General features: G+C 37.3%; 4 protein-coding genes across 6 annotated transcripts; 1 reads left to right on the top strand and 3 right to left on the bottom strand.

The window, feature by feature from the left end:
- Window positions 1-19,203: 19,203 nt before the first annotated feature.
- On the bottom strand, window positions 19,204-41,346 carry ptenb (phosphatase and tensin homolog B). 2 transcript variants are annotated; one of them, XM_052112227.1, is made up of 10 exons: window positions 40,632-41,346; window positions 34,631-34,715; window positions 33,505-33,549; window positions 33,219-33,262; window positions 32,863-33,101; window positions 32,441-32,582; window positions 27,203-27,271; window positions 26,661-26,827; window positions 25,824-26,045; window positions 19,204-22,923 (listed from the first exon to the last, which is right to left on the bottom strand). In XM_052112227.1, exons 1-10 carry the CDS (start codon window positions 40,708-40,710, stop codon window positions 22,747-22,749), a joined length of 1,269 nt encoding a protein of 422 aa, XP_051968187.1. In that variant the 5' UTR covers window positions 40,711-41,346; the 3' UTR covers window positions 19,204-22,746. The 2 variants fall into 2 exon arrangements, with proteins under 2 accessions (XP_051968187.1, XP_051968188.1); XM_052112228.1 differs by lacking the exon at window positions 27,203-27,271.
- atad1b (ATPase family AAA domain containing 1b) lies at window positions 33,143-54,878 on the top strand. 2 transcript variants are annotated; one of them, XM_052112229.1, is made up of 10 exons: window positions 33,143-33,291; window positions 48,053-48,240; window positions 48,523-48,621; window positions 49,863-49,983; window positions 50,075-50,275; window positions 50,897-51,003; window positions 51,127-51,216; window positions 51,306-51,356; window positions 51,452-51,579; window positions 52,092-54,878. In XM_052112229.1, the coding sequence occupies exons 2-10, from the start codon at window positions 48,067-48,069 to the stop codon at window positions 52,210-52,212; spliced, it is 1,092 nt and encodes a 363-aa protein (XP_051968189.1). In that variant the 5' UTR covers window positions 33,143-33,291; window positions 48,053-48,066; the 3' UTR covers window positions 52,213-54,878. The 2 variants fall into 2 exon arrangements, with proteins under 2 accessions (XP_051968189.1, XP_051968190.1); XM_052112230.1 differs by lacking the exon at window positions 33,143-33,291 and adding an exon at window positions 44,084-44,212 and having other exon boundaries at window positions 52,092-54,877.
- Window positions 54,879-56,219: 1,341 nt separating this feature from the next.
- On the bottom strand, window positions 56,220-64,530 carry papss2b (3'-phosphoadenosine 5'-phosphosulfate synthase 2b). The gene is made up of 12 exons (XM_052112904.1): window positions 64,374-64,530; window positions 61,493-61,607; window positions 60,785-61,020; window positions 60,534-60,672; window positions 60,055-60,173; window positions 59,788-59,901; window positions 59,265-59,376; window positions 58,469-58,674; window positions 58,228-58,363; window positions 57,663-57,931; window positions 56,491-56,720; window positions 56,220-56,365 (listed from the first exon to the last, which is right to left on the bottom strand). The coding sequence occupies exons 1-12, from the start codon at window positions 64,398-64,400 to the stop codon at window positions 56,224-56,226; spliced, it is 1,845 nt and encodes a 614-aa protein (XP_051968864.1). The 5' UTR covers window positions 64,401-64,530; the 3' UTR covers window positions 56,220-56,223.
- Window positions 64,531-65,988: 1,458 nt separating this feature from the next.
- Window positions 65,989-71,516, bottom strand: minpp1b (multiple inositol-polyphosphate phosphatase 1b). Its single transcript, XM_052113066.1, has 5 exons — window positions 70,838-71,516; window positions 67,879-68,073; window positions 67,682-67,779; window positions 67,209-67,339; window positions 65,989-66,867 (listed from the first exon to the last, which is right to left on the bottom strand). Exons 1-5 carry the CDS (start codon window positions 71,418-71,420, stop codon window positions 66,489-66,491), a joined length of 1,386 nt encoding a protein of 461 aa, XP_051969026.1. The 5' UTR covers window positions 71,421-71,516; the 3' UTR covers window positions 65,989-66,488.
- Window positions 71,517-72,089: the final 573 nt, after the last annotated feature.

Raw genomic sequence — 72,089 nt, 5'->3', positions numbered from 1 at the left:
TATAATATCATTTAATCCAATATAATACAAAGTGTTTTTGTACTCTGATTATGTAATCCAGATTTGATGTAATCAGTTACTACCCAGCACTGCTGACAGTAATGTAATATTTACTAATGTATACTGAATTGTGACATCTTTTTTTCTACATCTGGTTGCATACTGAATTGTGATTGGTCTTGTATTCCTTGCGTATTTAACCATTTATAGTCACCTTTACAAAGTTCAGTGACTATGTTGATTCTTGTTTGTGCCCTGACAGAAATACAGCTTAATTTACACAAAACCAAAGTCTAAAACTAAGGTTACCTATGACTTTTGCTAGCACTGGCATTTCCGTCAGGAAACAAAAAGGCTTTTGTTCGATATTGTTTTTTTGGTTTGCCATTGCAATTGCAAAGACATTTGCTGTAACTGGTAACCATATTTCAAAAATCATGCTGTAAAGAAAGACAAATTATCTTCATAGAAGTAAAGTAATTTGGACATGTAAGATAGTAGAGAAAATGAAACCGCATGAGAGGAAAAGATAGAGGGAATAAAAAAGGGAGCGAGAGACTGTATCGTGGTTTACCCACTGCAGTCGCAGGGCTGTGGCCTGCACACACTGGGGCTTTTATGACTGTGGGAAAGGCCAGCAGGTCACCCAGATTTCGTCAGACATTATTTTTTTTTTTAGAAAAAACGATTTCAGCATATTTTTCCCTCCACATGCCCTGTTTACTTTCATTCACTTCCCACTGTGTGGGTCCAGTGCAGTCTGGGGAATATGTGCTCCATTTGTACACTGTTTCCCTGCCTTTGTCTTGAGTGGGACAGAGTCCCATTAGCGTGGTAGTGCAGGAACTAGCCTTTCTGCTACTCTGTTTCAAAACCTAGTTAGCTGCCTTGCCATACTACCCATAAGGTGCGTACACACTGCCAGCTACTTTGTCGCTGCAGGTCGCCAGTGGCTGGCGGTGAAGTCGCTAGTGGGCGTTCCCACTACAGGTTGCCTAGTAACGTTTATAAATGACATTCACGGATTGCTGTTGAATCTCTTTTCTTGCCGCTAAAAACAAACATTTTGGAGGGAAAAGACTAAATATAAATGGAATCAGTACATAAAATGCTTTATATCAAAGATGAATGAGAAACAAGCCGTGCTGTTTGCCATAGCGGCTGTTTATCTGCGGCGAAAATGCAAATGCCTGTCTGGGTCTGTCTGGGTCCATAAAATCCCTGCGATCTCAGATACACCTTTCCACGCAGTATTTTTCTTAAAAATGTCCTTGTACGTGGGAAGAGACATATCATAGAGCACTGGAAAATTTCTAACAGCAAGAATTAGCCTTTCATCCATCTTTCCGTTACTGCAGGAGCTGAGAGAGAGAGAGAGAGAGAAGGATCACGTGAGCTCTCCCGTCTTCTCTCCTATTGGCTGTCGCTTCCGTAAGTCGCTCTTCATTTGAATAAAGTTGAACTTGTCTCAACTTTGTCGCGTCGCTGGACACGCCCACATCTAGTCGCCAACGGTCGCGACAGCTCGTGACGCCGGAAGTCGCTGTGCTCTCATTGAAAATGAATGGTATGGAGTCGCTGTCGCGCGCGATGTCGCTGGCAGTGTGTACGCACCTATACTGTTGCATCTGAACTGAAATTGAACCTCATAAGCGACCGACTGACAACAGAGTTTGACGTTAGCATGTTGCTAAGCTAATGGCATGGTACTCTAATAAGCAGAAAATAACTAAATAGTACACACAAATATTGTTAGTCTCAATCAATGCAATGAAAGTGAATGGTGACTAACATCCTAACATCTCCTTTTTCAAGGAAGAAAGTCATATGGGTTTGGAAATACATGAGGGTGAGTGAAAGATTTTGTGTGAACTGTTACTTTAAGTGTCATAAGATGGGAAAAGAACAACATGGCTTAAACTTGACTGGAAATCTCATTAGCAAACAACTCAGGAATAACAGTTGTTCGCCGGACTGTAAAACTCGGGAGAGAATCAAAGAGACTCTTCTCACTCCACACGCCAGATCCTCTGATCATAGTGTCAAAGCAGAGCTGCATTTTTGATTCCACATCCCCTTGGACATTAATATTAAAACAATCTCTGTCTCAGAGAAGAGGCATTAATGACTGGCAAAGTAATTCTCATTATGACAAACTTCAATCTCATCTTCCTTGGCTCATGTGAAGAGGAGTTGAGGAGGACCCTGCAACCTGGGCCCTTGTTACAAGTACTTAGAGGAACCATCTATACCTTTGATCAGTCCCAACTTCCAGCAATGTTGAATCTTGTTTGCTCTTGTCCTGCACTAAAGGCCTGGGTGGAAGTCTTCAGGGGTTTCATACAAACAGCAGTTCAAGAAGAGGTGGGGTGGGGGTGGATTGGTCTTGCTTTATGCAGAAACTGGAGAGAGAACAAGGCTATTTTGATCACTTACACAGATGTTTGTCATCTCTTAAGAGTGGAGCCTTTTCCACCTTTGCCCCCCTAACGCTTGTAGTCTTTCACACCTGAGAGCAAGTGTGTGTATATGTGTGTGAGAAAGAAATTAGGAGAGAAAAAAAGGAATTGGCCAACAAGCTGTGACGGATGGCAACATAGGGGAGCAAGGCTAGTTGTAGGACAGCCACAGGGAGTCTGGAAAGTGGGTTAACCCGTATTTGGCCCCACTGTCTGCTGGGATAAAGTGCACAGACCTTCAGGTACACACAAAAAGCTTATAAACTCATAAATATGCATGCACTGGTCGGCGCTAACTCTAAATTCTGATTGGATGAGCTGCGTTTGAAGATGTTGTTAAATGCTTGTTAACGCAAACAGGTATAGAAATGCATCTAGCTGCTACATTGCTTGGCAATTGTAAGCAGCTAACTGTTAGGCTAATGAGCAATATTGGTAGAAAAATTCAGATTATTAATGTCAATTTCCTTTTGAAAAATCCAACATACTGTAACTGGTCACCAGCGTATATTCTGTTTTTGATGCTGGTGTTCCTATAAACTGATCAAACTGTGAATTTGGTGATCGCATGTGGAAAATGTTGCTGCTGAAATCGATCTGTGCTTATCAAAATTAAATCTACTGCTACCAGTTGCCAATGCTGGTAGTGTTGTTGAACATATGGGCACATGTGAGCTCCAGTTTCTGGGTGAGTAGCACCAAAAGCGAGTTGTAAATTATGTAATACACTCAACAGATGTGTATATTTTTTTAATCATACACCCTAACCCAAACCCCAACCCTAAACCTAATCATCAGTGGAGTAAAATTTTTACTTTAGAATGAAAATTCAACCTACAAATTGCACTCACCATTGTTTATGTGATCACAATTACTTCCTGTCTGGCATGGGACCAGAATCCAAGTCTCAGAAATTGCTCACACAACATGCTGTCAGTAGCGCCCCAGGGAAGTGATCATATTTGAACTAATATAAAAATGTCTAAAGGAAGATGCTATTTGTCTGTAATTTGGCAGAATGGGATTGATTTTAAGGTACATGAACTTTGAAAGCAACATGTTGATTTTCTTTATTAAACAGACTTCCTTGGTCAACCAATCTGCTAGACCAGCAACAACCAGCTAAAAATCAGGCTTTACGGACATCTTTAGAAATTACAAAAAGTGACTTTAATTCTTAGTTAGTTCTGATTTTGCATATTGGATGAATTAAATTAATTGAATCTTCAAAAATTAAATAAAATAAATTAAAAACAGATGCAGACATGCTTTCACTGACAATAACTACTTATATATATATATATATGGCATTAAAAACAAATCGCCTTTGTAAAAACAGATTGTCGTCTCCTCTTTATCTCCTCGTTTCTCTCCCCCTCCAGCCACCTCTCTCTCACACATGCACTCTATAGCCAGAGGGTCTGGTCAGCGGCCCAACAGATGGCAGTTAATAGGCTGCTTGTAAAGATACTTATTATTTTGTTTCAGGGCTAAAAGGTTCCATCTCACTGCTGTTGATGTGGGTTTTCTAAACTAAATCCATTGTATTGTTTTAGAGTACTTTAATCTGAGGTTGTGCTCCCTGAATAAAACCTCTTTAACCCTTTCAAACACTCATGTTTGTGCATTACCCCCCACCCCCCCCAATCCTCATTAACCTTTGTCATCACTACACACCCCCATTGCACACTTGGCCTTCAGAGTCCCTCTCATATTTCTCACAAGGATAAAAAGCAGCTTTAGAGATATTTCAAAAAGTGAATGTTCTTAAATATTTCGGTATAGTGAAAAAAAATTATAAAAATGTGTTTACTCACCCCATTTTGTTCAAAACCTGCATTACTGTCTTTCTTCCATGGTAGAAGCCTCTTTCACCATTCACTTTCATTGTGTAAAAATAATCCAATGAAAGTGAATGGTAACTGAAGGTAACAAATTTACTAACAATTTCCTTTGTGTTCCACAGAAGAAAGTCAGTCATTTGGAACAACATGTAGAGAGTAAAGAAGGAAATACCTTTTAATTGCTGTTTGTAATCTTTTTTTAATTGAATGTGCAATTTATATGCTGCATTTACTAGTCCTTATTCTAGATGCCACATACTGTATATTGGGAAGGAACTTCCATTCTAGAGAATTTGAACTAGCATGTAATCACTATCCAAATTTTTACTGCAGTTTTTGTATGAAAGAAACACCAGGAAACCACCAAGAAATCCAGTTTGTCTTGTTTTTCATTTGGTTAATGCAGTTTTCAATCACACATGAGACGTACGCTGTTTCTTTCTATTTCTGGTGCACTTGAGACACACATGGAACAGGGAGGTTGTATGTATCGTCAGGGGAGTGCTGGAGTTCATCCAGGACTGGAGATCTTTCAGTTCATTCTGGTTTTAAGGGCACAGAGTCAAACAAAGATCCAGCTCTGTTCATCTACAATGCTCAGTGGTCATACCTCTCATCTAGACAAAAGACGTGAAACTACACAGAAATAAGTTACACTGGAACTGTCAAGTTCAAGTGTCAAAGTTTAGCAGTTTTTTGTCCCATATGCACTTACGTGTAGTGCTGTTTGTATTCAAAGGCTGCTGAAGGTATTATTTTATTTAAATTGTGCAAATGCTGTAAATCACTGGATCTCAACAGATTTTTCATTAAACATCAAGTAGCGACTTAACACAGTAACAAAATTGTTGACTGAGCAAAAGTAAACAAAAATGCTCTTTAAATCAAGCTATGAATGGCATAAGCCCAAGAATGTGCAGCATTATTAACATGACATGAGCTGAATAGGTAATTGTATAATTGTGTAAATGCACGAACAACAGCAGAAGTGTGATTTACCAGCCTAACACATGGGACAAACACTGGGCTAAATATTTTCTTAGTATTAGCCATATTACCTTGTAACAATATACCATTGAGTTTCATTGGACCAATGACTTTTGACATCAACAACACTATATAGATCTTGTTTTCTCTTTTTTTTAAAAGGTGCCTTCAGTAATTCTGTAAATATGTCACCTTGGACTCAGTTACCGATGCCATGGTAGAAATGATTGTTGTGTGCAATAAAAGGGCTGTCACTGAGATTAAGCGAGTTGTATTCAGCTGGTCATGTGATCCTAACATGGAAGCCCCCATGATGGGAACCTCTCCATGTAAAATAAAACATACTTGTCTGCTCTGAGACCCGTTTACACCTGTTATTAAGATGTTCCTCCGGTGATCTGATCACATGTGGTCAGACGAGACACATCACTGTTTACACCTGGTAGTTTAAATGCATCTCCTGTGACCACTTGCGCTCAGATTTCAAGGGGAGGTTCTGCGTTTCATGTATCAGTCACATACATCAGTCACTATGTCAGTGTTAATGCATTACAAAAAATGGCACACTATTTCTCCCAGATGCAGCTGAAATTTAATCTAAGCAGAATTGTCTGTTATTTTAGCGGATTACCTGTATTAACCTGAGCTGCAGATGTTTGTGATTAGTGTCCGTGCATGTTGATATCAGACACACTGAAGAAGATCCATTAAGATCTCATGCTTGCGTATGTATCCGCTTTTTTTTTACTTTTCCGATCGGATGGTATTTCCTTTTAAACCACTTGTAACCGGCAAAGTTTAAAATCTTGTTTTAGTGCAGCGGTTGATTGACAGGTGAGGGGTGGAGCTTCGATGTTGCCGGGACAAATACTGGACGGATTAGCGTTTACACCTCAAATGCATGGTCACATGCATTTTTGATCACATTTGTTTGTAGTTTTTGTGATCTGATTACAAAATTGTTTAGACCTGTATATAGCACTGACCACATGTGATCCGATCACCAAAACGCATCTTAATACCAGGTGTAAACGGAGTCTGATCGCCCCATTATAAGTTGATACGCCTATTTATTTTTCCTATCCTAACTGTACAGGATAATACGGTTGTTTACATTTTATTATTTGCAGTTAGTATTGTTATGTCCCTAATGTCTGCGACCTTATTAGAACAGACCTGAAATCCATTTTTGGGCCGTAACACACCAGCGAGAACCAATGCTATGACAAACATAGAACTTAGTCATGATGTACTTTTCAGAAAGTCTAAACGCTCATTTGGCCCTCTAAAGAGTGTTGCAAAGAAACAATATTTACAATAACATCACTATTTTGGTGTGGTCAAGATACATTGCTGTCTGTAATAGTTAAACCCTTCTTTTTCTGATGGTGGCCTATGAAGAAGTCCACCATAAATGCACACACATCTTCTATATTACTTTTAAATAGTATTTATCCACCTGCAGAGGCTGTAAAAGTCTGCTGCGTTGCCGCTACGCATTGCCTTCATGTGTGACTCATCCAGTGACCTCTGCTAACACAAAGGCAGAGAGAACAAGAGAGGCAGTGATGGCCAACATGTCACTGGGTTAAGCAGAGAGGCACACAAGCATACAGGCCTCCTCCAGCATTGTGGGTGGGGGGAAAAATAATCCTTTTCCTTCAGTGATAGCCAGCCAAAGCAAACAGAGCAAATGAATAGAATAAGAGGAACACGCTGAACACGTATTCTTAAGTTGAGCCAGAGGATGTAGAGTTATCTTATTAACATCTTATATCATGTCTCCGGTTTGCTTAATCACAAAATGACTCCTTTTTGAATGTTTGGAATAGTCTTACCACCCAGCAGTGGAGCTCAGAGAAAGTATTTGATCAATGCTGATATGTAAACATATACTTCTGTTTTTTATTTATGGAATCTTTTAATGTAAAGTTCTATTTTTTCTGTCTCCTTCAGAAGTTTGTGCTTTAGACATGATCACCTTCATACATTTTAGAGGCATTTTATACCAGCTGGATGCAGGATGACACAAATGGATAGATTTAGGTATTATTACTTTTTGTACAGTATTTTGGCATATGTTTCTTCTTTCTGTAACAAATTCAGTTAATTAGCAAACTTGTGTGTCCCACCCACTCTGTGGGCTGAATACAGGTTTCCCTGATAACTTACATTACCAATGTTGTTTTTTTCCCCCTCTGCCCTTGTTTAATTTCCACTTCCTGCTTTATTCTTGGCTTAATCCAAACGAAAGACAGCTGTGCGGCAAAGCAAGGGGGGTATATGAGAGAGGGAGCAAGAGAGAAAGTGACCTCTTCAACTGTTTTAACAGATTGTGGGAACTAGAGAGTGCAATGGTGTGGAGATCTTTGGTGCACCGGCGATGCAAGGCAGCGAGGCATGGCCATGTCTCCAGCCTTCTGTGTGTGATTTTTGGCCGGTTGAAAGCTCTCAGGCCCAGGCAACAGGCTCCAGACCACATTGAGCATTGTTTGGCTTATATGTGCAGCCTCTTTGTAATTATACTTAATAACCAGACTGCTACAAAGTTCACGCTGATTGAAGATTGCTTGTATATTTGCCACAGCGACTACAAAATGAAAGAGGCAGGGCTATTGTTAACTAAATATGTTATTATCAGTTATGTAAATCTGTTAACATTAATGTTCATTTACCAAAATACAATTGTTCATTGTTAGAGCATAATGCATTAACTACTGTTAACATACACAACTTTTAATATAAAAACTGAAAATATTAGTATTAATTAACATTAACTAAGATTTATATATGCTGTAAAAGTATTTCTCATTGTTAGTTCATTTGAATTATTGTGTTAAATAAAGTTAACAGATACAAATGTATTGCAGTGTTACAACAAAAATGAATTTATATTTTCATTAACTGAAATAGAAATAAAACAATAATAAAAAACTGAAACTAATCCAAGAATAATTTTGATGACTCCAAAATGAAAATTGACCACAAATTAATTTTAGTACTAGTTCATGGAACACAGTATATTCTAATATGTTGTACATTGATCACACTATACAATATATTTGTATTCATTAACATTCCTTATCTACATTAGTTAGCATGGAGAACTAACAATGAACAATACTTCTTCAGGACTTATTAATCTTGGTTTATGTTCATTTCAACATATAATTAAAAATAATGTAATTAATAGTTGCTTATAACATTAATTAATGCATTATGAACTAAAATGAACTATTCATTTTTCACAAATTAACATTATAATTTTACAGAATTTCTTAATATGGTTATTGTTATTGTTAGTTCATGACACCTAACACATTTAATTATGTTAATGTTAATGAATAGAACCTTATTATAATGTGTTACCATAAATTCAGTTTTGTTAACCACTGGATAAAGAACACTGCATGGGAAAATATAGTGGCATTAGAGATATTTAAATGGTATCAGTTAACATATTAACTTTGCCCTAAAGTATTCAAACTAAAATAAAACTGGAAAACCCTGACTAAAACCAAACTATATTGAAAGTAAAAGCAGAATATAAAATTGAAATGTAAACTAAATTCAACAGACTATTTTAACCATGAATAAAAGTAGTATTAAATTTGTTATCCCTTTGAGGGAAATGTTTGTCTAATCAATGCGGCAGAGGTTATTCAGTAAACCCTTACTGCTATTTGTTTACCGCTCTTTAGAATCAAACGCAGTGACTAAACCTTTTAATGCAAAAGGACCTGAAAAAGTGAAAGTAGCTGTAATAAATATAGATTTAGCACACAAGCAGTGTGAAAAGAAAGGACTTTATAAAGACAGATCTAAACAAGAGTGCCTTTGGCTCAAAGGAGAGAAAACAACTGACTCATTGAGAGTTCAGTGACCTAAATGTTTAAATATGAATCCCTCTCTTTCTTCCCTATCTTCCCTTTCTTTGCTCTTTTTTTTTATCCACATACAGATTTGATCAAATGCTCTGCCAAGGTCATTCTTTGATAAACAAAATCATTACATAGAGAGAGTAAAAAAAGATTTCTATGTCTCAAAAGTTCATACATCCTCAGTTCATGTTATCCACAGAGAGAGTGTAGTGTACTCTTGTGGAGAACTTTAAAGGCTTTGGTGGGACTCCCCTGGGGAAGCTGCGGCTCTGTGTCTGGTCTCCCCGGCCATGTTCTGGCTTCATAAGGGGAGGAAGGGTAAAACGCCTCACCTCCACAGGGTTATTGGGTTCAGGGCATATGGTGAAGCCCTAAATATGCTGATCCAGACAGGACATCTATCTCTCCCAGCAAGGCACTGAAGACTACAGGGACCATCTCCCAGATGGGCCTCAGAAGAATCCACTCCCATTACAGATGTTACAATACTGTTGCTGTGGACTTTTTGGTCAATAGATCTAACAAACGTCTATCCCTCGATGGTGATGTGCCATTTTGTATGTTAAAATACTTTCTGCCATCCTGGCATAATATATATTTTGATTGTAAGTTAATTCCCCTGAAGTGTGTAAAAAATGTAACTGTGTGGTGCAATCAAACATTGCTCTGTTTGTTTGGGCATCCAGATCGCCCGACAAAGCAACATTGACTGGATCAATTAGGTCAGTCTGTTTGATCAATAGAAGACATGGAGAATGTTTATATTTATAAATATATATATATATATATATATATATATATATATATATATATATATATATGGCAATTAGCCTACACTTTCGTTTGGTTCCACTAGTGAGGCAGAAATGACACACTTTATGTTTAAGGTACTGTATCTCCTATTTACCTCAGGCTGAGACCTTGGTGGAGTTCTGGTTTTGATAGCTCTAGTTTTTTGTTTGGGATTCTTAGGATTCTTAGGGATTCTGGGATTCTTAGTTTTGCAAAGTGAATGAAACTTAGCAAATTAGATATCCCAGAAAGATGGCAAAGAGGTCAAATATCTCAAACATCACTTACAATGACATCACTGCACATTCACACCATTAGGAGCGCAGATGCAGAAATTGTATTAATTGCTATAATTTTTCCACCTGGTAAATTCTGCTTCAAGAGAAATCCAAGTGCTGCTCATTTAAATATGATGCCGATACAGTATAACAGTCTCAATCAACTGAAACCACACACACAAACGTAGCCTATAGCAAACAATTATTTAATTTTGTCCATCACATAAATTTGCATAAAAGTAATATATATGACTCCAGTGATTTACTCAATGTCTTCTGAAGTGGTTTGATTGGTGTGGGTGAGAAACTTAATTCAATACATATTTAAATCCTTTTTACTATAAATTCTTGTCCCTGCTCAGTCAGTCTCCACTAGAGTTTCACTCTCCCATTCTCCTTCTTTTCTTTTTGGTGATTCACATCCTTCTTGCATATCACCCCCTACTGGGCAGGTGGAAGAATTTATGATAAAAATTACTTAAAGCTACACTATGTAACTTTTTTTGTTAATAAATAATAAAATGTTATTAATGAGAGAGTGCAACAAAAATCCATCTTCCAAACCATGTCTTTACCCAAATTCAATTTTATAAACATACAATAATGATTTGTATTTTAGAGCCTTCGGGACAGATTTTGTGGGAAATTGCATGCATGCGTCATTCACCCGTGCATGTTCACATCATATCTGTACACACAGAAAATAAGCTCTGGCTACTGTAGCGTTTGTGAGTGAAGCTCAAAGTTTGTTGGCACAACAAATGAGAAAAATTGACTATGGATCATTCAAAATGGCAAACCTCAAGGGAATCACCAGTTGTAAAAACAAAGAAACCCTGAATAGAGCAGAGTCTACAAGCAAAAAGCGAAAGCGACGGAGTCCGTAAAAAAAAAACATCGGCTTGGCTTTTCAGAGGTGGCGACAACTCTGAGATCTGAAAGGTTTCAAAAGCCAGAGATGTCTTTTTTTTCTTACTCAACAGGTAAGATATTTTATTGATATTGTTTATGTATAGTTGTGTAATCACACACGTCTGTGTGTTTGTAGTGAAATACAATAATTATACTGTAATCGGTGCAGAACTTTTCACTTGCGAGCACACGTTTGTTTTTCTTTATAATATTAATCCTTTAGTCCTAGGCTTGCCAAGGACATGTGAGTGTTGAAATTATGTTGATCACTGGTTGGTAACAATAACAATCTATAAATTAGTTACTACCGTGGTCTATTTGGCCAGAATGTCCTGCAGTTATAAAAACATTACAATGGTTGACCTGATCAGGCTAGCAATCGTTATGTTGAACGTTGCCTACTTTTTGTAACGACATTTATATTAAAACATCAATGTTTCCAATAAGTCAAAACAACAGCATAATATATGGCACTTACCTGCTCAGATGTCATGTTTTCGGATATTTTTCATTATTTATTTGTCCATTCGCTCTGATGAGATGTCCTGTATACATGTGTACACAGGTGCCTCGAACCGCATTCATCAACACAGAGGAACAGAGCCGAAGCACAACTTGCATCATTACCAAAACAATGTTCTTCCGCAAGACACATGGAGTTTTTTGGAGCTTAAAATTGTTGGCACCCATTCACTTGCATTGTATGGACCGACAGAGCTGAAATATTCTTCTAAAAATCTTAATTTGTGCTCTTATGAAGAAATAAAGTTATTAACATCTGGGTTGCCGGGAGGGTGAGTAAATCATGAGAGAATTTTTATTTTTGGCTGAACTATCACTTTAAATCGAAAAGGCTTGATTCATTACAGATGGATGCAATCATATTTTAGTGCAGGCATCACCAAGTAAACAAACAGGGGTGACACAGGAGCAGCCAAGATACAATGTCAACTTACTGAAGTGGTTCATGACACTAAAAAGCCTTTATAGCTACTGAAGTCGGTCAGTGGATAAGATATCCTCTCTAAAATATATTTATAGTGCAGCGATGAGTATGGGTAGGGAGTGTTCGTTTTCGTTTAAACCAAAAAATGCCACAATGCAAGAAAATCTTAGTGGTCCTAAGAAGGTCTTCATTTGCTGTATGAAAAATCTATCTTATTTCATTGTTTGATTTAATGTGAACCAGTCATATTCTTGATGGGTATCATCATGAGATTCACCCAGTAACTCCCCTTTGAGTTTCTCCTATTCTCTCAGAAGTCTGAAAATCAATTCATATTTCATTGCATCCTCCTGAAGGAAAAAATATCTTATTTAATGATAATGCTAAATAATTCCTCTCTGGTTTGCCCATGGTAACGCATGTCTCAGTTAATCAATCGCACAGTACAGGCAGCTGTCATGCTCTTGTAGACCTGCATGAGCAGAAGATGATGCACCTCACTGGATATGGTACAAGTGTACATGTCAGCTGTGATCAATAATGTAATCTGAGGTCTTTATGCATTATGAGGAACATCAGCAACATTGCAAATTTTGGAAATGTCACATGTGGTATGCCTGCTCTCATTTTCAACACATGCAATTCAGTGGGCTGAAATAATCCAGACTGACTGGCCTGAAACACCACTTTAATGAATCAGACTGCTAGAGATAGGAAGCTCCTTATCCACTGCAGCCAGATGGGTTACATTTACACGCATGCTGGGAGTCTTTCCTGTCTCACCGCTGTGGAGCACTGTTTAGACTTTGGGCTCAGTCTGGTTGAGTTACCACTTACTGCTGTCGAACATCCTGCTAAAAAAATATTTAAACCTGCCTAAACAGGTTAGCTTGTATTAGCTGGTTTAACCTGATCTAGCTGCTCTCCTAGCCAGGCCAAGCTGGACTTGATTTGGTCTAGCTTGTTTTGCCAACTGGCCAAGCTGGTATTCAGCTAGTCTATCTGGTCTCCTTGCCTGGCCCTTCAGCTGGTCTTACTGGTTTCACAGCTTGGCCAAGCTGGTTTTTAGATATTCTAGCTGGTCTCCCAGCCTGGCCAAGCTGGTCTTAAAATGGTCTAGCTGGTCTCAAAGCCTGGCCAAGCTCGTCTTCATCTGGTGTAACTGGTCTCCCTGCCTGGACAAGCTGGTCCTTAGTTAGTCTCCCAGATTAGACAAGCTGGTTTTCAACTTTTCTACCTGGCCAAGCTGATCACGCGAGTATGCATGTGCGTATGTGTGAGTGTTTGTTTGTTTACCTATACAACTATTCAGACAATCCATAGATAAAACTAGACAGAAATTTCTTCTCCCATTACTCATGACCCTTTGTAATGACAGAGGTGCCAGACAGACTGAGAGGTCTCCATTTTTCTGTCTCTCTGAGTCTGAGATCAGCCATGTTGGCAGTGGAACTGCTGAGGACTGTGCAATGTCTTGGCTGCAGACAGTGAAGAACAAGGCCCACCTGTCTGTTTGTCAGCAGACCCTCGACTCCAGCCATACTTGCAGCTCGCCAAGACACACTCCATTACATTTGGGCCAACAGCCTCTACCTTCCCTCTCTTTCTCATCTCTATATAAAGAGCTGCGGATAAGAGGCCACATAATATTACTGACCTCTTTTTACATTCCTTTACTCATAAATGCCGCTATAATATCGCTCTGTTGTTATTGTTATTGATAACTAAATGAAAACATTTAAGTTATCTGAATATGAAAAATAAAACAAATATAATTGGAAAAACTGAAAATTAACTACTATACATTTGCATGACTCCAAATCTAACTTAAAATAAATAATACATTACAATATATTCATTTTATTTTAGTTTTTGATACACAGTATATTATTAAATTAATAAATAGTGATATTACTAGATGATCATGGGAAATGTATTGTTGGTATACATTTTGACAGGATAACGTATTAACCTAAAATACAAAAAAAAATTTATATAATAAGATGAATAAACTGAAAATAAAATACACATTAAAAATAACTTTAAACTAATTAAGTCAGATAAAGACAACTACTGAAAACATAATTAAACTGAAAGTAAAACATTATAATTAAATAAAAAATAGAAATAGAAACTAAATTAAACATTCTAATCTATAATAACCCTAGTCTATCACGCTTTTTGTAAGGCATCAAGGCATCTCACAAGTCATGGGTAAATGTATGTTTTACTGGAGTTTTCAAAATGGGAAGCGGTTTATATTGAGAGTCATAGTTTTATCATATACCTGAGAATCAACCACATCTTCTACACATGCTAAATATACACACTCAGTCTGACGCTGGTCTTCATGCTGGAAGAAGCTGAAGTAAATAGAATTTATGCAAGACTGTCCGGCAGCTTACGTCTCACAATGAGCCGCTTGTGAAAGGCTGGAAACAGTAAATTCTTACTCATCCTGTGATCACATTCTTACTTGAAATGCTCTTGCAAGTCTAGTGTGTGAAAGACACTTAAAGGGATAGTTCACCCAAAAATGAAATTTATCTCATAATTTACTCACCCTCATGCTATCCCAGATGTGAATGACTTTCTTTCTTCTGTTGAACACAATCGAAGATTTTTATAAGTATTTCTCAGCTCTTTAGGTCCTCATATTGCAAGTGAATGGGTGCCAAAATTGTGAAGTTCCAAAAAGCACATAAGGGCAAAATAAAAGCACTCCAGATGACAGCAATTAAATCCATATATTCTGAAGTGATTTGATATGTGTGGGTGAGAAACAGATCAATATTTAAATCCTTTTTTACTATAAATTATCCTCCCTACTCAGTCAATTTCTGCTTCACTTTCACTTTATCATTCTCCTTTCCTGTGTTTGGTGATTTACATCATTCTTGCATATCACCCCCTAATGGGCAGGGGGAAGAATTTATGATAAAAAAAATTACTTATATATTGATCTGATTCTCACCCACACCTCTCATATTGTGCCTGAACTCATGGATTTAACCACTGGAGTCTGTGAATTACTTTTATGCAGCCTTTATGTTGATTTTGGAGCTTAAAATTTTGGCACCCATTTACTTGCATTGTATGGACCTACAGAGCTAAACTATTCTTCTAAAAATCTTCATTTGTGTTCTACAGAAGAAAAAAAGTGATACACATCTGGGATGGCATGAGGGTGACTAAATTATGAGAGAATTAAGATTTTTGGGTGAACTATCCCTTTAACTTTCCTCAGCTTCCAAAGCAGGATGTGCCTTTTCCCTCTCTGTAGCTACTAAGAGTGGAGGCAAGAGTATATTCAGAGTGTGGGAGGTGGTTATGTCATCCTCCTCTTGGGAAGTTACTGCTGCTGTGTTGTTAGGTAACTCGGGAACAGCCTAGCTTCAGCTAACTTGACTGATAATGCAAGCAGAACTTAAAATCCATAAGTTAAATCCATGCTGAAAAGACCTGCATGAACTTCCATGTTGGACTAGATTGATTAACAGTATTTGTGCTGGTCTGGTGCTGGTCTAGCTGGTGGACCAGTCAAACATTTTTTAGTGGGACTGGTTGACTTAGGGAAGTTCTTTGTCTGGATGTGTAAAGAAGCAAAAGATGCAAATATGTGTTTGAAAAAAAGAGAAATAAAAGTGAAAGCACCAAAGACTGATTTATCACGAGGTAAGCCTGGTAGAGGATGTCCATCACGACATGGTCACAATGGAGAATGTGGAAAGGGGGGAGATGTTGAAACTGTCTTCTGCTTTTGAGTCCTGTCCTGTTCTGAGCGCTGTCACTGTCGTCTCCCTCGCCCTCAAACAGGGCTGTATTACATTAAATGTGTGGATTCTGTATATTTTGTATCTGCATCTCAACTGTATTAAAAGCTTCAGCCTTTCAAGGATATCGCTAAAATTAAGTACCAACAATGCAAGAAAATATGAGATTTGAAATCATCAGGTTATTCTCTGCTTTTGACATCAAAATGTAAATAGGCATGTGCACATTGGATAAGTTGGTAAGCACAAGGGTAAAAGTGTTTACATGCAACGTTGATATCAGTGTAATGGGTAAAAAGTCCACCTGTGTCAATATGTTGCTGTCAACAAATGTGACCTTAAAGGAATATTCTGGACTCAATACAAGTTAAACTCAAGCCAAAGCATTTGTGGCATAATGTTGATTACCACAAAAATGATTTCAACTTGTTCCTTCCTTTTCTTTAAAAAGGCAAAAAATCTAGATTAATGTGAGGCACTTTCAATGGAAGTGAATGGGCCAGTTTTTGGAGGGTTTGAAGGCAGACATGTGAAGCTTAAAAATGTGTAAAAGCACTTACATTCATTTTTCTGTTAAAACCAAATACTACAAACGGTTCAAGGAATGAAAACTGGAATCAAAGAATTTTTTTTGCAGAACATAACAGAAAATGAGAACAAAGGTAACCAGTTAATAACTGGATCATTTTGTTGATAACATTTTTTTTATGAAACCAAAACCAAAGGGTTTATCACAGAAAATATTTGGAATTAATGCACTTCCTGTTAAAAATGTTTAAAAAAAATTAGGCTTTTCTGTTTTTAGTAGAATATGCATCGCTTTAATTCTGATGGACTAGGTTAAAATTAAAGTAATTCAAAAGCTATGTGAAGATTGTAGCTCAACTGGTATATCACCCACACGCACAGAGTACTGTCATTTTAAAAAGACTGTTATTATCTTTTTTTTTTTTTTGCCTTACCATTTGGAAATGAGGCTGTGGAATGGCAGAACCAGAACAAAAAATACTGTTTCTGCTCAGAACTAAAATTAAAAACATTTAGTTTTTAGTCCTTGGTTAAAACTTGTAAATTATTTGAGCTATAAATTTGTTTAAATCGTTGTTTTAGGATCAATTTAGGGTTTACACCGTTATGCAGTCATGGCAACAAAGTTGTCAAGTGTGATATCATCTTACACAGAAAAGGTTAGTAAGTGATTTTATCACACTAAAGTCATGTAAACACACATATTGCTTACATCTTGTGGCTATAATTTGAAACAGTGTATGTTAACATGTTTTTACCGATTGGCCCCTGTTCACTTCCATAGTAAGTGCCTCACTGTAACCCAGATTATTGCTTTTTTTAAAGAAAAGGAGGGACAAATCGAAATACATTTTTGTGGTAATCAGTATTATGCCACAAATGTGGTCAATTGATCTTAAAATTGTGCTGAATCCAGAATATTCCTTAATAGGAAAGCCGGTCAAGGCGTTTACATCACTACACATGTTGTCAGCTTATTAAGTATAATCAGTGTAACAATGTGCATGTAAATGCACTCACTGTTACTGGTTGTCCACTGACGCCGGACCTGACTGTATTACAGTATCTTAACATGTCCTTAAACTGGGTTCTTAATTGCATTGGTATAATCTAATACATTTCAGTTTACCAATTTATTTGAGTTGTCTGGGTCCCAGAATGAGTGAAGCTCATTAACCAATTTTAAATTGGATTCTCTATTTTTGTAAATGATATTACTTAATTCATTTAACTTCAGACTAATCTTAATCTTGGCCCAAAGATCAGATAAATACGAATGAAAATTACAGACCTTGAATAATAACAAGATCCTAAACTTAAATGATCATCACTCTGAAGGGTTTGTCATACCACATTTTCTAATAACAGACGCAACGATAACAGAGATCAGTGATGAAGATGAGTCTGTGGGTTAAATCAGTTCTCCTCGGAAATTAGTGGGATACATGCATGCAGATTATGTAAGCAGTGTCTCTATGGCTCCTCTAGGTCCGACAGCAATGCCATTATTTATAGATAACAGGGTAGAAGGGGTAAATCAGAGGTCATTAACATGAACAGATCTCCAGTCAGTTTCCAGACACAAAGTAGGTTTTAGGGGTTTTAATTGGACTTTTTTATAGTTTTTCTCAGTCGCTTTGGTACATTTCTCAGATCAGTTGAAATTTTCAAAAGTACTTGGTCAACCTCCACATCATCTAGTCACTTGTGCACATCATAAAATTAATTTCTCATTCTTTTGAACAAATTGCCTATGCTTTGGTACATTAATGCAATTGATTATGTTCAATTGACTGCTGTTTCCTACGTCAGTTGCTTTTGTCATGTTGATCAAAATATATTATACTCGTTCTCTGTTGAATAGTGCACTTACTGGTTTGCAAATGTTAAGGATGATTTGAGTAATGTACCAAAGTGACTGAGAAAAACTGTAAACCTTATGGAGTAACATTTAAAATATCAGTTTATTTTCTGGGCACAAATATGTATCCCATAGGGCAGTTTATTTACAGGTTATAAATATTTATTTGTTCTGTTGAGAAAATCAAAAGAGTCCCCCAAGAGTAGTTTTAGAGAAGTTGAAAAAGAAAAACAGAACTATATATTCATTTTCCTGAATTTTTACTCAGCTGACTTAAAAAGTACCTTCAGCATGACCTGAAGTCATGGGTTCAGCCAGTAGGTAGTAGGTGTAATAGGTTAATGTTAACAAAAACTTTACAAGGCCTACTCAAGTAAAACAGTGACAAGACTGAAGCATTTGGTGAGAACTAAAAAAAAAAAAAAAAGACTAGTAAAACTTATGTACTTTTGATACCTCACAGTAGACCTGCATTTGAGTGATTTTGCATATGAGACAATTATTTGTTAATTTGATTTCAGCAATATTTAATTATACATAATTGAATCTTACTGGTGTATTTTTGTTTTCTCTAATATTAGAACTTTAAGGGCTCCTTAAAGGGACAGTTCACCCAAAAACTGAAAATTCAACATTTCATAGGTCAACATAAAAAAAAGGTCAGCATTACTCACCCTCATGTTGTTCCAACCCTGTTATGACTTGCTTTCTTTCACAGAACACGAGGAGTTTTGAAGAATGCTGACGCTGCTCTTTCCCAGGCAATAAAAGTGAATGGCGACTGGCAAATATTTTGCCTTAAATCTCCTTTTGTGTTCAAGAGAAGATAGTCATACAGGTTTAGAATGACATGAGGCAGAGTTAAAAAGGCAATTTTCCCTTTTGGGTGAACTATACCTTTGAACTACATCAGTAGAACTCCATAAAAAAAGCTGACTTTAAACCAATGCAACATGCATCTTTATGTATTCACTCAAATGCATTAATATCAAAAGTACTGTCAATAAAAACAGCAAACTGACAAGAATGAGACTTTATTGGATTTATGTGGAGTTTATAACACTAAGATAAAGGGCAGTTTACACATACAATTACAAACAAACATGTGATTTGTATGAGCAACATGATTACCTGTACAATATTTCATACATGGTGGGTTTGTGTATTCTCAGTGCATAGGCATTACACACAGAGCAACTGTTGCACAGCACAATAGTATTTGAACAGGCTGAAACAGAGTAAGGCTGTTTTCTTAAAGACTGAAAATATACCCACTTTACATGAATGTGTATCTTAAAAAAAAAAAAAAAAAACACTCTGGGGCGATGGTGAGAAGAATGCTTTCAAATGAAGCATGGCTAAATTCCAAAGGGCCCCCTGCTGCAGGTCTAGCTGGACGATTTAGTGCACAGTACCACCCCATCCATCCATCCATCCATCCATCCGCATAAGTAACAAAGTTCAGATTTTAAAGCAAGCACTTTTTTTCAACTGTAAACAAGAGGCACTTTGTGGCAACCACAGGCATCAAAACAACATATTGCACAAATCAGCTAAGAAAGAGTGACGTGAAACATATACACTGGCACCTTTGAAGACTTTTTGTTTTGCATTAAAGCTGAAAATATTTTTTTTGTTGCTGCCTGTGAGCTCCACACGCCCATGCCATGTAAAGGATGTCTGAGGTTTTGCATGTTAGGGTACTGTGGCTAAATGTGTCTTGTGTTATAGAGATGGCCAAATATGACTTGCTTTCTTCCGCAGAACACAAATGGAGATGTTAGCTTCAGCCACAATTCAATTTTGTTGTATGGGAAAAACGCAACAAAAGTGAATGATGACTTAAGGGCCAACATTCTGCCTAACATCTCCTTTAGTGTTCCATGGAAAAGACAACGTAATATGGGTCTGGAATAAGATGAGGTGAGTAGATAATGACAGATTTTTTGGGTGAACTGTCCCATTAATGCAAGCTTGTTACGTGATGCCTTTGAGTGGAGACATACATTAAACCGCTAAACATTCAAAAGAAATCAGCACAAGTGTAGGACTATAGGACGAAGGAATACCTGCAGAGGGGCTTTGCCAGAAGGTTAATGAATACTTTCATAAATAGTTGCTTAAAAAACAAAAAGACACTTTCAGTCAATAATGACACATTTGATTCTATGGGGGTGCACAGCGACAAAAGTAATGCATACCAAGTATTTTCCTTCCGTCTCTACTCTCCTATATTTGATTGCAAAGCATTTCCAGAGAAACAAAAAATAACTGTGGTCCACTGACTGAAACCCTGCAAAGACCTGTAACAGTGCAAATGTCTAGTACAATATGTTGCTCTATTATAGTAGCTTTAAATAAGTCAGTGCTTGGGCAGAATGGTAGGTATCAAAGCAGTAGAAGAGTAAGCATTGTCAACTTCAAGTAAGGCAAAGAATACCTCCCGTGGGCCCCGCCGCCTCCTCTCAAAACAAATAAAATAAAATATTTAAAGCTTAATTTTGGCAGGTTTTCAGTGATGTAATAAAATGTAAACAAAAAGAGAATCCTTGATAGGTTTGTTGTAGTTTTTTTTTCTTTCTTTCCTGGATTGGTTAGTGTACAATCACACGAAGGAAGGCCGAGTATCCTCCCCATGCCTGGGAAACGTATTCTTTCTCTAAGGAAGGCGAGATGTACGGCATGTGCAGTGGGCTGGTGTGAAGAATGAAGCTTGAACATTAACAGTACAAGAAAGGCAGCTTACTCACTACCATTAGTGAAGATTCTTGCCCAAGAGACTGAGAAAGTTTTTTTTTTCTTTTTGTCTGGCTTCATCAGCCAGGTGTTAAAAAAGATTTGGCATGCTTAAAAGAAAATTATACATTTAAATATTCTCATATATAGGGCTTTAATATTTCTGAAGCAAGCACAAGACTTTCTGTAAAATCTGTAGCTGCACTATTGCTCATTCCATAGGGAATGAGGCCTGTTTGAGAACAAAATAAAAAACAGCCAGCTAGTCAAGGACACCAATTTGTTGGATTTGTTTGTTGAAGCACAACAAAGTGCAACTAACAGTTACAACTATTTGCACCATGAGATTTGCAGATTCTTTGCTCTGAAATGACTGTACATTGCGAGTTTGGCAGTTTGTAAGCACCATTGCTGGATAAATGAATGATCCAGATTTCAATAGATCATGCACATTAAGGCTACAAAGATGTTATGGAGCCAAAGATCTGATATCTGATGCAGCCAAGGTTGGAAGAAAAAGTAATATAAAACAAACTATCAAACGCCAAATCGAAACTCGCATCCAAGGTTGATACATTCAGAGAAGGGCTTCTCCATGTTCACATGCAATGTAAGAGTTTGAATGACATATAGTAGAGCTGGCTCATTCAATTCTAGCTGTTTTTGAGCTGTGCAAGTTTTTAAATCGCTGTAGTGAACGGTGGCCACGCAGCGTCCTAACGCAAGTTTGATCGATGTTTCAACGTACTGAAGAACATTCAACACATGAACTGTTAAGAACTTAACCTCAAGAATCGGAAGACAAAACAAGCAAACAGATCCTGTGAATTTAAATAAGAGCAAGTTTTAAAGGGGGAACATGTGAACTATAAAATGAAGTGCCACTGAGGGACTGTTTATAGATTAAAATCTAATCTGCAGAAGCCATGACAATGTGACGGCAATGACGTCCCTCCAAAATACAGTCAAATCTTAAATGACTTTAGAAACCACTTTTAGAAAAACAATATATACCATTTATTGACAACATGGAAACTAATTCCAATAACATGCACACCTTCTTCCATGAACTATAGTGTTAACATTATTTCAACACTGGGTTCCCTGTCATTTGTGTATGTTTGCATTAAAAAAAAAAAAGACAGAAAAGTAAAAGATAATACATGGTGGTGCCATTTGTTGTGTTTTCTGCCCAGATGTCACATAGCTTAGAAGAGTCATTACCACTGCAAATGAAGTAGTGGTAGTAGTAATAATGATGAAAGCAGAATGAAAAATGGTGAGACTCCGTTTCCACTGCACAACAGAGCCCAGCTGACATGAAGCATTTCACAGTAGGTTGGACAGGAGGTTTGGGGCAAAACAGAAGGACAGACATGGGGGGCATGAATGCTGATTAAAGCACTGGCCTTGGTTTTAACAGGTAATGGAGCAGCAAATTTAGATATCCACCAAATTTCTCCCATAAACGATCTCCCATTCCGAGGTTTTCTTTTGTGTTACGGCATGAAAGTGTATTTACATAAAAGCTACTGAGGCTTTCTTCCATGGATCAGCAGTGTTGATAACTTATGGAGATGGGCAAATGAAGAAAAAGAAAAAAATTGGTCAGAATTTTTGTCCCTAAAACCAATGATGAGCATCCTTCTTCTGTTTGGAAAAAAAAAAAGGTACTTGGGTTCATATTCAAGTTTTCTCCTTTATACAACTCTATTACGTATGGTTTCTTTTTCTTCCCATAAAAATATTTCAAACATTAGTGATCTGTTCGTCGTCAAACTGTTCGTTTTCAGGATCTGAGTCTGTTGTGTCTGAGTATCTGTAATGGTCTGGTTCGTTATCGCTAACATCCGGGGTTACAGATGTAGAAGTGCTGGCCTCAGAGTTGGATGGTTCCTCCAATGTTTTCGTAAAGTACAACTTCACCTGGAAAAAAAGGAACCTGTTTTTAGTCTATCAGATTATCAAACATTTCCTTATTTTATGTATGTATCCATGCGTGTATGCCATGTACTGCATGTATGGTACTTATTAAGAATAATTCACCCAAAAATGAAAATTCTGTCATAAATGTACAGATAGTCTTGTCATTCAAACCTTGTATGACTTTCTTTCTTTTGCAGAACACATAGGCTGTGCTTACACTGCAAGGCTTATTGCACAGATCTGAGCTTTCAACCATATCCAAATTTTTGGTCATGCCAGTTTACATTACAGTTTTAAAAATGTCACATACCAAGACGACCTAGGCTGTTACTCAGCAATATTTATAATTGTTACAAATATGAACAGCAGGAAACTGCTAATTGTTCTTGGAAATACAGATAAACGTCACAAATTCATTCTTTAAAGACGACGCCCTCCATGATTCACACGGAAGAATTCCCATGCATGCATTCATGAACCTTACTGAGTGCTGCGAGTGATGATTTCACAACAGAGCCCCGTCTCTGTCACGTAACCACATTTATATGCACAACACTTCAGACAATTATTTTAGTTACTCACAAAAATATTATTAAGACTACTAATCTTTATTTCAAAAAGAAGGTTAAATGCGCCATATAACGCATTTCAAAATATTGCTGTACATGTGCTTACGGATAAACTAAAACATGTTTGTTACTTTATTCTTGTTGCACACTAATCTGACTTGGATAGTATTTTTCTCATGTGACTGAAACTTTGAAATGTAGCACTTTTGGTACTACGGTCTCATTGAAGGGATAGTTCACCCAAATATTCTCTCATTTACTCGCCTTCATGCCATCCCAGATGTGTATGACTTTCTTCTGTTGAACACAATCGAAGATTTTTTTAAATATTTCTCAGCTCTTTGGATCTGTACAATGTAAGTGAATGGGTGCCAAAATAAAAAAATAAAAAAAAGTACTCCAGATGGGGGCCTGGGTAGCTCAGCGAGTAAAGACGCTGACTTCACACCTGGAGTTCGCGAGTAGGAATCCCAGGGCGTGCTGAGTGACTCCAGCCTAGCAACCAAATTTAACTGGTTGCTAGGGAGGGTAGAGTACCATGGGGTAATCTCCTCATGGTCGCTATAATGTGGTTCGCTCTCGGTGGGGTGTGTGGTGAGTTGTGCATGGATGATAACGTGCTCAACAAGCCACGTGATAAGATGCGAGGGTTGATGTCTAAGACGTGGAGGCAACTGAGATTCGTCCTCCGCCACCCGGATTGAGGTGAGTCACTACACCACAACGAGGACATAGAGAGCATTGGGAATTGGGGATTCAAAATTGGGGAGAAATTAAAAAATAAAAAGTACTCCAGATGACTAATGAGTTAAAACCATATCTTCTGAAGCAATTTGATAGGTGTGGGTGAGAAACAGATCAATATTCAAGTAGGTTTTTACTATAAATCCTCCTCCCTGCTCAGTCATTCTCCACTTCAGTTTCACTGTCTCATTCTCCTGTTTTTGGTGAGTCACATCCTTCTTGCATATTGCCCCCTGCTGGGCAGGGAGGAGAATTTATGTAAAAAAACATTTTTTTTTTTTTATGTGAATATTGATCTGTTTCTCACCCACTCTGATCATATCTGAACCAATGGATTTGACCACTGGAGTCCTATGGATTACCTTTATGAATATTGGAGTTTACAAATTTGAATTATATGGACCTATAGAGCTTAAATATTCTTCCAAATATTTTAATTTGTGTTCTGCATAAGAAAGTCATACACATCTGGGATGGCATGAGGGTGAGTAAATGAAGAAAGAATTTTCATTTTTGGGTGATCTAACAGTTTAAGATGAATCACTTATGTTGTATTTTAGATAATTATGTTTTGCTTTGGGTAAAAGCATCTACCAAATGAATAAATGTAAAGATTTAGCACAATGCTGTACTGGAAATACTGGAGAGGCTTGATTGTAATTTATTCCACTGCATTTCACTATCTCTGCACATGTAATTTCAAATATTATTACTGATGTCCTCCACATTATTGACGTCCTCCACATTACGTTAACATTTATGCACACAAAATCAGCCTTGAGTGTATAGTAAAACTTTCTGATAAACTTAAGTTTCTTTCACCAGTCGCTATATTGATTTCTTTTCATGTTTGGAATGTTTGTCTCTTTGCTGCAAAATGCATGCTTGACATTTCACAATTGCTTGACATTTCATACCTCCAGAATAACTTTGTTTATACATGCAGAGATATAAACCACAAATCTGTTTTAACGAATATCTAAGTCAGAAACATGAGGAGCATCTGATACTTCTGATATCGTCAGATGTCCTGATATCGGATATGTATCTGATTTAGAACCACATTTGGAAGTAGCTCAAATTAGATGCAAAAGAAAATCCAATCTTATAAGTTTACATGCATGCAACAACATCCAGTCTGTATTAGATTTCAGTGGAAAAAAAAAATAATTGGTTGAAAGTGTAAATGCAGCCAAATGAAAAATTACTTAAATTTAAGGTTTTTTTTCTCACCAAGGCCTATTGTTTTCAGAAAACTTAAAAGTAGACTCCATGCGGCTTGTACTTTTATGACAATTTTGGGTGCTTTAAGCTTTAAAGTGAATCTCTATGAACTGCTATTTTACTGGGATATTCATTAAAACATATTTTTGTGTTCTTTAAAAAAAAAAAATAAGTGTAATACAGGTTTGGAATGACCTCAGGGTGAGTAAATGACAGAATTTTCATTTTTGGGCAAGCGATCCCTTTCAAGTGTATTTTATTAAAATTTCTAAATTTAAACATCTGATGAGGTTATCAGTACAGTTTTGCTCAAATCCTTTAAATCACATTTGGAAGGCTGTGCAGGACCAGAGCTCAACATACCTTGAAATTTGGAGAGAAGTATCTGTTTGCTTTGTCTTTATTTGCTTTATCCAAGTCGTTCTTGGTTAAAGTGAGGATTTGATAATCCTTGTCATTCTCTCCCCGTTCCTTGGTTTGGATGCCATCCAGTTCCTTCACTAAACCTCCATTTTCCACCTTCTCTGAGCTGTCCTCTGGTCCAGGGATGAAGAAGGTGTTCACCCAAAAGTGAAACATCTTGTCCTGATTCATTGGGAAAAAAAGAAAGAGCTTAATTTTCAATGCCATGTTAATGTTACATTTTGACATTGAAATGTTGCATATGCAGTTACAAATTCCAATTTAAACCTAGAAATAAACCGAAAGCTTTAGGATTTGTATGCTATTATGTGAAATGGAGAAATGTCTAAGATTCTGCACTATTTCTAAGTCACTAATTGGATAAGCAAATTTGTTTGACACGGACCACGTTAAATCTTTTGGCTAAATTTACTTGCTTCCATTGAAGCACACAAGATGCTCTTTAGAACATTCTCGAATCAGGCTGGGATAACATCAGGTTTTGCACTTTGTGAGTCTATGCCAGCTCAAGTGCATAGTCATTAAAGCAAAAGGAGGACATAACAAATGCTAAGAAATGCATGTTGATTTTTCAATTCTACTTTTCACTTAAATTGTTATGCTGATAATTGTATACAATTTGTAATGAAAAAAGTTGACTAGAAATTTGAAAATGTAAAATGGAAGCATTTTCACAATTGTCTCAGACTTTCGGAGCTCAGTGAGAGGGAAAAATTTAAATCCAATTACACAAACAATTGTAGGAGTGATCTGAGCTATTTGGGAACTACCACATACCTTCTTCAACATCTTGTTTTGCTTGTGGAAGAATTCCACCTTGATGTCTCCACACACAGGCAGCGGCTGTGGAAACTCAAAGTACATGTATTTCTCCTCTCGCCTCGTGTGTGCTGGGTTGGAGGTGTGGATTTTTACTTTCAGCTGGTACACCACAAACTGAGGATCTGAGGAGTGAAACAACGTGTAATTGTAATTCCGTGTGTGTTTTCATTTTAAAGAAAAAAAGTGAGCTTATGCATTTTTGTTAACATGAAATGAAAAGATAAGCATAGAGGAAAACAACATGATAGAAACAGCACCACAGCCAGAAATATTTTTACAGAAAAGACAAAATAACAGTGGCATGCTAAGGGCCCTTTTCTGAGAACAGCTGGCAAAGACCACGCTTACTATCTATCTACCTCAGATATAGGGGCATTATAAAAGGCCACCCATGTGGGGAGTTTCCTTGTAACATTGCATAAAACATTCTACAAAGCAACACTGCCTAGGCTAACAGAACTGAAAATGACAAACATTTTATAAAAAGCTGTTGTTACCCCAATGCCAATTGGCTTTTCTGAACCCATGTGGAATCTGCTCACTCTTGCTTTTTACAGTAGTATCCCCTTGGAGAAAAAGAAGGAGATTAAAGACTGTCCAGTGGCATGACCAGAGCAAGAGAGAGGACACCATGAGGAGAGGGGTGGGAGGATAAAATGCAGTACACATGCATGCAGAGCATTATGCAATTCAAAAGAGACTCAGCTGGACTGAAATATTAATGCCCATAAAAGACTCTATAGAGAAAACTGTAACTCATAGTGCAACGCAATTTGGAGAGCCCTTTAGCCGTGAGGTATGCGCTAAAAATGTTTATTTTTTTTAATATATTTTTTTTACACAGAATAGACAAGACATACAAATACAAAAAGAAAGTAATGGAGGGTAAAGTTCAGGTTTCTCACAGCAGTGTGTCTAAAGAGGTAGTTCACCCAAAAAAAGACAATTCTTTCATCATTTTCCTGCCCTCATGTTGTTTCCAAACTTACATGATTTTCTTCTTTGGAACTAGAAATGACAAGTACAAGAAATGCGTTTGCTTGGGAATCAGACTATACTGATCCACCTTAGAATCAAAAGAATGGGCTCATAAGAGTAATTTATTTAAGAACTACACTGGCCACACTGTAGATCCAAAAGAACGAGCTCTTAAAGAGTCATTCAGTCGCAAATCAGACTACACTGATCGCGTATGTTTTATCCTGTAGAAAATAACGGATTAAAAAGGTGTCATCTGTTTGGGAACAATACAACACAGTGAAAAAACGCACATTCAAGAGCCATTAACAATTTCGATATTAAAAAAAATAAAAATAATAAAATTCAGAATAACAATCTTAGTCACTATTTCACATTCATTGTTTGGAAAAAAAGAAGCAAAGAAAGTGAATTGTGACGGAGGCTGTCATTACCTAATGTTCTGCATAGCATCTCCTTTTGTGTTCCACGAATGAGGGAAAATCATAAAGGTTAGGAACAACATGAGGGTGAGTAAATGACAACAGAATATTCATTTTTGGGTAAATTAGCCCTTAAAGTATTTTGAAAGATTCAGTCTTGGAGCGGAGTGGAAATACGGGAAGAAGCACCCTACAGACCGAGTATAGCGGGCTTGGTCATTGTCACCAAGAATGTGTTCAGAATAGGGCCCGGAGGAGGTACAGTCACAGACAATGAGACATATATGCAGTACTACAGAGCCACCAGACAAAATCCCACTCCAGGTAATGAGTCGTCCCTATTGAAGAGCAGCCTGGAAAATCTTCACACACATCCTGGCATTACTGCCACTTTTCTAGAACATTCTTAGAAGACGACTTGGCCAGACCTGAACAGCCAGAGACTAAAGCACATAATAGAGTCCTGGAAGCACATTCTGCTCTTAAAGTCTATCAGGATAAAGGCTAAACATTCTGGTTAATGTCTATGTGCACAGAAAGGGGCAAAACACAAGAATTTGTAGGACAGAATTGAAAGCAAGTGCAGCAAAAAGGGAAAGACAGTAAGTGAAAGGCGGACAGCAGCCATGAATGCTTTGTGCTGTTTTGGTGGAGAAGAGTAGGAGTGAGAGGTTTGATCTCCAGTTACCTTCAGCTGACTGTCAGAGGCCCGCCCATTTACACCTGGTTTTGGGATCCATCTCAAGCGATCCCATCACAAGTGGACAGATCCCAAATACAGGTGTAAACGAGGTCCAAAACGTTTGTGATCCAGCACTTGTAATGTACACGCTAATGAATCCTGGGCAACATCAACGGGCCGGCTACTAACAATCATCCATTAAGCTAAAACAGCCATTTTACGCCTTGCTGATTTTAAAAGAAAATATCAGTCCAAATCATTTAAAAAAAATATAAAAAATATGGTATAGCTGATGCATATATTCGTGTTTCTTCAACTTCTGACAATTTCTGAATTTTTTCATAACAGATTTCAACTTTTCTTTTTGTTCTATGAAGGTCACAGGTTTATATTTTTTTTACCATTCCATCAGCTTTTTTTTTTGGTATATTCAAATGCCTTTTTGCCCTGTCCCAGACTTTCAATATAAAACTATAAAAATATTTCAAAAATAAAATGTATTACTCGTTTAAAACCACAATGATCTAAACAATGAGTGAAATATCTCATTTCAATATTTATTGTGTGAAAATTAGTAACAAAAAGACTGTCCCAGTTGTGGCATAATTTCCAACGCACCAAACTATTTTGCCCCTGCTAAGTTTTTTTAAAGGTTAGTGTGCTTGTTAACCAAGTAGACATAAGTGTCAGCAAAGAGTATGCTTAAGATGAAATACAAAACATGTGATGTTTGAAGAAAACAAAGATAAATTTCACTTGTAATGAAAAAAAGTAGGTAGTATTATGAGCAGGGCTGGGTATTGATATAGATTCCCCTTTTCGATTCCGATTTCAATTCACATGGGAATATTTCAGTTAAAATAAATTCTCTCTCAGATAATGCGGTTAATTATACGGGGGATCTTCTAACTAGGTACATTACAAAAATATACATTTTAATAATTATAATTTATTAGTTTTTCATAATTTGTCACATTTATTTATTTTTAAAAGAAAACAAGTCCATGTATTCCATCAATAAATATGATATGATATATTATATTTTGTTGCATGATTTGTACTTTTTACATAGATTTTTTCATGCTAAAAACCAGTACTGTCACTTTAAGAAACCCAGCTGTTCTGTAAACGGCATATGAGCGCATGTTAATGAGAGAGAACTCGAAAGGCATTATCCCATCTGTACTATGCATGATTAGAATTAAATGTTTATTAGATTCCTCTGGTAGGAGGAAATCTATTGTAATTGACGGTATTCTTATTATTATTCTTGAGCCCCAATATCTCAAAAAGTCACAAGTCAAAAATGTTCTAAATTGGCAAATTGATACTCCATGCCAACGGGTACCCCCACGCCAAGAATGGCCCACATTCGCCCATAGGTGGCGCTACAGACCACGCCCAAATGTCCCATTTTCAAAGTGATGTAATTTCCACCCCATTTGTCAAATTCTTCTGAAACTTGGTGTACATGCCTCATTTCTCATGGGGGGAAAAAAAAGCCCCATAACTTCCACCATGATGGATTTTCCTGTACAGTGCTAAATTTGGGAAAACCTACAAAACTCTTCTCCTAAACCGTAGCTCAAATTGACTTGAAATTTGGTACCATGTGTATAATTTATGTCTTTCAATATGTTAATTAGCAAAAATGAATAAAACACAAAATGGCTGAAAGGGGTGTATTTATGTAAATGTCCACACTGCCTCAATATATGCGTCAAGAAATCAAATGTAATTTTGACTGATGGTTTTTCAAACCTAACATTCTTCAAGATAACATCACTCTGAAGTACTATGCAAAGAATGGCATACATTTGCCTTTAGGGGCGCTACAGGGCATGCCCAAAAGTCCCATTTTCGGGTCAAAAATTTTCTAATTTTGTACATAGATACTACAGTCCAACAGTAACCCCTAAATCAATAATGGCCAACATTTGCTATTAGGGGGCGCTACAGGGCACACCGAAAAGAGCCATTTTCTGGTCAAAAATGTTCTAATTGTAAGCATTGATACTACAGGCCAACAGAAAACCCAACATCAAGAATAGCCCAAATTCGCCCTTAGGGGAAGCTACAAGCCATGCCTAAATGTCCTATTTTCAAAGTGATTTCATTTCCACCCCATTTATTAAATTCTTCTGGAACTTAAAATGTACATACCTAATTTCTCATTGGGAACAAAAAAGCCACAAGGATCCATAAGGTCCGGCATGATGGATTTTCCTGAACACTGAAAATCTATCGTTTAAGATTCAGACAGAAAGACATGTTTTTGGATTCCTCCATTGGGAGGGTTTAAACCCAACCATCTACTGGATCAATTTGAAATGATTTGCCATTTTGAGGAGGAATCACATTGCTGCTTGCAGCTATATTTTTTTTGTTGTTTTTGATAAACAACTGACAGTAAAGAACAGAAAGGGTATTAAAAGAGACAATATGACAAATGGATTGTGTGGATCTCATCTTTGGACACTCAGAACAGGTTAATCCAAACTTTTACTCTCAACATGCAATGAAAGGATTTCGCTGCTGAACTTCTCCAATATACCACTCAATCAATGGTGAGCCACATAGCATAACATTTAATTGCAAATGAAAGGGATTTCCTCTCATAGTAGTCAAGGGTTGCGCATAAAGTAAACTATCAATTTTGGGATTTTACAATTGATATTCAAATCGGTTACATGAAGATCGCGGTGCATCGGAAAACCAGTCCTTTTTGAGCAAAATATTCTAATTGGGCTTAATTTCCAATCATAATTAGGGATATGTGAGACTAGATGACGAAACGGTTCTGATGCTGCAAGTCGACACTGGAATTGCTAATTAATATTTTTCCCCGTTAAACTGTTCAACATTTTAACAACAAAAGCTCTTAAATTGCGGTTATATTAATATTACACATTTTAGAAATATTATTTAAAAAATTTGTATTTCTGGAGCAGTTACAAAGTTTCATTTCACCTCAGGCATTTTCCCTCTCTCACTCACATTGGGTGCAGGACAATGTCCTCTGGCTAGAAAAGTAAACCCAGCAAAGTAGCTATGAAATCACTTTGGTGATGGTGCGGGAAGCAGATATCTATGTTGCAGGATGTTTTCACATTTGAGTCTTTAAATCTGTGCATGCTTGTAAGTTATTTTCCCCGCTGAGCAGGCTTATTTAAGCACAGGATAGTTGCCTCAGGTGAGTCAAGTCCAGTCTTTCACCGGGCCGTGTTGACGTGTTAATTTTGCTCATCAAAAATATGACTCATCAAAATAATTTTTATTTTGATTAAGATGGCTATTTTCAAAGAGGTGCTGACTGCTTAATGGGCTAAACTATCTTTTATTCTGTATGCACTTCATGTTTAGAATACATTAGGTTTACTGTAAATAAAGGAGCTTGACAATGACAATCAGTATTTCACTTGAACGTCATTTGTGAGTACATTAAAAAGAAACTGTGTGAGCAGTTATCAACATGTAGTAATGCACTGACATAGTGAGAAAAGTAGGAGCTTCCGTATAAAGTATGTGAGAGAACTTTAGTTAGAACTTTAAAAAAAACTACAAAAAACAGTGGTCATAGGAGACCACGGTTGCTAATAAAAAGTGTAAACAGGGCCAGAGAGAGAGAGAGAGAGAGAGAGAGAGACACTTACTGCAGGTCCCTCCACTGAACATAGGCACAGTCTCAAATACCATCTTGTGAAAGAGCAAGGCCACAGGTTTGTACTCCAACTTATTCTTCAGAAGGTAGCTATAGTAGTACACATATCGCCTCTGACTGGGAATAGTCACACCCTGTGAAACGACAAACCCAGATGTTTAAGATTTTGATTTCATGTTGTCCTTAATGGCATCACAAATCTAGTAATGTCTTCACCATAGAACGACAAAACAGGTTTTTACCAGCTGTTAGACTAAAAGAATCAAAAAGGTAGGAATAAAAGAAATCACATGCATCTAATCTTGTTAAAAGTTTCTGACTTTAGGATTAAAAAAGATCTATGCAGAAACTTAATTTACAATAACACTTTTAGATTTGCACATCCAAGCAGACAAAAGACAATATGCCCATTACCTTCTTGTCTCTGGTTCTAACTTCACCATAGAAGTCCAGAGCCTCTTGTGCTTTTTTGAATTTGCCTCGATGTAGCAAGTATGCACAAATCATGACACCCGTACGTCCCTTTCCAGCCTTACAGTGAATGGCAGCCACATGATTGTCATTGTCACTGAGCCACTTATCCAAATCTTCACAGAAAGGTTTGATAAGCTCTAGCTGAGGAGGATTATGATCTTCAAATGGATACTGTGCAACTGCAAGAGACAACCGCAGTTTATTGAGAGACCCTCATCGTCATTACCAGACAAAAACTGACATCACATTTCAGAGCGATCTGTAAAGAGCTGATTTCTGCAATCCAAGCATCTTACCTCTGCAATTAAATTTGGCAGCATCATAATGTCTTTCTGCACATCTAATCGAAACAAAACAAGATGGAAAAATGTAAGTACGGAATTTCAAATGTAATGCTTAATATCTTTGCACAAATGCCAAAACCATTTGTGCATTGTGTTTCCATTGTCTTGAATGGAAAATGATTGCAGCTTTTCGGTTTTAAACAGCAAATTAGAGCAAATGTTCTTACAGCAAAGACATTAAACAGCCATTCACAAAATAGTACAGATCTCACAAAAGTTTGTTATAAAATAAACTTACAGATTATATATCTTGTAATGATTTTTATGCTTTGAATCCAGGAACCTGCGGAAAGAACACAAATTTTTTTTCAGGGAAACACAGTGTTGTTGTCAGTTAAATTGTATGGTGATTCTCAGGACACATGTCATGAAAATGCCCAGGTCCTATTTTACTCTAAATTAATAGAATAAGAATTATATTTTGAATATAGAACATAAAGCTTATTTTGGGGCTGTGGAGAGCTTTTACACTGTGACATTTTTTCATGACAGTTACACACATGGGAATAGTCAAAAATAAAACGTACAGGCACATTACAGTAGTGAGAACTGGGGGGTAAAATGCAACAAATCTTGATGGTTCTAAATGTAGGCTTAATTTTCTTGTATGCCAAATATTATTTCATGTTTTTGTATTGATCCCCAATCAATACAAATAAATATGTAACGACCAGGGCATTTTATTGGCAGGTTTTGTGAGGATTATCCTGTACACCACCTGACTACATCCCCCCAATTGTGCCCTTAATAACAGTCTTTGTCAGTGTGGTTGTCGTCACTAAACAGACAATTTCTACATATATTTGATTCTGCCTGAAGATGAACAACTTCAGGAAATTTCAGTCTGAAGCCTTAAAGATAATGCCACTGAGCAACTATAATATCTTTAAATTACAGTAAAAAATAAAAACACTGATTTGTTGTTGAAACATCACATTGAGCAAAATCATTGTAAACTGGAAATGACCACAGAAATATTTACTGTTAAACAGCAACTCACAGCATACATTTACATTGATTTAGGATGCAGCATGCATTTATTTGTACAACTGTGGAACAGCACACTGAATGTCAAACCGTCTCACATTTTGCTCAGGCTGCATTAGTTAGGCCTAAACATTTCTAAAAAGGTCACTGAATTTGACCATCACACTGCAAACCGGTTGAGCAGTGCAAAAGGTTATATCAAAAATTTAGGATGCACCTATAAATGTAAATATAACAGCAGTTTCAGCTCAGCAACAAAAACAATGTTAAAAGTAGGAGACTCACAGACATGGAAAGGTTATACTGACTTAAGCGCTTTAAGCATACTGTTGTCTCAGGAGATTCTGTCTTTTTTAATGTTATTAGGAAATACTTACCGCACTACTTCGTCTATGTTGTTTCTGTAGACACCCTCAAGCCTTTCAGCAGGAAAGCCCATAGCAATTATATTGGGATAAATATCTGGACAGCAGAGTCAAGGAAATCTAGAGATGTCTTCTGACAGAAATGGATAGTGATATGATGAAAAAGAAACCTAAAAACAATTGATTAAAACATGCACCCCTTTGCAAAATCCACTAGCTGTTTTTTTTATTATTATTAATTTTACGTTTAAATGATTGTTACGAACTATTTCTTCTGCTAAAGCGCAGTGAAATTTAAGGCACAGTTCACCCAAAAATGAAATTCTGTCATCATTTAATTGCCCTCATGTTCTTGAAAATCTATACGATTTCAATTGTATTTCTATATTTAATCTATTTTCCGTGGAACACAGAAGACGTTAGGCTGAACGTTAGCCTCAGATGCCATTCACTTTCATATAATCTTTTTGCCATACAATGAATGTGGATGGAAGAAGAAAAAAATAATATGAAATGTGAGGGTGAGTAATAATGACAGAATTAATTTTTGGGTTAACTACCTGTTTAAGCCACGCAGAGCAGGAAAATAAATGAACATCAAGCTGGTTCGGTAGAAAACTTCAGCATTTCCACCAAAGCAGCATTTTACTTTTAGTTGTGCAATGACAGCTCAGATAACAGCATACTTGTTAATATAGAACAGATGGCCTTCGCTGTAAGAGACCAATGCATGGACCTTTAACCCAGAGGGCCACACAGGGGCACTAAATAAATCACACTGTGCCTCAGCCTGGCCTGGAATCACTTTCCTTCCTCACCTTTCCATAGCCAGTGCCATTAGAGTGCATCACTCCTTGAGCATGACATGACACATGCAGCTCTTCATTATTAAAGACAATGGCAAATCGACAGAGGAACTTCACTGCTGCACTACGTAAAAATATGCTAGAAAGATACTTGCAATTGATTAAAGGGTTAGTTCAACTAAAAACTAAAATTATGTCACACCCTCATGTTGTTCCACACCCAAATGACTTTTTTTTCAATGGAACACAAATGGAGAAGTTCAGCAGAATGTTAGGGACCGACAGCCTCAGTCACCATTCACTTTTTTTGTATTGTTAAAAACTGTATTTATGTGTTCCACAGAAGTAGCCTAAGCCATGTGGGTTTGGAACAACATGAGGGTGAGTAAATGATGATAGTGTTCATATTTGGGTGAACCATTCCTTTAAGTCTACTTCAAACATATCTTTGCTCTAGAGGTCAACCGATTATCGGCCAGACTGATAATCGGATCTAATATTTATAATTTTTCTAATTATCGGAATCATTATTTTGTCTAATCTGGTTGCTGATCAATTTTAAAATGTGCTCCGTTGGCTCTGATGCAACCACCTATCTCTGAAAGGTTACTGCTTGTATGGCTCAATGTCCCACCCACAGTATCGGATTGGTGTCATGTCAATGGCCAATCGACACTGTACTCAATATTCGTGGGTAAGAGGAAAGTAGTTAAAGAAAGTTGAATCACTGAGAGGATGAGCTGTTTTCAAAAGTTAAGAATGCAGATACTGAAGTTGCAATAAGCATCACAATACTCTATGCCAGCAGTCACAAATTAACAGAAATATCACGACCGTTGTCATGATGTCTTGTGGTCCGGAGGGGTCAAATCCGTGGTCTTGACCCAGACCGTTAGCAACACAACAAAACAACAGAGCTGTGTACACCACAAGCACTCCAGAGCATAGATAGCACTGCTTTTTCAGCACTATATCTTTGAATATTTTCCTCTAACGCCGAACACATTTCATTAATGCCCTTTCACGCTCCATACGCATTGCCTCTCTCCCGGCCCACGACATGAGGCGCCGCATAGTAGAGCTGCAGACGTGCTTATTTCAACGACAGTACACTGTAACTGAGAAATACAGTGGGTAGCAATATAGATGGGCAACAGAGATCAGGACTAATTTAACAGAGTACTCACAAGTTTGAGTTTTTACATGTTATAGCTGATGACGGCATTGATAGTAGTAGCTAGCTAATCAACGATAGGAGGTTTGGCAAACATAATGTCAATTTTGCTAGTGTTAAATCTCTCACCTCGACTGTGAATAAAATCCAGTTGCCATTTTTGCACTTGACTAAACGGGCTAGCCAGCAAGCTACATGAAGACTGTCAACTCTAATAACGTTGAATTTCACATGTTAATACATAACATCCCATTATGAGATTATTTTTCTATATTTAAAGTTTCAGTTTAAAAGAAAGGCTGCTAGAAGCTCCCTCCACTTCATTTTTGAAAAAAATTATGTTGATATGTTGTTTTCTAGTATTTTTAAAAAGATAATATTGAAATGTTCGGTTTTGCAGTATTTCATTAAATTCCTGTGTTCTTGGCTGGTGCAGCCTGCGGTTCACACGCCTAAACTGGTGAACTGCTGACACTTCAATAACCAAAAATAAATATTTTTGACAGCTATTTGGATACAAGATCAAAGATGTTGCAATTCTGATAAGCCACACAGAGGTCTTTCAGAGTGAACCATCTGAGGAAGCAAGGATATGAGACAGACAGTCCACCTGACAAATACAATGCTAACAGAAATATCTAAAATTCAGAACATCATAAATCACTAAAGAATGCATGGATGCTAAGAGATTCAAATATCCACGACATAACGCACATGACTGATTAAATCCACTGCATACATTTTTTATGTGAACAATTGGAACAGACAACAGGAGTCACCTCTTCCAACTGGTCACAGTAAAAATGTATGTTACCATGTAAAATGGCTTTTGTTAAAGGTCCAACGGATGTTGATCTGTTGGGAGCAGGATTAGTTGAATTTCAGGTAAAAAAGGATGCTTTGATCAACAAAGCTTAGAAACACACAGAACAAAAATCCAAACACTTTGAACACACTCTAGAAAATGAATCAGTAGGCTACATACTCTACAAATTGTGTTTAGTTCATGCAATCTAACACTTTCATCTAAATAAATGTGTTGATCACATTTAAAAGAAACAGATTAGCTAACACTTGAACTCAAAACTATACAAATGTCCGCTTGATCACACAAACCAGACCCACTTTATATTAGGTGGCCTTAACTACCATGTACTTACCCCTTTGTTACAATGTAATTAAGTATAAACATGTTGTTGCATTTAATTACATTTGTAGTTAAACTGTTAACTTTACCCCTAACCCTAACCTTACTCCTAAACCTACATGTACCTCAACCTCAGTAGCAGCAAATGTGGGAATTTTGCAGAACAACATGCAGTTACACAATAATTACATAGTTTATGTATTTAATGTTAGTGCATAGTAGTTAAGGTCACCTAAGACAAAGTGTGACCCACAAACTAGTATCCCCAGTAGGAGGAACTACATATTTCTCTTGCTATAGCAAGACCATGACCTCTTTAGTCATAATGCATCTGACTGTATATAAGTTTTCACATCAGATACATGCTATTCATACTGCACTTAAAGGGATAGTTCACCCCAAAATTAAAATGTTCTCATAATTTACTCACCCTCATGCTATCCCAGATGTGACTTTCTCAATTAAGATTTTTAGAAGAATATTTCAGCTCTGTAGGTCCATACGATGCAAGTGAATGAGTGCCAACAGTTTGAAGCACCAAAAATCACATAAAAGCAGTATAAAAGTATCAATATGACTCTGAAGCTATATGAAAGGTGTGGGTGAGAAACTGATCAATATTGAAGTCAATTTTTGATAGAAATTATTTTTCCTGCCCAGTAGGGGGTGTATACATGAAGAATGTGAATCACCAAAAACACAAGAAGAATGTGAAATTTAAGAGGCTGACTGAGCAGGGAGGAGAATTTATATCAAAATAGGACTTAAATAATGATCTGTTTCTCACCCAACCTATCAAATTGCTTCTGGACACATTGATTCAACCACTAAAGTCATATGGATTACTCTTATGTTGACTTGTGATTTTGGGAGCTTCAAAGTTTTGTTCAACATTTACTTGCATTGTATGGACCAAAAGAGCTGAGAAATTCTTCTAAAAATCTTAATTTGTGTTCAGCAGAATTCATACACATCTGGCAACATCATGATGAGTGAATTTTCATTTTTGTGTGAACTATTCTTTTAACACCCAGCAACAAACCTCCCATGCTTATACTGAACGTGACAAGTTAACAACTATGTACCTCACCAGTTCTGCAGAAAAATACAAATTTCTTTAGCTCCATCTAGACATGCTTTTTGCCAACCTTTGTCTGATCTAAACTACGTTTACGTTTTTTTAGTCAGAGCTTGACTCTAGGTAAGTGTGTTTGACTATTAGCTTTTTACAATCATACAATTTCTTTATGATCAAATTACCACTTTCTATTGTCAACTCGTAACCAAGCATTGCCTTGAACAGTGTTGCCTTACCAGTAGTATCATGACAAAAGACTGAAAGAATGAAGTCATTCTTTACATTTATCCCTATAGGAATTCTACGAAAACAGTGCTTCCTGCATTGCACTTCATTTATTGACAGAATGCATTAAAAATGCAATGAGTGCATAGCATGATGCAATCCAATGTGTCAATACAGTGGACCCACACACCATCTCAGTAGCATTCAGGGGGAAATCAATGCCAATGCAATCAATTCATTCATAGGCTACTTACGTAATACACTAGATATAGAAATAAAATAAAAAACATTTGTGTTCCAGTCCAGGGCAAATACTCATAATTCTAGACATGGAATCCAGCTTTATGCAGCATAGATTCCTATTATAGGAACTATATTGCATATATACAGGAAGAATTACACCAATGATTTGCATCCTGCCCTCCAATTGTCCTTTTTAGTCCTGTTGTACATATTTCATACTACAGGATCCCAATGAATAGTACAGTGTGCCACAAAGGAATATGGCTAAACCGTCATTTTGGTGTTAATTCTTGTTACAACATGGGGCTGATTAGCATCTTCGAAAACTGAATCCTTTTGAAATAAAACTAGCAAGCAATCAAACCATGTATCTTATGCGTTGCACTTAATCTGCAAAGATCCCCACGATATGACGACAATAGCCATAAAAAACCCTACAATCTACATACAGTAAATCCCATATTTGACACTGACATGACACATAACACTACGCATGAATCAATAACGTTTTTCAAATACGGCGCATCAGAGTATCCCACAGAGAGACTACTCTGTAGCAGGACTGTATAACTCAATTATTTCCATAACGAAAAAGAAACACAACACAAAAAGTAATTTTATTTTGTTTTTAATCGTGTCGACCGACTCATTCTTTGCTTAATCACAACAACTACGCCAAACTTGAGAGTAAGAGCTATTTTCTCCAAGCAGCTGATGCTATGGTTCTTTGTGTGACAATGCTTGTGCATTTCATCCGATACGTCGCGTAATATAGGCCAGTGCAACCTCCGCGCGACGCATGCGATGGATCTTTTGTTTTAAATCCGCAAACTACAGTTTTAGCGCGAGGAGTCTAGACATGTTTAGAATTACAGATTGATTCTCAATCGATAGATCGGATTACATAAGAAGGAAAAATGGCATCTTGCAACCACACTGACGTTGCTCGCATTGTAGTTTGCACATAGCTAACTCGAAATAGATCATGTTAACTTGCAAACAAGCCTAGTCTGTGCAAATGTAATTACTGCGCGTGCAGTCTTTTGATTTTCTGTCTGCTTGGTAACACTTAGATTGACAGCTGACGTGAATCTAAACAGTGCAGACTTTGACTTGATCCAGCCACAGAAAACAATCGATCTTGATCATGTCAAGCTGCAGTCGGTAACTAGGGGCCAGTGCCAATAGTTTCTGCGTAGCAAAAGAACGTCTTGCATCTTCTCTTGAAACATCAGACATTTTCTCGATTTGCAACACGATGCAAGCAGTTACCTTCATTGCAGACACGGATTTCAACACAATAGACAAAACGGGGACATTTAATTGATCAAAGAGGATACACGTCAAGTCCAAGTCAAACCCATCTTCCTGGTATCTCCTTTTGTTTCGGCTGACGAATTCCTTTAAGATCCCAGCCATGGCTGTGACAGGAGTCTTTAGGGTATTTAGTGTGTGAGAGAGTATTGTTGCTTTTTGCACGATCAGTCGTCGATATGCTCTGCCCAATTCGCAGTCCCTTTCAGTCGCCAGCTAGCTCACCTGCTAGCTAGAATGGTTTCTGCTGCTGCTCTCTCATCAAGGGCCTCGCTCCAAACCACCACAGGCCCGGCTTCCAAAATGCCCTCCTGAGCTCACAAGAGCCCCGGGTGAAAAGATAAGCGACTCCCCACGTCTCGAACGGTAGTATTTCAAATGCACGCCAAGTCTCTGGTCGCACCGTAGCCGCCGTGATTGAGCGGAAAGGCGGAGAGAGGATCCTCTCCGGGCGCTTCCACTTGAAGAACGGCTGACAGACCCCCACTCGCGCTCCGCTCACGCGCGCACTGCCCGACTAGCCGCTAACTTCAACAGCTAGCACGCTAGCTCGTCTACACATCCTTAAAAAAATAAAAGCCATCAAACATCCGTGATGATTAGGTTCCAACACATGAAATGAAAGGTGACAGCCTCCACCAAAAAAATAAAATCTCTATGTAGCGTGAGAGCGATTGACAGCGGTCGACAGTCCTGTAAGGTCCTTTCCTTCGCTTCTCCTCTCCACTATTCAACTCTCAAACTTCCATCATGGCTTCCCATTGAAAAAAAGGTGATGTTCGGACAGCATATTCTTCCGCTCTAATAAATAGTTCCATGAATGCAGCAATTTAGGCATGTACGCGTTCTAAATGTAATCATATAAATGCACAAATAATAAAGTTCACATTTTGTGCTGTTATTAACTCTAGCGTATAAATGCGTTAACTGTTTTATTTTTGTTACGGCAAGCGGAGGAACACGGACAGTGCACACGCGGACTACTTTTTGTTCCAGGGTCACGTACCTATAGAAATGAGGGAAGTTTCCGATGTTTTATATATCAAATTTCAGAAGTCAGTCATGTAGGTATTGCGCATTAAAATGATCGTTTACCTTCTTATAAAAATTGTTTTTGGTTTTACATATCATGACGTAAGTGAGACAACCCGTAACACATATTTTTGTAACATTAATCATGAATGAGGGAGAAATGATCAGAATGCATGCTGCTACCCTCCTCACAGATGCCTCTCTCGACTATCCTGCAATAGAGGACAGGAAATTACTGAAATGCTTACGCAAGCAGAAAAGTAAGTTAATGCATAAAGGCACGCGCATTTCATTTAATAACAAGAGATATTATAATCGATGGAGATTATTTGAGCCAAATGTGATCAATTGTAGTTTAACCAGTGTTCATTGTGGTTACTGGAGGGAGCTGTAGTTCATAGTACAGTGTGTTCTTTTCCATTTGCTCTTATGTGCAGTTTGCCCCCAAGGGCGGAACGGAGGTGGAAAGTTCTAGCCGTGTTTCAGATGGCAAATCTTTATTGTACAGCGCCATCTGGCAGAATATTCTGGAATAAAACATACTGTGGAAACCTACATCGCCTTTAGCGAGCTGCATCTTTCCCCCCAATGCTTTTCAGTCCAACACCTCCTAATGTTATGCAATCTCGTTTAAAAAAATGTTAATGTATCAGCTGAGAATTTAATGTTGATAAAAGCAACGCTTTTCTATCTGTTGCCAATTGGTTTAGTATAATAAATGAATTGTAATAAAAAGGCCTAAATGCATTTAAAACATTTTAGCCGATTTGTACGATGTCATAAAATGTCATCCAATTGAATCGTGTAATTTCAAACAAAACTAAATGACTAAATCTTAAATATTTAGTTTTTATTTTATTTGTTTAAAGATGAATCAATTCGTGTGTATGGAATTTTGTTATGAAATTGCACGATGGCGTTTTAGTGCTATAATAACCAAAAAATGGCATTATGTTGAGTGCGAGTCATTGACAAGACAGGTTGTCCGAGGTGATCTTTTGAAAAATGTAGTTTAAAACACACGTGTCAAGTTCGTAGGAATGTAATATTTGTATCTATGTTTTTTTTTTCTTTTTAATTTTCTACAAAATAAAAATGTATTATGATTTCAATTACGGTATTAAAATACGTTTCCTACACCTTGAACAAAGTTAAGTGTACAGAACAACTTATTTATACATTTAAAAAACGTTTTAAAAAATAAGCTTTTTCAAGGTATTTGTTTCCCTTTACAAATGTAATGAATTTTTTAGTCCGTTATATCAGCATCAGATGAATTACTGTATATAAAGTTATATAGAAATATTTTTGCATTCCCAATTTTACTTGAACAATATGTCCCTTTTCATAAACATTTCATAATATCTGATATTTTAAAAAGAACTTCACACAGTTATGAGTATCTGAAGGAATTTCAAAGCATATTCATCAAAGCAGATGTGTATTCAAGTAATTGTTTTGTGTGTATTGTATTTTTTCATGTATTCTGAATATTTTTTAATAACACTAAATCATGACCAAGAAAACGAGTGTCACATCATTGACCCATAAATAAATTGAAATAAAATGTTTTAATATTTTATTTGATAAAATAAAATAAATAAATTTGACAGATGAGTTTTTAATTTAACCTGTTGTCTGTGTCGTATGTGTATCACATATTAATTCATACATTCATAGGGCTATTGACTTAATTGATTTATTGCGATTAATTAAATAATGAAAAATAATGCGTTGGAAAAAAAACCCCACAATTAATCATGCCCCTGATCTGTACTGTATTTGAATATTCTGAATTATAATATTTATTGTATGATTACTGAAATTATTATACTCAATTATTTTGATTTGGGGGCCTTTCTCAGCAAATAATGATAAACGTGATTTATTGCGATTTATTCAATTAATTAATTGGCACATCCTGTAGATTGCGACATGTTAAAACATGCTAGAAATGCCTTGCTAAGTGCTAAAATATGCTAGCAACATACTAGCGATATGCTAAAAACCTGCTAGCAATGCCTTGATAAGTGCTAAAATATGCTATCAACATGTTAAAACCTGCTTGCAAGGGATAGCTAAGTGCTAAAGCATGCTAGAAACATGTTAAAACATGCTAGTAACAAGTTAGCATCATGCTAAAACATGCTATCAACAACTAATTAAGTGCTAAAACATACTAGCAACACCTTGCTACATGCTAGCTACATCTGGCAACTAAAACTTCATAATTTACTACATTTTACTAGATCTGGATATCTAGTAAAATGTTTAAACTTTCATTCCAGGCTTTTTCAAGCCAACCCCAAAGTTTGTCCACAAACTTTTCAATCTATTTTAATTTTGAACACCATCTGACAGTTTCCCTTCAGATCTATCGTTTTTCCCTTTCAACTCCGAGTCAGTAGAGGACAGTGCTGCGCAAAGCTCGAATGATCACGAGTGAGGAGAAAGTGAAAGCGGAGGTGAAGTGTCTTCATGCAGGACTGATCGCTGAAAGTAAAGGAAGCGAATGATTAAAGGAAAGACGCTTTTTCTCAACAACATTGCCAAGACCCCAGAATAGACACTTGTGGTAAGCGCTCTGTTTGGTGAAGAATTGCAAGTAGTATACACGATTTACACGAAGAAGGTCAAAGCAAAGCAACCTCTGTTTAATAACCGCGGCGCTCTCCAATGAAAACGAAATCAAACTGCGCCGGCTCCTTTTCTGATTAATACAATAAGATATACAGTGAGCTGACCCAAAATGAGAGCAAATAGCAGTTGCGCAAATAGGTTAAGGAGCCAGCTAAACAGTAAGTTGATGTGCTGAGTGTGGAGGAATGCTCTAATGTGCTGCTGTTTCAGCTGGATCAGGCGTTCTTGTGTCCCTGGGCCCGGTTTTTCAAAAGTAATCCACTAGGATTTTGGATAACGGATTGGATCAAATCTTGAAAATGGGTTTTTCAAAAGAAAAAACGGATTACATAATCGGATTAGATCACGTAATCCAATCTTGGTTTTGATCCGGATCAAACCTTTAGTTTGGGTTTTTCAGAACTTTTTTGTATGATTTGGATCACTTTAATCCAAAAAATCTGGATTAAACTGAACCCATCAGAAGGGTGGATTCAGCGTGTATTTCATGCCCAAAATGTAATGAAAACTTTAAAAATGTATCAAATAATACTATATTTGGATCATGCAGTATCTTACAAGATATCCTATTTATTAATAAGGTTTTAATTTTATTTGTTCATCCGTCAGGCTACAGTGATTAGGTAGGCTTTAACGTATTCAGCCTTTCAGTATAGGCCTACAGCAAAATAGAAAGAGTTTGGCCTCATAAAATAATCCCCCAAACAGCTGTCAAAATTGACCAAAAACAATTAATTTTATTCTGTCACTAATTGATATATATATATATTCATCACAATCGAAAATATTTTTGTTTTTAGAATATTTATTAGTGATGCATGCAATGATTACAGAATAACCAAAAAAATGCAAAGAATGGCAATCACTGATTTTTGAAATCCAAAACAAATCCAAATCAGAAATAGTGTCTAACTATTGCATCCCTTGTTGCACGTCCTGTTTGCTCGTTCTGGCAGAATGCAGAAGGTTGGTTAGGGTCTCCAAGGGGCTCAGGTGCATCATTGTCAGCACAGAGAGGGACATTGCGCTTAGAAGCGATGTTGTGCAGGACAATACAGGCAAGGGTTATGTTGCATGCTTTCTGTGGTTCCGCTCTCAGGTAGTTAAGGCATGCAAAGCGCCTCTTAAGAACTCCATTTAAACGCTCAATTGCACATCTTGCTCTGCAATGAGCAGTGTTGAAGCGTGCCTGCGCCGGTGTATTTGCTGTTAGAAAAGGAGTCATCAGCCATGGTAGGAGTGGGTAGGCACTGTCTCCTAATATTATGCCATCCGGTCTCTATATAGAGCGCTCTCCCTCAGGATGCGTGCATCATGGACAGACCCAGGCCACTTGACAACGCAGTTGGTGATGATGAGGTCAGCATCACACACAAGTTGGACATTGATGCTGTGCCTCCCCTTTCTGTTTATAAACTCCCATTCATTCTCACGAGGTGCTTGTATATGCACATGTGTGCAGTCGATTGCTCCAATAGTATTGGGCATATTCCCCAAAAGAAAAAAGCTGCGCTTGGCCTGGGCAATCTGGTTGTCCTTTGGAAAAGAAACAAATTCATTGACCAGGCTGGCCAGTGCGATTGACACATCTCTCACCACATCACACACAGCTGATTTCACCACTCCCATATAGTCACCAACAACTTGATAGAAAGTCCCACATGCATAAAATCGGAGAGCAATGAGGATCTGGTCTTCCACAGACAGACCGTGAATCCTTTGGGTTCTGTGTTGAAGTTTTGGCCTGAGAAGGTTCACAAGGTACTCTATATCAGCCTTCCCAAAGCTGAAACCGGACATACTGCTCCTCAGTGGTGTATTGCTCCAGTGGCTTGGTACGCTCAACATACACCCTTTGACGGTATCCTCTCCTGGCAAAGTGGTGGTGGCGGTGGACAACACCTGCCATTTCACTGTCTCTCTGTGAATCCTCTGAGAAAGGCTGATTTATATGGCTGTGTAGTTGGTCTTTTCAAACACACCTATTACAACTGATCAGTTTTGGCTTGTGTTCAATTGAGGCAATTGGACCCAAGGCCTATAATTGATGAACAATGTTCACTATAGTAAAGCAACGGAACCATGGACTCAAGAAGCTGTAACTTCACTGCTGCTGAAACCAATGCAGTACTAGAGGGTGTTCGGTGCCATTATGGAACAATAGTGGGAAGTTTTAATTCTGCTAAGGATACCAACAAAAAGAAAAATGATGTTTGGATTTTAATCACAGAAAATGTGAATGCCATAGGGTCTGGCCAGAGGAGGACCACAGACCAAATCAAATTGCGGTGGAAGAATCTTAAGGCCAGGGCAACAAAGGACCATGCTGAAGCCAAAAACCCACAAACAGGCAACAAGCCATTTAAGAGGGGAGATTACACAGATGTGGTCCTCGACATCATTGGAGGTGAGAAGTCGCAAGCTCTCCATGGTATTCAAGGTGTTGTAGGGGATGGCGAGCCTTGGATTGAGGAGGAGGAGAATCTGCCAGTTCCTCCTGAGGCTGATCCAGAGAGCGTATTTATATTGAATCTCAGCTCTGTTCCTGTGGAAGAAGCTGGATCCTCATTGGTTGAGCCAGTGGTAGTTGCCACAGGATCTCAGAGGAAAGGCTTGAAGCGCCCTTCATCAAACAAAGATGATGATTACAAGGCACTTCTGCAAAAAGAGACTGAAAGGGCAGAAGCACAGCTTCGTCTGGCAGAGGAACAACTGACTCTGACCAAACTGCAGCAAACCAAGGCCAGACTTGAGATCCGCCTCCTAAAGGCTACGCTCAGACAAGCTGGTCTCTCCACATCAGATGAGGAAGTCTGAAATTATTGTGGAGTATTTGACATTAAGTCTTTTTTTAATTCAATACATCTATATTTGAAACTTGTTATAAATATCCTCAATGTACAGTGTTTGTGTTGTAGGTCTCAGATGAGCGGACTGCTGGAAGAGGATGGGGTGGGGTTTTTCTTGTTTTTAGTTTTTTTAAATGTGTGTGTTTTCATTTCAAATAAAAATAAACTTATATTGACCCCACACTGGCTATTCTACTTGTTGCTCTTTACATATCTATAGTTCTACATTGTGATTTCCTATCCTGTTTGAGCACTGGTTATCCAGATTTGGTGATCCTGAAAAGTTCCTATCCGGATCAGATTGATCCAATCCGATGTTGCTTTGAAAAACTGGCTCAAAAGTAAGCTGGATTACGTGATCACGGATCGCAAAAAAAAGGATTACTAAATCCGGATCAGTTTTATCCGGATTAAACCTTTTGAAAAACCGGGCCCTGGCTTTCTGATCTGGACAGCTTAAAGGGATAGTTCTTATTCTGTCTTCATCTACTCACCCTCGTGACGCTCCAGAACTGTATGACTTTTCTTTCTATGTGGAACACAAAAGAAGATATTTTGAAGAATGTTTTAACTGTTTTTCTCCATACAATGAAAGTCAGTGGGGGTCCAAAGCAACATGGAACCCCATTGACTTTCATTGAATGGACAAAATAAATAAATGCTGAGACGTCTTTCAAAATATCATCTTTTGTGTTCCACAGAGTTAATGTAAGAAATGCATACAGGTTTAGAGCGACATGAGCGTGAGTAAATTATGGTAGAATTTTCAGTTTGGGGTGAACTATCCCTTATATGGTTTGTAGATAGTTATTTTTAATGACTTTTTTATGCTGCAGTCAAGTTTCTGTTAACGTCTGTCAACATCCTCTGTCATATGACTTCCTAGATCTCTTAGAAATAATACCTGTATTGTTTTTCTTTTGCAGGTGAATGTTAGAAGATGGAATTGAAAGAGATTCCAGCTGACAATCTCACCCGCCCTTTGGGCAGGAATGAGGTCATAGGTTTACTCTTCCGCCTCACAATATTTGGTGCCGTCACCTATTTTACAATTAAGTGGATGGTTGATGCCATCGATCCAACACGAAAACAGAAAGTTGAGGCACAAAAACAGGTATGCAATATAGTTCAGCCCCCTTTTATTTGTTTCTTAGTAAGTACATCACTTTCAAAGCTGTTTGCTCTACATTACATTTTATTTTGTATGCATATTTACTGCATGTTTAAATTTTTTGACAAAATGTACATTTGAATCCTTGGAATGTTAACAGTCATATTAATAGGTAATACTCTTCTAGATTATATCATAAATAAGTAGCTTTAAATTTGAAAATTGACAGCATCACAAAGACTAAAGTTGAGTAATATGAAGCGAACATTTGGTGCACTTCCACAGGCGGAAAAACTCATGCGGAAGATAGGAGTGCAGAATGTGAAGCTTTCAGAATATGAGATGAGCATTGCAGCTCATCTTGTGGACCCTTTGACTATGCAGGTGAGAAATGTTGTCACCAGTTGGTTTAACAATCTGCCAGCTCTTAGCTGAAGCCACTCTCTTTATTTTCATTAAAAGTATATACATTTTTGTTCCAATGACAATGGGATTAGTTGTCTTATTTGATTTAAATAGGCTTAAATAACCTTGTATATTTGTGACAGCTCAGGCCATTGAGTCACTCACAGCACCATATTCAAGCCAGTCTCTGGCTCTTGGTAAAATTGCACCTGTGACTAGAACGTGAAGACTCATTCTAATTTGTTACAACATATTTTCATTTTGGTGGCTTAATTTAAGGAATATTATGTATACCATACTGTGCAAACGTTTTAGGCTCTTGGGGGAAAATGTTGCATTGTGAGGATGTCTTCAAAAATAATTACATAAATAGTTTTCATTTATCAGTTAACGTCATACAAATTCCAGTAAGCCTAAAAAGCTAAATCAATATTTGGTGTGACCACCTTTGCCTTTAAACAGCCCCAATTCTCCTAGGTACACCTGGACACAGTTTTTCTTGGTTGTTGGCAGATAAAATGTTCCAAGCTTCTTGAAGAACTTGCCACAGTTCTTCTATCTATTTACGCTGTCTCAGTTGTTTCTGTCTCTTCATGTAATCCCAGACTGACTTAACAAGGTTGAGATCTGGGCTCTGTGGGGGCCATAACATCTGTTGTAGGGCTCCTTGTTCTTCTATTCAATTCTATTTGCAAAGGGAATGTTGAAATCTAAAATTGATATTTTCTACTGATACACATAGCAGAATATACAAAATGACTGTTTTAAGACACATTTTTGGTGAAAAATTTAATGCGCCTAAGACTTCTGCACAGTCCTGTATGTGTCGCCACATGAAGTTCTGGACAAAAAACTAGAAATCCAAGATACCCTTCTGAAGGTAAAGTTTTCACTGAGGAAAAAGTTTTTAGAAGTCGTGAAATATGTTTCTTGCAGACAGTGATTTGATTTGAAATTGGAAAGCATCTCTTACGTCAGTGGAAGTCAGATTATCATTCTTCCAGTTCAGTTTGATCTGCTGTAAATTGCAATGTAAAAGTTATTGGGCAACTTGCCACTACTGACCAACCGTTTTATTTACTTGCCAGAGCCAATTTTTACTGCCATTTGGCACATGGCGAGTGTTCATTGTGTATCCTTATCACAGCTCTGTAATTCTTATCTAATTTTTGTATTTTAAGAGAAGGCAAGTTACATACATCATTCACGTCTGCTCACAGATTACATGGCGTGACATTGCAGGACTTGATGAAGTCATAACTGAACTGAAAGACACAGTCATACTTCCGGTCGAGAAGAGCCATCTGTTCAAAGGATCCAAGCTACTTCAGCCACCCAAAGGTAAGCACTAAGATGGAAATGTCTCCATATAGTGTGTCTCCACTCATTACACACAAACTATTCTGAGCTGGTTTACTTTTCCTCTTCTCAGGAGTGTTGCTGTATGGACCCCCAGGCTGTGGGAAAACTCTTATAGCCAAAGCAACTGCCAAAGAGGCTGGATTCCGTTTCATCAACCTGCAGCCTTCCACTCTCACAGACAAATGGTATGGAGAGTCCCAGAAACTAGCTGCAGCTGTGTTCTCTCTGGCTGTCAAGCTACAGCCCTCCATCATCTTCATTGATGAGATTGGTAAATGCATATTTTGGATTTTCTGCTTTTTGTTTATCTCATACAGCCCGAAAATTGATATGCCAGTGAAACCTTGCGCCATGCTTTAAAAAAGCGATTTGTGTTCAGCATCATGGCATGTACACTACCGTTCAAAAGTTTCTCATGATCTTAAAAACCTTTTGATCTGAAGTCGTATTCTTAAAAAATACCATTTATTTAATTACAAAAAAAATTAAGAAAAGCAGCCAATAAGTGCCCAACATAGATGGAACTGTTTAAAAAGTATCCCAGGATGATACCTCAAGAAGCTGGTTTAGAAAATGCCAAGAGTACATTTCTGCTAATTCTAGGCAAATGGTGACTACTATGAAGAAAAAATATATAACATCATTTTGTCGCAACATAATTCCTGTATTTCCATTTCTATTATTCCATAGATGTGATGACATTACTATTATTCTACAATGTGAAAAAAATAAAAATACAAAAATAAAGAATGAGTAAGTGACCCTAAACTTTTGAACGGTAGTGTGTATATATATATATATATATATATGGATCAATTTTACTTTAATCTGTTGAATTTGTTCATTTAAAGCTATCTAACTTTATAGTTAATATTAACTCGTCATGTCTTAGATTCCTTTTTGAGGAGCCGCTCAAGTTCAGATCATGAGGCTACTGCCATGATGAAGGCTCAGTTCATGAGCTTATGGGACGGGCTGGACACTGACTTCAACTGCCAGGTAGAATGCAGCATCTGCTCCAGCATTTTTAGAACAATTCTTGTGAGATTTTACTGGCTTTGATTTTTCTCTTCCAACTTATAGACCATAAGTGAGAATTGCAATTGTGTTCTCTACGCACAGGTCATAATAATGGGAGCCACCAATCGGCCACAAGATCTTGATTCTGCCATTCTCAGAAGGATGCCCACAAGATTCCACATCAATCAGCCAGTAAGATTCATCTGATACTATGGGCAACTACATTTTTAGATTTCACTGTTTAATCATTCAACTAAATCAGTTGCCATTTGTTTATGTAGAATCTCAAGCAGAGGAAAGATATATTGAAACTGATCTTGGAAAATGAGAATGTAAGTATTTAATTAATCATACTGGCATCCCATGGACTGGCTGTCAGGTTATTGGAAGATGCAAATACTGAGAGTCAATATATTCATTTTTGAAGGTGGAGTCTGCAGTGGACTTTTCTGAAATTGCAAAAGAGACTGATGGCTTCTCAGGAAGTGACCTCAGAGAGATGTGTCGAGACGGTGCTTTGCTTTGTGTGCGCGACTTTGTGCACAACCAAGAAAGGTAAACACTTGTCGTAAAATATCTCATTGATTTTTTTTTATCTAAGTTCTGCCAGTAACAAGGAGCATCAGAAGTAAAATAGAAGTTTTTGTCGAAATGTATCTTTTTCTATTTCAGATTCCATACTTTGAAGTATGGACCTTAATCAGGGTAGATACCATATTTAAGTTAAATTAAATAGAGGTATTTGTCTGTTCAAAGGGTTGCACTGTTATGCCATGTACCTAGGTGGAAATCTTTGAGCTGACAACAAGAAAGAAAAAATGTATTTCCCAAAAAATTCTGGTAGACAAAAAAAAACCTACAGAAAACACGTTCGTCGTGACTTGGGAGCTAAACGGCATATTGAACGGAGCACACGCCTATCCCTCAGGGCATCTACCCTGACTAAGGTCACTCAGAATCTGTTTTAAGTTTTATACTGTCTACCCTAATTATTTTAAACTAATATGAATAAATATGAATTGAAATGTGCACTGCTCCTTTTATAATCTGCCTTCATCTCTTGACAGCCAAAATGAAGACTACATCCGTTCCATCAAGCAACAAGACTTACAAAAGGCAATCGAGAAGATGAAGAAGTCCAAATCTGCAGGCATGCAAGATCAATTTATGCATGTACCACTGGACTGAAAGTGATGCTGCTGTTTTTAGGAAGCATGCATCTAGACCAAGTTCTTTTCTTATTTGTGGCATATCATCATGCATCATGTTTTGCAAAAGGGGGAACTCAGGACCAATAAATGGTGGAATATTTTTGCCATTTCTCTGATCATATCTTTTTGCACTGGAATTTCCTAACTTTTTTTTTCTATTCAGTCATGTTTATCTGAATGTGTATTTCTTCACTGGCTGTGGTAGTGTGGTTCTGGTAGTTTAATTTAACGTCACCTTGTGAGAGGATGGGCAATAGTGTAGTCGATCTCCACTTGTGTATAAAGCACATGATTGATCGTACAGTCATTTATTTTACATCACCTATATGTATATGCTACTATATGTAGCCTAAATTTGTGAGCACAGATAACTGTTCACTAACATGATTTCAACTCAACTCATTTAACTCATGTTGTTTCAATAACTGTTTATTTTGCTGCAGTGAGTAAAAGATTTGACTGAGATGTGTTTACATATACAGTACATTGCCCTCTTACAGTGAAATGTTTAAATCTTGAATTAAGCCCATATTAGAGGTAATGCGTATTGTGTACAGTTGAAGTCAGAAGTTTACATACACCTTAGCCAAATACATTTAAACTCAGCTTTTCACAATTTCTGACATTTAATTGTAGAAAAAATTCCCTGTCTTTGGTCAGGGAAATGGAAATGTCAGAATAATAGTTGTGAGAATTATTTATTTCAGCTTTTATTCCTTTCATCACATTCCCAGTGGGTCAGAAGTTTACATACTTTGTTAGCCTTTAAATTGTTTAACTTGGGTCAAATGTTTTGGGCAGCCTCCCACAAGCTTCTCACAATAAGTTACTGGAATTTTGGCCCATTCCTCCAGACAGAACTGGTGTAACTAAGTCAGGTTTGTAGACCTCATTGCTCACACATTTTTCAGTTTTCAGCTTTTTCAGTTCTGCCCACAAATTTTCTATCAGATTGAGGTCAGGGCTTTGGGATGGCCACTCCAATACCTAGAGCAGTGGCTTCTTCCTCAGATTATGTTGATATAGGGCTTGTTTTACTGTGGATATAGATACCTGTCTAGTTGTTTCCTCCAGCATCTTCAGAAGGTCCTTTGCTGTTGTTCTGGGATTGATTTGCACTTTTCGCACAAAACTATTTTCATCTCTAGGAGAAAGAATGTGTCACCTTCCTGAGCGGTATGATGGCTGCGTGGTCCCATAGTGTTTATACTTGCATATTATTGTTTGTACAGATGACCGTGGTACCTTCGGGCTTTTGGAAATTGCTCTCAAGGTTGAACCAGACTTGTGGAGGTCCACAATTTTATTTTTAGGTCTTGGCTGATTTCTTTGGATTTTCCAATGGAGCAAAGAGGCACAGAGTTTGAAGCTAGGACTTAAAATACATCCACAGACACACCCCTATTTGCCAATCAGAAGCTAATTGGCAAATTGCCTAAAGGATTGTCATCATTTTCTGGAATCCAAGCTGCTTAAAGGCACAGTTAACTTAGTGTATGTAAACCTCTGACCCACTGGAATTATGATATAGTCAATTAATAGTGAAACAATCTGTCTGTAAACAATTGGTGGAAAAATGACTTGTGTCATGCACAAAGTAGATGTCCTAAACGACTTGCTAAAACTATAGTTTGCAAATATGAAATCTGTGGAGTGGTTAAATAATGTGTTAATGACTTAGGTTAAAGTGTATGTAAACTTATGAATTCAACTGTAAATATTTATTTGCAAAATATTAAATATGATTGCACAATATATTTGAATTGTTGGATTGAGCTGTAAACTGTTTCTTTACACAAGCCTTTTGTATTTGAATAAGGGGCCAGTGCCAAGCCACTGCTGTTACTCATCAGTTTGGTATTATTCTGGGATTGCCCAATGCATATAACATTGTATAAAATGACAGTGTAAATCTCAAGTTTGTACAAAAAGGTTGAATAAGCAACTAAATACATTTCCTGTAAGACAATAAATATGTTTAGGTTGGTCCATTAAATAAGGTAAGACAATAAATATGCTCTAGTTCCTTCGTATTGGATTCCTCAGGCAAATAATGCATATGCATTCAGCACAAATCATTTTCACATTCATACATTTTACAGTAAATTATATATTTGGGAATGTTTAGAATTATAAAACAATGCCAAACTTGACACATGAAAGTACAATGTAAAATCTCCTTTTTTCACATCTTATAATTCTTACAAAAAATGTAATATAATTATTTGTGTAAAATGTTATTGATTACAAGATGTTCTCCACGGTCAATAGTAACAAAACGATAGGGAATAACTTCAAGATGAACACCATTAAACATTTAAAGTTCCAGTTGAGGTAGGCAAAATGTTGTTCTAATTAGAGTCAGGCATATTTGGATTTGCTTGATTAGACACAAGTCTATAAAACATCTGAGACGGCAATAACTAGTTCAAATATGCATGTTTTCTATGAATGGGATATTGAATACACCATAATCACACAAAAAAATTCAGGGGATAAATATAGATAAGCATTTATCTAAAACAATTGTGTGGTATATCAGTAATAAATATATTTAAAAAGTCTACACTAAAGGTTTGTAGTAAGACACAGTATATACATGCTCTGTGTGTATATATATATATATATATATATATATATATATATATATATATATATATATATATATATCACACTCACCTAAAGGATTATTAGGAACACCATACTAATACTGTGTTAGACCCCTTTCACCTTCAGAACTGCCTTAATTCTACGTGGCATTGATTCAACAAGGTGCTGAAAGCATTCTTTAGAAATGTTGGCCCATATTGATAGGATAGCATCTTGCAGTTTATGGAGATTTGTGGGATGCACATCCAGGGCACAAAGCTCCTGTTCCACCACATCCCAAAGATGCTCTATTGGGTTGAGATCTGGTGACTGTGGGGGCCATTTTAGTACAGTGAACTCATTGTCATGTTCAAGAAACCAATTTGAAATGATTCAAGCTTTGTGACATGGTGCATTATCCTGCTGGAAGTAGCCATCAGAGGATGGGTACATGGTGGCCATAAAGGGATGGACATGGTCAGAAACAATGCTCAGGTAGGCCGTGGCATTTAAACGATGCCCAATTGGCACTAAGGGGCCTAAAGTGTGCCAAGAAAACATCCCCCACACCATTACACCACCACCACCAGCCTGCACAGTGGTAACAAGGCATGATGGATCCATGTTCTCATTCTGTTTACGCCAAATTCTGACTCTACCATCTGAATGTCTCAACAGAAATCGAGACTCATCAGACCAGGCAACATTTTTCCAGTCTTCAACTGTCCAATTTTGGTGAGCTCTTGCAAATTGTAGCCTCTTTTTCCTATTTGTAGTGGAGATGAGTGGCACCCGGTGGGGTCTTCTGCTGTTGTAGCCCATCCGCCTCAAGGTTGTGCGTGTTGTGGCTTCACAAATGCTTTGCTGCATACCTCGGTTGTAACGAGTGGTTATTTCAGGCAAAGTTGCTCTTCTATCAGCTTGAATCAGTCGGCCCATTCTCCTCTGACCTCTAGCATCAACAAGGCATTTTCGCCCACAGGACTGCCGCATACTGGATGTTTTTCCCTTTTCACACCATTCTTTGTAAACCCTAGAAATGGTTGTGCGTGAAAATCCCAGTAACTGAGCAGATTGTGAAATACTCAGACCGGCCTGTCTGGCACCAACAAACATGCCACGCTCAAAATTGCTTAAATCACCTTTCTTTCCCATTCTGACATTCAGTTTGGAGTTCAGGAGATTGTCTTGACCAGGACCACACCCCTAAATGCATTGAAGCAACTGCCATGTGATTGGTTGATTAGATAATTGCATTAATGAGAAATTGAACAGGTGTTCCTAATAATCCTTTAGGTGAGTGTATATATAAAATGCATCAGTCTATAAACCTATTTTTAGAATTTCTAAAGACATAGATTATATAGAGCTAAATTATATAGAGGCCAGTGGTTATTTCTCACTGGTACTTTTGCAGAGAACTATAGTACTCAGCTAGGACTTTCCATGCTTTGAGGGCCATGAAACCATCTGGAGGGTTCTGCCCACTTCGGGTGAGGCTTCGCATTTTGGTACCTGAGATGAACTCAAATTCATCGTGTCTGAAAAACAGAAATGCAGTTTACTTCAAGTTCAGGCAATGAATGTTTGTCAAATTGTATTGTATATACAATAATACCAACATTTCTTTGCGGTCATAAGGGCTAAAAATTTAATATTTTCACACCTTTCCTTGTCGTAAAAATCCATGGCCTTCTTAACTTTGTTGTATGCAGCAACTATGAATGGAATAATCTCTAGAGAAGTGAGGCCTGGTGCCATGGTCAATACTTTTCCACCGTGTGTGGGCTCGTACAGGTCCTGCTTTGTCTCCGGGTGGGGCATACCTGCTGGGTCTCGTCCTACAATGTAAAAGTTGGCCCCAGCAATCATCCGGGCACGACAATGCCACTGTACCTGTGAGGGGAATGCAGATTATTTATCAACAATCTCACTGGTTTAGAATTGGTTTGACTCACAAATGTTTTGTATTACAAAAAGCTTCAAAAGAAAAAGTGCTTTAAAAGTTAAGCGATAGTTCACCCAGAAATGAACATTCTCTCATCATTTACTTGCCCTCATGCCATCCCAGATGTGTAGGACGTTCTTCTGCTGAACAAATTTTTCTTAGAAGAACTTCTCAGCTCTGTAGGTCCTCACAATGTAAGTGAATTTTTATCAAAACTTTAAGTTCCAAAAAGCATATAAAGGCAGTATAAAAGTAATCCACACTCTTCTGGTTGTCTTCTGAAGCGATCTAACTGGTTTTGTGTTTGAACAGGCCAAATTATAACTCCATTTTCATGATAAATGTTGACATCACCAGTCTCCTTGGCGATCATGATTTCAAGCTTGATTATAATTCCTATCATCATCTAGCACTTTGTGTATGCGTCAAGCACTAGAAAATGTAATCGACCTGCAAATCATTTTTGTACCTAGAGATTGCAATGGCAAGATTTATATTATATTTTGATTTATTCTCACACAAAATCAATTAGATTAGGAGTCGTATGGATTGCTTTTATGCTGCATTTATATGCTTTTTGGAGCTTCAAAGTTTTGGTCACCATTCACTTGCATTGTGAGGACGTACATAGCCAAGAAAAAAAATCTTTGTTTGTGTTCGGCAGAAAAAAAAATGTCCTACACTTGAGTAAATGATGAGAGAATTTTCCTTTTTGGGTGAACTATTCCTTGCACCAAACGGAATATATTAGTGGAAAGTCATAATTTTTGCAATTCCTTTTGGTGCCGTTAGAGTTTCCAAAATTACACACTTCACCTTTAAGAATGGCTTTCTGTTCACAACACTGCCTCTAATTTGATTTAGTGTAACATGTTTAGCAAGAGTCTGACCTCTGTAGGCCCGGCATACATCATAGGTGATGGGAAAATGACCACAATAGTGCTTGCCGGATCCAGCACCCCCTCTTCCAGCACAGCAGCATGCTGTTTCATGCGCCAGTCCAGTGGCACATCGTCCTCTTTGGTCCAGCCTCCCAGAGGGTGCAGAAGCAGCACAGGGTTCTTGTAGCCTCGCTCTAGCAGGCGGCGCTTGGTGTCCTGCATGAGGAGAGCATGGCCGTTGTGCACAGGATTACGCAGCTGGAAGGCAAAGACGGCATCTGCGGGAAAGATATACCACTAATGTTTGCTTCATTTTAAATGTAGCTAAATTTGAGGTAATTTAGTCAAACTTATTTTGGGATGTTGTTACATTTCAATTAGCATTTATGCATTTAGTTCCAACACATTTATTATAGGATTATAAAAGCTTTATAAATCTGATTCTTGAAAATGACTGAATGTTTCATTAGAACAACAGTATGTTTTTGTTTTGTGTCTTGCAGTGTTTGCCTTATTACCATCGATTCCAGGTGAAGTTATTTCATGTTTCACTTCCACAACTTTCATTTTTCACCAGCTCTCATTTCTTTAAATTTCTGTCTTAGCTCCCGAGGAGTGAGCCGGTACTGGTCAAGACCATCATTCCACCTAATTCGCTCAATCACCTCCAAGTCTCCACCGGCCAGCCAATCACCACCCTGCATTACCATCTATACAAAGCAGAAAATCATATCATTGGCAATATATTAGCAAGAAAAAACATATGAAGATATGGACAGAAACTAAAGCAATGTCTATCATATGTGTCTTCTCACCTTGATGTGTGGATGTTGGGGGCATGTTGTCCCCCATTGCCTGGCACACCTCTCTTCCTTACGATGCTCATAAAACTCGGGGTTGCGCATGATTGCAACTTTGCGACCTTTGAATTCCAGGGCAAAATCAGCACAACTGTCAAGCCTCTCCTTGTCCTCCTTGGCAACGGGCAGCACGATGGGCACAGACATATTGATGGTCCCACCTAAAAACATAAAATGAGGTTATTTTGATGCTTAGGATTTAGAAGCTGTACAAAAACAGTTAAAATGGATAAATAGTGGCTTCAAAAAGTATTTGGACACTCTGGTTTTCAACAGTTTAACGTGTCAGTAGTTAATGTGATGAACTACACTACTGGAAGGACACCTGTGTGAACTTGAGGGGAACTGACACACATCCACTAAAAAAAAAAAATCATGTTAAGACCAGTTGATTAAAAAAAAATGACTAGTTCTGAGAATATGTCTGCTTTGTATCTAATGCAATGGCATGCAGTGCTGTACTAATTCATGTGTCTACCTGTGATAATTTTGTAAGACATGTTACATGTTAAATGTTATGTACTGTGGTCACGGGAGACATTTCGTTTCATTTCTTCCCCTGTATGCAATAGGAAACGACAATAAAAACCACTTGACTTCATGCATTGCAGACATTTCTAAGCGTGACTTAAGTGTCAAAAAGTGTCCAAAAATTTTTTGGTCCCAATATATATAGAAAAGCTTTACCCAAAGACTGAAAATATATAATATGATATCTGAATTCAAACTATGAGTTTGGAAATGTTCTAACCATCAAGTAAAGTTCCAAAGTGCAGAACTTGCAGGAATTCTCTCTCCCTCATGAATCCTCTAAGTGGAGTCGCCCATCCCTCAGCCAGAACCTGTACCCACTGCAAGTCTAGCTATAGGACCAGAGAGAGACAACCCTCAGGACTTGATAAGAACGATGATTTGATACAAAATAACAACTTGGATTAAACAGGGAATTGTCTTTAAGCAACAGGGTGATTCGTGGATTTTAAAAATAATGTAACTCAAAAGAACAGTTTCTAACCAATGAAATAATTTAGAGCTGAGTGCAAGTGAAAAAAAAAACATATTTGCTGTTAAAGTTTAATTTTTTTTATTTGACTTTTCCAGACGTGGAAAATCCCATTATTAAAATTATCTGGTATTGCCAAGTTTGCGGAAATGTATATTATGCAGTTGACTTTTCCTCCCAAAAAACAAGCTACAATGAAGCTCTCAGTTGACTGAACTGTCAAAATGTCTGTGGTGCAGCAGTAAGAAATCTGTTTGAAGGGCTGCATTACCTCTGTGATGGTGACCGTTGGGAGTGTCTCAGCATCACTCAGCACCAGGTCCAGCTTGTTTTCAGGAACAAAGAGCTCATTCACTTCCTCTGCCACACCCGTTGGCACAATATCCTGTTATAAACAAATCATCTTGTCAGTGATTGTCTATAAGTTACACCTCTCTTCTGAAATCTGCCAATTTGCAGCACTTTCTTGCATGATCATATGGATTACTGGCAAAACACAAGGATCCATTTGATGAGCAGAACTGAAACACTGGCCCACCTGTTCCTTCAAGAGCTCCACTAGTTGCGGAATGCAGTCATTAACAGTGAGCTCTCCTGTCTTTAACACAAGCTCAGGGGATTCAGGTTTCTCATAGTCAGAGTCTATTCCTGTAAAACCTATGCAATTTAAAACATAAGAGTGAAACTTTTTCTAAATATGAGTATCTATTAAACATATATGCTCTTATGTAAATCACATTACTGGCATTTGTTTTATGATGGCTCTCAATTCTTAAGTCCAAAAAAAGGTTGAGTTGAAGAAAGTCATTTGAAAAGTACATTTTTACCAAAAAGTGTAAACTGTGGTACAAGTATCCCAACCTGCCCAACACTGACATTAATAGTGGCTTTGTTTTGGGGCATTATTTTTGCAGTTCAGCTTGGTGATGCTAGTGGAACAGAAAATACACACTTAACTTTTAACATTGGGACAAAAAATAAAAACAGCAAAGTCACACAAATTCCATATCAAAATACCTTTAATCTCTCCAGCACGGGCCTTTTTATAAAGTCCTTTCACATCTCTATTCTCACATACATCCAGAGGTGCATTTACAAACACCTCAAAGAACGGCAGACCTGCTTTCTCATGGATCTTCCTGGCCTCGTTTCGATCCTGTTTTGATTTAGTGCACATACAACTATTGACTCAACCCATCATGTTTCAGAAAGTCTTGGAAAATATTATGTCATTTGGGAACCTCTGTGGTCTCACAATTTCATTATACCTTAGTAAATGGTGAAATGAAACTAGTAATGCAAACCAGTCCGGCATCTGCAAACATCCTGGCCACTTCTGCAATACGTCGGACATTCTCTTCCCTGTCAGCTGCAGTGAAGCCCAGGTTTTTGTTCAAACCATGTCGGATATTGTCACCGTCAAGTGAGTAGCAGGGAATTGCATGTGAAACCAGATATTCCTCCAAAGCGAATCCAATAGTCGTTTTTCCTGCACCAGACAGCCCTGTAGGAAACATCCTCATTAACATCATCAAAATGGTTTTGATGAACTAAATTGAATTCAGATTAAGGAATAGTGCACCCAAATATTATTATGATTTTTATTTTTTATCAATCTCCACTTTCTCGTTTTTTGGCGATTCACATTCTTCATGTATATCGCCACATACTGGGTAGGGAAGATAATTTAGAGTAAAAAATGATGATTGATCTGTTTCTCACACACACACCTATCATATTGCTTTTGAAGACATCGATTAAACCACTGGAGTCTTATGGATTACTTTTATTATGCCTTTATGTGCTTTTTGGAGATTCAAAACTATGGTACCCATTCACTTGCATTGTGAGGACCTACAGAGGTGGGATGGCATGAGGGTTAGTAAATGATGAGAATTTTCATTTTTGGGTAAACTATCCTTTTAAGTTGTACTATTAAATTTTCTCCTTCACGTTTAACTGTAAGAAATTCTCACCTGTCAGCCAAACAGTACAGCCACGAAAGCCACCTCTGGTACCAACCACTTGACCACGCTTGATTCTACTCACATGGTGAGCTTGGTACACAACATCAGTTGCTCTCTGCAGGTCCTGCAAACAAGAAAAGGTAGACATACAAGATATACCTGATTTAAAGGTAAGTATACACAGAGGAACAGTTGCGCAAATTGCACAGTCAGAGCATAAAAGGTAGGCCTGCAGCTGGTTGTAAGGAACCCCTTAAGTTAAGTAAACCCTAAATGACAATAGCCTTACAGTTACATCTAAGGATTTTCGTAATTTACAGATTTGTTTTATTTATTTTTTTTACAACTGGGTACCATATCTCTTAACATTTCTACCTTAACTGAATAAGATAATGACATTGTGTTGCTATAGGGACAGAGGATCGGATTGAGAAAGTGTTTAACTTTATCTCCACATTTGTCCGATGACTAAGAGTGGCATGTTACGGACAGAATTAAAATACAGAACGCATTCTTTGGAATGCACAATTCTGCTCTAGTGGTTTATATTCATGTGTATCTGACTACGTCATCAGTATTGAGAACAGAGTGACTTCTGAGAAAGGATTGAGGAAACAAACAGGGCTATTCATACAGGTTCATGGACGGGTGGCCTGCTGAAGCTGGAACAGGGCCATAAATCTCTTTTTCTCTCGGCAGCCCCCAGGCTCAGTGGATACACACAAAATCCCATCTTGATTCAGTGACCCTGAGGTTTTTTAATTCCCATAGGTACACAATCTCCTTGATACAGGACATGCAATATCCTGGCTTCATTAGGAACTAACTTACGAACAACAATCTTATATGAGATTTGTTTGGATACTTAACTAGATTCAGAAGGCAGACTTTCTCTAGAAGAGTGTTACTGAGAATAAACTGGAATCACATATTGGTGTTACTTCAGCATTGAAAGTACTTATAGAAAGTAAAGTATCATTAAAACATTTTTCACACTCACTTTTTGTTGTCTCTTATTTAATTTTGAAAGGACTATTCCAGGTTCAATACAGTTTAAGCTCAATCGACAGCATTTGTGGCATAATGTTGATACCACAAAAATGTATTTTGATTTGTTCCTCCTTTTCTTTTCGGTGGCAGAGGACAAGTCTCAGTTGCCTCTGCTTCTGAGACAGTCAATCCATGCATCTTATCACGTGGCTCGTTGTGCATGATACTGCAGAGACTCGGCATGTGGAGGTTAATGCTACTCTCCGCAGTCCTTGTACAACTTACCACACACCCCATTGAGAGCGAGAACCACTAATCGCAACCACAAGGAGGTTACCACATGTGACTCTACCCTCCCTAGCAACCGGGCCAATTTGGTTGCTTAGGAGACCTTCCTACTCAGGCCCCCGTGTCCCTCCTTTTCTTAAAAAAAGCAAAGGGGGCCTGGGTAGCTCAGCGAGTACTGACGTTGACTACCACCCCTGGAGTCATGAGTTCGAATCTAAGGCGTGCTGAGAGACTCCAGCCAGGTCTCCTAAGCAACCAAATTGGCCCGGTTGCTAGTGAGGGTAAAGTCAGATGTGGTAACCTCCCCGTGTTCACTATAACGTGGTTCTCGCTCTCAGTGGTTCACATGGTGAGTTATGCGTGGATGCCACACCCTCAACAAGGCAAAAGTTGATACGTGATAAGATGCACGATTGACGGTCTCAGATTCGGAGGCAACTGAGATTCGTCCTCCAACACCCCAATTAAGCTGAGTCACTACGCCACTACAAGGACTTAGAGTGCATTGGGAATTGGGTATTCCAAATTTGGGAGAAAAAGGGGAGGGGAAAAAAAATTCAAAAATCTGGGTTACAGTGAGGCACTTACAATGGAAGTAAATGGGGGCCAATTTTTGAATGTTAAAATATTCACTGTTTCAGAAGTATAGCCACAATATGCATTCAAACATGATTTCAGTGTGACAAAATTGCTTACTAAACTTTTCTGTGTAAATGTCAATTCACTTCCATAGTAAGTGTCTCACTGTAACCTCAAATCTTGCTTTTTTTAAGAAGTAAAAATACATTTTTGTGGTAATCAACAATATGACACAAATGCTGTCGAATGAGCTTAACTTGTACTGAATCTGGAATATTCCTTTAATGATGCTCTTTACTGACACTTTTGTTGACTTGATTAGTATGTAATTTTAGGAATTTTTTTTGGTGCGGTGCCAAAACTGTGTATATATTATCATAGACATCCTTTCCACATAATAAATGTTTAATTTATTGAATTAAATATCTATATATATTTATATATTATTATTATTATTATTATTATTATTATTATGGATTTTCAGAGTTTAATATTGAGCTGGATCTGGGACAAGGCTAAAACATTAACATGTATACATAAAAGTCATTAAAAAGTACCATATATAAATTATTAAGGCCAGGTGAAAAGTTGTAAAGTGCTAATCTGCCTAAACCTTCATATGACAAAAAGTAAAAGAAAAAAGAAAAAGTTGGGACATAAAAGTGCCTGAAGTTGAAGAAATGTTAAAACCTATTAACATTTACATAATCAGCACACCAGAAACATTATCAAACACTTCTGTTCGCTTGGAGCAGCGGTCACACCATATTTATCCTAGTTCCTTGAACTGATCAGAAAACTCCAGCAACTATTCTTTACTTGGCTGTTGCATAGGCTAAATGTAACATTTTCATAACAAACAGTTTTTAAAAGAAATACATTGTGTAAACGCAGTAAATGCGACGGATGGCATTATTTGTGATACAAACGACGAGTCCATATTCTCTTTTAAATCTGGTGACATTCCGCAATTGGTGTGCGATGCAACATTTTATAGCTCAATGAGAAAAAAGCCGAATATGTGCAAACGTACCGTTTTCTGCTTTTTCATCCCAGACATAATGCCACAAGGCTGTCCGACTCTTTCTCGAGACGTAAGCCTTTATAAATTTAGGCAAAGAGAAAGTAAAGTTTGTTGAAGTTAGAAGGTTTTAGACACGTAATACTCAGCGCTCTTCCTAAAATCCTCCTCCAACCATCTTCAGAGTCCCGCGTAGCGTGCCAACGTCACAATCATAACACATGCGAGACTGAAACTTACATTGAGAGAAAACTGCTATGTGTCATACAAATTGGTGTATAAATTGATATTTAGTTTTTAAAATCTTATTTTAAAATCTTTTGAACTTATACTGGGCAAATACAAGGCTACACAATAAAAATAAATGATCTGTGAACCATAGTGCTCACATTATATAAACGACATAGAATCGAATCTTAAAGGGATAGTTCACGCAAAAAAAATCATCACATTTTTGCCTCAAAATCATTTACTCACCCTCATTCGTCACCCGGTCCCTTTTCAGGCTAATTAAGCCTCTGAGAGGGATAAAGGCCGATTACGGACAGTGGTGTGATGAGAGAGATATAGTTTACATTTTTTTATGTCAGTCATGTGTGTTTGTCTTTTGCTTCAGTTTTATTTTAAACTATTATTTATTTTATCAAGCCGGTTCTCGCCTCCTCCTTTCCATTGAACTGCGTTACATATTATTTTTTTTATTATATCCTTTGTGTAACAAAGTGACATTTCTGAATCATGAGATCTCCACTGAAAACCTTGAAAAGTTGACTACTCAACTGATTGAGTAAATTAATTGTGTCTCCTAAATCTGTGTGATTAAGTTAATTTAACTTGGTGTTCATGTGGAATAATCTTACTTATTTAAGTTAAGGTAACTAGAAGCAAGTAGACTTGCCTCAGATTTGATACTTAAATATTGTTGTTTCTACTTAATTTGAGTTGAATTTACTTAAATAAAGAACATATAATAACACAGCTCAAATAAAAGAAGATTATAACTGATTCTAGGTCAATCATTAACTTATTTCTCCACAGAAATGCATATACTTAAATTTTTACATTTACATTTATGCATTTGGCAGACGCTTTTATCAAAAGCGACTTACAGTGCACTTATTACAGGGACAACCCCCCAGAGCAACCTGGAGTTAAGTGCCTTGCTCCCCTCGCCCCGTGAGGATCGAACCAGCAACCTTCTGATTAACAGTTATGTGCTTTAGCCACTACACCACCACCACTCCAGTTACTTCAGTTGCACATGCACAAGGATAACTGAAATAAGATTTTAAGGGGTTTAACTTGATCTAAGGGGACACAGATCACCCTTATGGTGTCATCACACAAAACAACTATTTGCAACAAAACAACAAATAAATCTATAAAGAGCTAAAACCTCTATAAACTATTTAATTGCCCCCATAAGTTCCCTCTGAAACAATAAAAAAAATTCAAATTTATTAATATCAATAATAATCAAATAATTTGGGGTATTCCTTCTTGCCTCAATTATGTACTCAATCATGAGTTATTAACATAAAATCTTTTTTTATTTTTAAGATAAATGAGTTCAAGAAACATAGGTATTTGTGTTGAGACTTAATATTTAATTAAGACAACTTGATTTTTCAGGTAATGACAACATTATGGTCTTTCCTTCAATAGCAAGATACATTTTTTTGAAAATCAATTTTTACAAAAACTAGAATACATTTTGGTTATTGATAAAAGTGATATATTTGGAAAATGCACAGAGCAATGAAAATAAATATTCTTTAAATTACTTCCAATAAAAAGAAAATAATATATTTAGCACCTTACAACAACATTTCTCTTGAGTACTTTGGCAAATAAAACAAGTTTAGGAAGAAAGTGGAATTCCTACACAAGAAAACAAAAACAGAACTCTTTAAACACAAATGCGCTCTATATATGTAATTTGGTAAGCTGTCAAATAAATAAAATAATAAATTGGACCTCTAATTATAAAAGAAAAAAAAAAAAATTCCTGAAGAGAATCAAAAGTATAATGCACCTCAAAAACTAAAAAAAAAAATTACACATTTCACAAAGCATTTCACAAGCACACAGTGATTGTCCCTGAAATCCCTAATTTTATAACCTGACTCACAGCTCAGTATTCCTGAGGTTTGATTGAGGCACGTCACATTCCTTATTAAAATCACAGCCATGAAGGAGCTCTGAGTAATGCTTTATGACTGTTTCATATAATGGAGCAGAGTGGTGAATATTGGGAAAATTAATGGGCTTCTCATTGAGAAACAACTGTACTCGGAGTCCTTCAGTGCAATCATACAGGACAAAGACTAGGTTTGCAGCATAAGGTACAATCTGACTGGTGCGGAACTTGCGGTTGTGCTGCAATGAGAAGTTCTCCGCTGTCAGAGGTTTTTCATCCTTAAAAAAGCCCATCAGAGAGAGGAGAGGCAGCAAGGTCTCACCATGACCAACCTGGATGGTGGCAGTTTTTTCTACATCACCGAAACTGGTGGATTTCAAAAGCGATTACACACTGTTATATTTCATATGAAATTCAAAAGAGATTACACACTGTTATATTTCATATGAAATTCAAAAGAGATTACACACTGTTATATTTCATATGAAATCCAACAATCCAGACAATGGTAGCAAAGAAATTAACAAACAACACTGAACATACTACCTGTATATACTATATACATTTTCAACAACCTTACTTTTTTTAAGTAAAGCAATCCTCAATTAGAGACAGGCATGTTCGGTGGAGTTTTTGTTTTTTGGGGGAGGGGAGGGGGAGGTGGAGGGGTGGAAATACACCTTAAAGACACTTCTAAAGCTCCTAACCTGTAGTCATAGGCAGCCTTATCAAGACGCTTGAATATATCATGAAAGAGAGGACAGCTGGATTTACGGTTGATGTCATGTCCATATCCCCTCTTCCAGTACTGTTTCAGGTCATTTTTGTACTCCAGCACCTGACAAGGGGCCAAAAACACATTACTGAAACAGAGAATAAACATAGCTTTCCATTATCATTTACCAAGATATTTATATTAAAGAAACTCAGGAGACAATCTAGAATTACACTTTATGCTCCATAAACATGATCATGAAGATTTTATGAGCGTTATGATATAAACTAATCATTATGTCCTAAACTGCAATGGTTGTAATTACAACAGTATTGAAGAGGTAATAAATGCTGCATTAAATATCAATTATATGTAATTGACCTGACATGTAGAATTATCCTTGGAATCTTTATAATATTTATTGGAATCTACTGGAAATTACCAAATTCCAAACAAGATACATACTTGAGCATCTGACTCATCCAGCAGATTACACCAGGGTGAATTCTCAGACTTGATGGCAAACTCATAGGAGCACAAAAAGAAAGCTGCCTCCGCCATATCTTACAATGAAATAAAATACTATTGTTAAGCATTTTTATTGATTATTGAATAGGCATCATATTAACATGTGGTATTTTGTTTTATTATGCTGTAATTACCTGGGGTGATTTGATTGTATGGAATCTGAAGGCGGTTGGCTATTTTCTTCCGTACTACATCCATCTCAACAGAGGACTTGAAACGATTTACCTCATTCAATGCTGTTTTGTTGTTTTCAACACTTTCAACAAATCTCTCACAATGATCAAAAAATCTCATCAACGAATCATCCACATATTGTTTGTAATCCATATCTGCAAAGAAAAGAATTTGATTCTTTTTTCAAGGGCCAATACTTAAACCATAAAGATTATACAGATAGAACACCACTACAATAGACAATATATAGCTGATTTGTTGCAGTGAAATCCCTCATTGTCTTCAAATTAGGGATGGGAATTTCGAGTAATTTTGTAGTCGAGTACACTAACAAAAAAAAAAAAAAACAAAAAAAAAAGAGTAATCGATTGCTTAGTTGAACTTTCAACCTTTGAACCAGTTAATTATGTGGATGTTTTTGTTGCATAAACAACATCTAGAGTCAAAAATAACATTAGCACTCATACATAGAAACGTTTAGGTGAGAGAAGCTGTTTCATTGTCGCCCAAGCAGGCAAAGGCACAAAGGAAAATCAAATTGCAATATTCAAGTAGTGTTTTTCTAGTCAAACATTTAAAGCTGAATGAGTACTCGATTAACCCATTACTCCTACATCCCTAGATAGGGAACAAATCATGGTAAATCTAGTTATCTGCCATTGTTAATTATGAAGATGGGGCTCAAAGGTATTTAAGGTATTTTTATTACACCAAAGAAATTAATAAATATTAAATGTTTACTAAATAAATGTTTTTGTAATCTGATCTGAAATAGCATATGTTGCATGGGTGGTAAATGTGTTTGGCAATAAATATGAACCACAACATCCATAAAACTTTTGTCCTAGCAGCATCATTCAAACAACGGATAGGCATTTCAAGTAATTTAGTAGTAATTCAAGTAATCAATCTTCAACTTTTGAACCTGATTTTCTTGTGAAAAAGATGAGTACTATGCATAAACAACATCTAGATTCAAAAATGACAAAAAGTCTTTAAACTTTAAATAATGGCAGAATCATGTTGTAGAAACATCTCAAGGATGATCAGTGGAAACAGGATGCACCTGTTTTTTTATTTTTAATACATTTGCAAAGATTTCAAACAAACTTCATTCACGTTGTCATTATGGGTTATTGCTTGTAGAATTTTGAGGAAAAATAATTAATTTAATCCATTTTGGAATAAGGCTGTAACATAACAAAATGTGGAAAAAGTGAAGCACTGTGAATAATTTCCGGACGCACTGTATATGTTCAAGAACAAAGAAAGTACACCAGGTCACACTGACTACAATAAAATGGCATATCAAACAGAACAATGTGTAAACCGCATTTAATTATTGATGTCCCTGCCATGTTGGTAATTATGACGTTCATAGAATTCTGAGTTTACAATTTAAAATGATGGTAATTCCCAACATGTTGTGCATAACTGCGTCCGAATATCCATACTTTCCTAATATATACTGTAGTATGCCAAAAACAGTATGTCCAAATCCTCAATATTCATAAAACAGTAACCAAAAAATACCCAGATGGCCTACTATATTCGGTGAGACTCAAAAGTGCGAATCGACCCAAGTATAGGTCTCTGCAGAACAGTAATGGGTGTTTTCAAATCAGTAAGCATTTTTAAACCAGGATGGGTGTTACTAAACTATCCAATGGAAGTAGGGAATCTCAATGTAGTAATCAGTGAGGGGCCTGGGTAGCTTAGCGAGTATTGACTCGGACTACCACCCCTGGAGTCGCGAATTCGAATCCAGGGTGTGCTGAGTGACTCCAGCCAGATCTCCTAAGCAACCAATTGGCCCGGTTGCAAGGGAGGTTACAGTCACATGGGGTAACCTCCTCGTGGTCATGATTAAGGGTTCTCACTCTCAATTGGGCACATGGTAAGTTGTGCAGAGAGAAGCATGAGTCTCCACATGCTGTGAGTCTACGCTGTGTCATGCACAAGGAGTCAAGTGATAAAATGCACGTATTGAATGTCTCAGAAGCGGAGGCAACTGAGACTTGTCTTCCGCCATTCGAATTGATGTAAGTAACCGCACCACCAAGAGGACCTACTAAGAGGACCACCAAGAGGACCTAGTGGATTTGGGCATTCCAAATTGGGATAAAATTGATACAAACATTTTTTTTAGTAATCAGTGGCTGTTTCCAATCCAGAATGGCCGTTTCTAAACTATCCAATGAAAGCAGGGAATCTCAAAGGTTTCAAAACACCCACTGATTGGGAAAAGCCCATTTGTGTTCAGCAGAGACATAAGTCTAAATCGACTGGACACTTTACCATCCCATAATCCCTTGGGCGCTGAGGCGATGCACATTCAATACACTGGATTTAAAGAACAGCGGAGAACGACGAGTCAAATGGCTCTTTTCAACTTTAAGTGCTATATCTACCAATAAGATTGACCCTTTTTTACCAAAATCAGAGCAGATTATTTCCACCTGTTGTTGTTCTTACGTCACATATTCAGGTTACGAGTCAATATACATCCCTGGATGAAATATGTCCAGAATCTATTCATACTCCTAAAGAACAGCTGTTTTACCATCTGAGAAGTGCGTCCTTCATCAAATACAGTACTTTGACAGTTCGCAATTTCGAACAAAGTGACTGAGATTGAAAATTGTCTGGTCATGTGATCCAAACATGGCAGCCCCCATGAGGGGGCCCTCTACATGTAGAATAAAACAACTAAATAAAACCACTGATACAACTGGCGTCTTCATTTCATGTGAGTGGTCATGATTTTATATATGCTTCAAAATTACAAATTAGCCCTTTAGGAGTAAAACTTTTTAATTATAAAAAATTACTGAGCACACCTTTAAAAAAAAGCTTAGATTTAGAGACAGTCCTTCCTCATTATAGCTTGCAGGCTAGACAATGCACACTGTAACCTACCCTGCACATCCCAGAGTCCGTGGAGACCCTCTTGGAAAGCGGTGATACTGTCAACACACCGGTGCTTGGAGCTGGTGATGAACTCAATGCGGTTGGCACGGAGGTTCTCCTCTGAAATCAAAGTTGGGAATAAATGTGCCAACCTCATGGCCAAATGCCTATGGTCATCTCGACCTTTCTCCACCAGTCTGCCGTCCATATCTTCAGTGTACCACATCTTCCATTTGTTTTTAATGTCATTGAGCCACAGCGCTGATCCTGACGCTTCAGACGCGACTAGATCAAAGAGACCCGCGATCTTTTTCACATTTTTGGTCGTCGGATAGCGAGTCCCGTGTCTTATCACCGAAACCAAGTGAATTGCATGGCAATCTGGAGACGGGGGGCCCAGCAGCGATCTGTTTACGAACAATATGTCATCTAAAAGATGTGGATTCACTTCCTCGTACCTGCCTTTTGTCCCGAAGTAATGTGCAATCCCCGGTATTGTTGATGGTCTTGCAAGTTTAGAGAATGACAAACGGACCATGGTAATGCTTACAGAAGTGATGATGAAGTTTATGAGCAAGTAATCTATTTTCATCTCTGGATGTTTTTGGATTTGCTATACCTTTTACACTGAAAATACCTGTAGATCGGAGGTAAAGTAATTCATTCAACTGTGCCATGCATGAATTAGCCGTGAAGCAAGCCTCAAAACTGAGCATTGTAAAACCTTCCGGGTCAAAATTCAACTCGCCGCTTCAGGTATCTTAATAAATCACTGATATTATGCCGAATGCTTGGGCTAATTGCTTGATTTAAAAAAAACAGTCATGTATGCGCTAAATGATCAATACAACCCTTCCTCCATCATGACAAAATATCCACTATACAGCGCTTCATTCAAGTTTTAAATTAATATTACCTTAGGCTAAAAAGTACATGATTTGAACACTTTAGTTTGAACACTCAGCACTTTCTTTAATACATTTATGTCACTATACACTGCAAATCATTCCTCATCCATGAGATTAATGCGCGTAGTGTCTAAAGGTTGATTTTGAGCCAATTTCATCTAATCATTTTTTTAAATGTTGCAAATTTTATGAAGCTAATGAAAATGATCAAATTTATTTTTAGACAAAATGCTTGTTTTGTAATTTGCGGCGAATTGGTTGAGGTGATTAAACAGAATAGTGTTTGTGGTCATATTTGTCTTACTCAAAGAACAGTGTAAAAGAGATGAGATTTCATACGTGATTTAAAAGCA

This window comes from Xyrauchen texanus, chromosome 40 (assembly GCF_025860055.1).
Source record: "Xyrauchen texanus isolate HMW12.3.18 chromosome 40, RBS_HiC_50CHRs, whole genome shotgun sequence".
In the NCBI taxonomy this organism is placed as follows: Eukaryota; Metazoa; Chordata; class Actinopteri; order Cypriniformes; family Catostomidae; genus Xyrauchen; species Xyrauchen texanus.
Note: the sequence above shows the minus strand (reverse complement) of the source record. Positions and strands in the feature narration are given on the sequence as shown.

Excerpts from the sequence above, each read along its gene's own strand:
- atad1b (XM_052112229.1), top strand. The coding sequence starts at position 48,067 with ATGGAATTGAAAGAGATTCCAGCTGACAATCTCACCCGCCCTTTGGGC. Across the intron at positions 51,217-51,305 it reads GATTCCACATCAATCAGCCA|AATCTCAAGCAGAGGAAAGA; the intron begins GTAAGATTCATC and ends TTGTTTATGTAG. Across the intron at positions 51,357-51,451 it reads TGATCTTGGAAAATGAGAAT|GTGGAGTCTGCAGTGGACTT; the intron begins GTAAGTATTTAA and ends TCATTTTTGAAG.
- papss2b (XM_052112904.1), bottom strand. The coding sequence starts at position 64,400 with ATGTCTGGGATGAAAAAGCAGAAAACG. Across the intron at positions 59,902-60,054 it reads TGGAGCTCTTGAAGGAACAG|GATATTGTGCCAACGGGTGT; the intron begins GTGGGCCAGTGT and ends TGTTTATAACAG. Across the intron at positions 58,675-59,264 it reads CTTTGGAACTTTACTTGATG|GTGGGACCATCAATATGTCT; the intron begins GTTAGAACATTT and ends TTATGTTTTTAG.
- minpp1b (XM_052113066.1), bottom strand. The coding sequence starts at position 71,420 with ATGAAAATAGATTACTTGCTCATAAACTTCATCATCACTTCTGTAAGC. Across the intron at positions 67,780-67,878 it reads ATACAATCAAATCACCCCAG|ATATGGCGGAGGCAGCTTTC; the intron begins GTAATTACAGCA and ends TTTCATTGTAAG. Across the intron at positions 67,340-67,681 it reads TGGATGAGTCAGATGCTCAA|GTGCTGGAGTACAAAAATGA; the intron begins GTATGTATCTTG and ends GCCCCTTGTCAG.
- ptenb (XM_052112227.1), bottom strand. The coding sequence starts at position 40,710 with ATGGCTGGGATCTTAAAGGAATTCGTCAGCCGAAACAAAAGGAGATAC. Across the intron at positions 26,828-27,202 it reads AAAAGCCAATTGGCATTGGG|ATCCTCAGTTTGTGGTGTAC; the intron begins GTAACAACAGCT and ends TTCACTCCTCAG. Across the intron at positions 22,924-25,823 it reads ACTTCTCTCCAAATTTCAAG|GTGAAGTTGTACTTTACGAA; the intron begins GTATGTTGAGCT and ends CTTTTTTTCCAG.